The sequence below is a fragment of the Bos taurus genome, chromosome 13 (genome assembly GCF_002263795.3).
Source record: "Bos taurus isolate L1 Dominette 01449 registration number 42190680 breed Hereford chromosome 13, ARS-UCD2.0, whole genome shotgun sequence".
Lineage (NCBI taxonomy): Eukaryota > Metazoa > Chordata > Mammalia > Artiodactyla > Bovidae > Bos > Bos taurus.
The window spans coordinates 35214164-35286252 of record NC_037340.1 but is presented as its reverse complement, the minus strand read 5'-3'; the positions used below and the strand labels follow the sequence as shown (position 1 = coordinate 35286252).

The 72089-nt window shown below is 39.8% G+C and overlaps 1 protein-coding gene across 1 annotated transcript; it reads left to right on the top strand.

Moving 5' to 3' along the window:
* Nucleotides 1–26311: 26311 nt before the first annotated feature.
* Nucleotides 26312–56762, top strand: MTPAP (mitochondrial poly(A) polymerase). Its single transcript, XM_002692146.7, has 9 exons — nt 26312–26485; nt 31232–31404; nt 31926–32159; nt 34127–34351; nt 41557–41768; nt 44175–44401; nt 54098–54190; nt 54271–54344; nt 56010–56762. The coding sequence occupies exons 1-9, from the start codon at nt 26332–26334 to the stop codon at nt 56367–56369; spliced, it is 1752 nt and encodes a 583-aa protein (XP_002692192.2). The 5' UTR covers nt 26312–26331; the 3' UTR covers nt 56370–56762.
* The last annotated feature ends 15327 nt before the right edge of the window (nt 56763–72089 follow it).

Sequence of the window (72089 nt, the reverse complement as noted above, 5' to 3'; positions counted from 1 at the left end):
TCAGGGGTGTGTCCTGAGAGCCAGGCTATAGCCTAGAGTGGCCCCTTGGGGGCACAGACAGCAGACACTTTGCTTCATAATCTGACTTCCAAGCTGATGCTGGCTGGGTTTACAATCAGTATTGCCCACTGCCTCTTAGGAAACCCCTGAGGAATTCTCATTCAGTATATGGGGGCTTTGGCTCCCCAGGTGGCTCAGCGCTAAAGAATCCACCTGCCAATGCAGGAAACGCAGGTGATATGAGTTTGATCCCTGGGTCGGGAAGACCCCATGAAGTAGGAAATGGCAACCTGCTCTAGTCGTCTTGCCTGGAAAATTCCATGGACAGAGAAGCCTGGCGGGCTACAGACTATGGGGTTGCAAAGAGCCAGACATGATCGAGCACACACACACTTAAGGGGGCTTGGTCCTCTGAGATCTGAACTCAGAAAGCTCAGGAGAATGGAAATATGGGGCAAGTAAAAAGTTGTTTGCACTCAAACCTCTGCTTTACTTTCTGTCCATGTGACCGTAAGCAAATTAATACATTTGTGGAGCTTCGGTTTCTTTATTTATAGAAGGGGGGAAAAACTACTTGGTTTTCATTTTACTTTTTACACTGTCCTTTTTTTAAAAAAAATAACATCAAGTGTTATCAATAACCCACAGCTTTGACACTAGGAGAAAAGTGAAATCAATTATTACATGTCTTTACATTATACTAATATACCTTTACAAAACACAATACTTTCATCTATTTGTCCATTATTATCATTCATACAACAACCTTGAAAGTAACTGTTATTAGGCTTGTTCGACATTCGAGGAAATTTAGAGATAAGTAACTTATCTGAGACTAGTCAAATAATACCCAGAACCAAAATTCTAACTCACATTTGCTACATTCAAAGCTATGCATTACATGTACTCTGATTAAAAAAAAATTTTAATAATCTAAAAATTAAATATCTAAACAAACTGAAAAAAAAAAAAAACATACAGCCATTAGATCTCAATATTCTTGGACTTAGCTGGTGCTAAGTCACTCATTCAAGAGACTTATGGGGAGCAGTAGCCTCCAGGGACAACCCGCATTGTCCATCTGCTGCTGTTTATTGTCCAGGAAGACACTGGCCAGTCCTCCCTACTTCTGCCCACAGCTGTGCTCTCAGAGGCCACACCAGTTTGAGTGCCCCCAGCCCCTACCTCCTTGGTTGCTTGAAACCTGCCACTCTGGGTGGTTTTGGCTAACTGAACTAAAATCAGGTCCTCTGGCTTCACCCACCAGATTAAAGATTCACGAGCATATTCTGGGCACAGACCTCCAAGCAGGGCTGAAAGAGTAAGATACTTATTATTATTCTATTTTTTCTATATAGTATTCATTTATGGCAGTGCTGGGTCTTCGTTGCTATGTGCAGGCTTTCTCCAGTTATGGTTCACGGGCTCCTCAATGCTGCGGCTTCTCTGATTGCAGGGCACAGACTCTAGGTGCACGGGCTTCAGTAACTGTGGCACATGGACTCAGTAGCACTGAGGCATGTGGGATCTTCCCAGATCATGGATCAAACTGGTGTCCTTAACCACTCGACCACCAGGGAAGCCCCAAGATGCCTCTTAGCTAATTAAAGATGGAGAAGCTCCAACACACCACACGGATCCCATAAGCACCCCTGTCCTGGTGCCCAGGTTGTAGCTTTAACTACTAGAAAAATTTCAAATTAAAGATCACACCAAGACTCTGCGCTTTGTGAAAACTTAAATCTGATGGCAAAGCAAGTTATGTTCACTAAAAACATTCTGGAAAATAGAGATAATGAAATTTACCTATAGTCCTAACACTCAGATCTCCAATAACTACTGTCAACATTGTAATCACCAGCATTCTGATTTTCTTTGTAATGCACAGAAATTAATATTTCCTTGCCTTTTGCCCCTGGGGACTGCTTCTAAAGTCAGCTTTGCAAGTGAGAAGCAGAGAATAACCACCACATGATTTAAAAGGCAATTTGATCACTCATTTGTTTATTCACCAAACACCTGAGTGGCTGGTCTATGGCAGGGACAGTTCGAGGTGCTAGGAAACAACAGTGGACAAGCCCACTGGCCTTCTGGGAGCCTATCACCTGGGGACAGCGAGGCACTGGACAAATACACACAAACATACCATAGTTCAACTTCTGACGAGCGCTCCGACGGAAATGAACAAGGTGGAGGAAGTAAAGGGAAGTGAAAGACACTTATGAACTAGATCTTGCAAAGCTCAGAGAAGACCTTTCTGAGAATGTGCCCCTCACATAAAGATAGTGATGGAGATGATAGCAGCATGATATAGGTCAAATGTCGCTGTGTAGGTGTAGCTGTTTATCACCTAACTCCACCTTTCAATTTTGTTCTGAGCTGATGTGGGTCAATTCTCAAAGTAAGCAATGGTCTTAGAGGTGGTTTAACTCAACACCTTCACTCTATAAATGAGGAGGATGATGTCAAGGGGTGGCTTATTCAGAACCATGTTACTAGCAAAGAGCAGAGCCTCGTCTACAGGCTAACTTTCAGTTCAGTTCAGTTCAGTCGCTCAGTCGTGTCCGACTCTTTGTGACCCCATGAATTGCAGCACACCAGGCCTCCCTGTCCATCACCAACTCCCGGAGTTCACTCAGACTCACATCCAACGAGTCGGTGATGCCATCCAGCCATCTCATCCTCTGTCGTCTCCTTCTCCTCCTGCCCCCAATCCCTCCCAGCATCAGAGTCTTTTCCAATGAGTCAACTCTTCGCATGAGGTGGCCAAAGTACTGGAGTTTCAGCTTTAGCATCATTCCTTCCAAAGAAATCCCAGGGCTGATCTCCTTCAGAATGGACTGGTTGGATCTCCTTGCAGTCCAAGGGACTCTCAGGAGTCTTCGCCAACACCACAGTTCAAAATCATCAATTCTTTGGAGCTCAGCTTTCTTCACAGTCCAACTCTCACATCCATACATAACCACTGGAAAAACCATAGTCTTGACTAGATGGACCTTTGTTGGCAAAGTAACGTCTCTGCTTTTGAATATGCTACCTAGGTTGGTCATAACTTTTCTTCCAGGGAGTAAGCATCTTTTAATTTCATGGCTGTAGTCACCATCTGCAGTGATTTTGGAGCCACAAAAAATAAAATCTGACACTGTTTCCACTATTTCCCCATCTATAACTTTGGTGACCCATAAATCCCATCTATTATTACTATAACATACAGTTCCTTTTCAGTTCAGTTCAGTCGCTCAGTCGTGTCCGACTCTTTGCGACCCCATGGACTGCAGCACGTCAGGCCTCCCTATCCATCACCAACTCCCAGAGTTTACTCAGACTCACGCCCATTGAGTCAGTGATGCCATCTCATCCTCTGTTGCCCCCTTCTCCTCCTGCCTTCAATCTTTCCCAGTATCAGGGTCTTTTCAATGAGTCAGTTCTTCGCATCAGGTGGCCAAAGTATTGGAGTTTCAGCTTTAGCATCAGTCCTTCCAATGAATATTCAGGCCTGATTTCCTTTAGGATGGACTGGTTGGATCTCTTTGCAGTCCAAGGGACTCTCAAGAGTCCTCTCCAACACTGCAGTTCAAAAGCATCAATTTTTTGGTGCTCAGCTTTCTTTATAGTCCAACTCTCACATCCATACATAACTACTGGATAAACCATAACTTTGACTAGATGGACCTTTGTTGGCAAAGTAATATCTCTTTTTAATTACTTTTAGAGAAGCTTAATAGAAAGAAATGTTGCTCTATATTGTTCTCACAAATACACTGTAATCAAATATAACCAATCACACAGTAACTCGTATCTTTTTTTCCCCCTCTGATACAAAGTCTAGGGCAAAAGAAAGAACGAGGATTTTGGTGTTAGTTACATTACATCCAGATGTTTTTTTCTTTTTTCATTCATTCATTTATTCTTTCTTTTGCCTTTCCCTAGCTGGTGGGCTGCCATCTATGGGGTTGCACAGAGTCGGACAGGACTGAAGTGACTTAGCAGCAGCAGCAGCAGCAGCAGCTGTGTGATTGGGAAAACGTACTTAATTCTCTGAACTTTAGTGCCCTTATTTATGAAACCAGCATGCATCGTAAGTGGTGGTTTTTATTCCAATGTTTAAATGGAGAAAATTGGGCAAGATTATAAGGGGAAAAATAGCATACATGGAGTGATACAAGTTAATGTCTTCAACGCAGGGGAAACAGAGTCAAGCTTGCTGGTGGTTGGGTTTTTCTTGCAACTCACTAGGGCTCTGATTAGTAACAGAAACCCTGGGTAAGTGCGTGGAGAAACCTCGTAACCAATCCAGCAGACTGAAGCTGTATCACTGTGGTTTTTCTCTTTAAGATACCAAACCTTCCGGTTTTCTTTGGTGCCTCTTTTCTAAACTTGCTTTATTGACTGCATCACCGGCTGTGTGGTAGTGGTTTCATTTTTACCAGTGAACTGGATTATCCCTCTGCAAATCTCCCTGGGGTTCTTGGAAAAATATCTGAAATTGATAAGAGCCAGGACATACCCAGGGTATTTGAAGGAAATACCCAGCTAAGAAATCACTGACTGCTCTTACACAGTTTGCAGAGGTGTTAGGGAGATCTTAACTGTCTCCTTAGAAAGGCCCAGTTAAAGGTGTATTTTTAGGTCTCAGAGATCTCCTTGGAATGCTCTTTTTTGGGGGGTTGGGGGGACCACCAAGATAGGAAGAAGCCTAATATTAATGTGTTTGAGCCTTTAGCTCTGAGGCTTCTCAAGCAGGCTGCTCTTTTCCTAACTCAGCTGGGTTCCCACAGACCAAGCAGAAATGGTCTGACCCAGAGAGAAGATGTGGGCTCCAGCCCAAGGATGGGCTCTCACTGATCCCAGATACTGATCCCCTCCAACTCGGGGCTCCTTTCCTCTGCTTTGAAGTCCCTGGCAGGCAGTTCTGCCCAGAAAAAGGCATCCTCACTGTGGCTTGCTGGCTGCAACATTTCCAGAGAGATGCACAAGGCAGCCAGTGACGCATGGCTCCCAGAGGGCACACCAGCCTGCAGAGGAAAGAAACGTGTACCGCAATCTCGCTTCTCTCTTTGAAGACTCTTTCTTTCTCCTTTCTTATATATATATATATAGAGAGAGAGATATATAGATATACATATACATATAAAATAAGATATGAGCTAGCTTTAAATGTGGTAAGAATAAAAATGAATATTTCTGCACTGGTGACTATGTGTCTGGGTTCATGGTCTTTTTGGCATCTAAGGGGCTTCCCTGGTGGTGTAGATGGTAAAAAAAAAAAAATCTACCTGCAATGGAGGAGACCTGAGTTCAATCCCTGGCTCAGGAAGATCCCCTGGAGAAGGAAATGGCAACACACTCCAATATTCTTGCCTGGAGAATCCCATGGACAGAGGAGCCTGGCAGGCTACAGTCCATGGAGTCCCAAAGAATTGGACATGTCTGATCGACTAACACAAGGTCATGGACCTCATCATTAAAGACAGAATGACAATTCAAACTCACTTATAAGTGAATCAGTAGAACTCTTTGTAATATAAGTGAAAAAAAAATAATGTAAGCAAATATAGCCATTATTATTATTATTAAGAGGGGACAAGGTCTTCCCTGGTGAGTCAGTGGTTAAGAATCCTCCTGCCAATGCAGGGGACACAGGTTCGATCCCTGGTCTGGGAAGATTCCACACGAAGCAGGACAACTAAGTCCTGTGGCCTAAAACTACTGAGCCCACATGCCTAGAGCCCGTGCTCCACAACAAGAGATACCACCTCAATGAGAAGCCCATGTATGGCGACAAAGAGTAGCCTTCACTTGCTACAACTAGAGAAAGCCCCCCAGCAGCAACGAAGACTCAGCATTGCCAAAAATAATGAATTTTTTTAAAAAGGGAACAAAATATGCCCCCTCAAAATATACCATGTTACTATATAGATTATTCTGAATTAAACCCCCTTGAGCAGCAGCTGGTGCAAGACACACTGACCCTCCTTTATCCCCTGTAAGCAGGAAATAAGTCTCCCAAGTGAAGTGACCCTCCGTGTACCAGGAGGGTAGAAAGACATCCTTATCATCAGAGATAGGGAATTCAAGGCTAAGAAAGTTGTATAAACAAACTTTGTTGCTTCCTCAGTAATTTACTGCCCCAAGCCTATACTTCTTCGTGCTATCGATTCTTCACGAATCTACTGTTTCTTTGTCTAAGAGGTATAAAAGTTGCCTGCTTATTCACTGCTTTGAATCTCCTATTTTTATGAACTTCCTTCCATACAAAAATTCAGTTTGTTTTTCTCTGTTCGGTCTGTCTCAGGTCAACTTAATGATTAGAACAGCAGTGATTCTCAGGCTTGAGCATACCTAACACTAACAGCAACCAGTCGATCCTAAAGGAAATCAACTCTAAATATTCATTGGAAGGACTGATGTTGAAGCTGAAGCTCCATTACTTTGACCACCTGATGTGAAGAACCGACTTGCTAGGAACCTGATGCTGGGAAAGATTGAAGGCAGGAGAAGAAGGGGAAGACAGAGGTTGGATGGCATCACCAACTTGATAGACATGAGTTTGAGCAAGCTCCAGGAGATGGTGAAGGACAGGGAACTCTAGCGTGCTGCAGTCCATGGGGCTGCAAAGAGTTGGACACAACTGAGTGATTGAAAAATCACAACAAAACACTAACAGCTTGTAAAAAAAAAAAAAAAAAAATTCAGACTCCTGAATCCCACCCCTAGATAGACTGATTAAATAAGTCTGGGGATATAACCTGGAACTCTCTACTTTAGTAAGCTCACCAAATGCAATCGCCAAGTCGTTTCCAACTGTTTGCAACCCCATGGACTGTAGCTCACCAGGCTCCTCCATCCATGGAATTTTTTAGGCAAGAATACTGGAGTTGGTTGCCACTTCCTTACTCCAAGGAATCTTGCCAACCCAGGTATCAGACTTTCGACTCTGTCTCCTGCACTGGCAGGCAGATTCTTTACCACTGCTCCACCTGGGAAGCCCCAAAACTAACTTTAGAAATCCTAGCATCCCTAAAAGAGAAAGCATACTTAGTATGAAATATACAAAGTAAAAACTGCAAGAACATTGCTGACATGTTCCCAAAGCCAATGCTCATAATTATAAGTGTTTGTACAGGACTTCCAATCTAATGTTCCAACTTCATGTTCCCCAAATAGGGGCAACCTCTTAGAAAAAAAAAATTACAGGAGAAAGAGAAAATCTGTCATTGCTGCTGGTGCCTCTCTGGGAAAATGAAGACTATAGGAAAAGCTTTCAAATAAGGTAACTTTGTATCTCAGAGCTCTGAGATTTTTGTGGTCCTAATAGAAATGTTTCCTGTGGTTGGAGGTCTGTACAAATGCCCTCTGGGTTCAGAGGCACCCAAATTACTTTCTTTAAGGGTCTTTTGTTGTTTTTAAAAAATATTGTTTAAATACCACATTTTTTTTCTTGAGAAAGAAAGATATCAACTGAGCTGGGAATGTTGGCTATCCTAATTACTATTCTACCTTTACTCATAGCCTGGTTTTCTTTTGTTGTTGTTTTTTGAGGATGAGATGGTTAGGTAGCATCACCAACTCAGTGGGCATGAATTAGAGCAAACTCTGGGAGATAGTGAAGGACAGGAAAGCCTGGTGTGCTGCAGTCAATGGGGTTGCAAAGAGTTGGACATGACTTAGGGACTCAATAACAATGGATTATTCAATCTCTCTATGCTTTAGTTTCCTCACACATTAAATAAGGATGATAACAGCTTATTTTATCGATTCTAAGATGGACATTTTCCCCATAATTTAGTATGTCTGAAATCAGAGTGCATTTCATCATTGATAATTTTCTTTTTTAAAGCATTGTGTCCTAAATTAACTAGCGTATTTTTCTTAGGGGTGTATAAAATAATGGAATGTCCTATAATGGTGATGTCTGTTGTTGTTGTTGGATGAAATATGATAATAATATGGATATCCTAAGCATTTGTGAGAGTTAACTGAGTTAAGAAACAAAATGCTTAGAACTGTGACTTGCTAATAATTAATCACTTAATAGATATAATCTATTAGTATTCTTACCCATGGGTAGATTATAAATTAACTAGTCCCTCCTTGGTGGCCCTTTAGCTCATCTCCAATATTTCTATCATTATGAAGTGAAGAGAAGGGAAGTGAAAGTTGCTCAGTCATGTCCGACTCTTTGTGACTCCATGGACTAACCATCCATGGAATTCTCCACACCAGAATACTGGAGTGGGTGGCCTTCCCCTTCTCCAGGGGATCTTCCCAACCCAGGTATCGAACCCAGGTCTCCCACATTGCAGGCGGATTTTTTATCATCTGAGCCACAAAGGAAGCCCAAGAATACTGGAATGGGTAGCCTATCCCTTCTCCAGCGAATCTTCCCAACCCAGGAATCGAACTGGGGTCTCCTGCATTGCAGGCAGATTCTTTTTACCAACTGAGGTATGAGGGAAGCCCTTCTACTGTTATCAGTTCAGTTCAGTTCAGTCGCTTAGTTGTGTCCGACTCTTTGTGACCCCATGGACTGCAACATGCCAGGCCTTCATGTGCATCACCAACACCCGGAGCTTACTCAAACTCATGTCCATTGAGTCAGTGATGCCATCCAACCATCTCATCTTCTGTCGTCCCCTTCACCTTCTGCCTTCAATCTTTCCCAGCATCAGGGTCTTTTCAAATGAGTCAGCTCTTTGCATCAGGTGGCCAAAGTATTGGAGTTTCAGCTTCAATATCAGTCCTTCCAATGAACACCCATGACCAATCTCCTTTAGGATGGACTGGTTGGATATCCTTGCAGTCCTAGGCACTCTCTAGAGTCTTCTCCAACACCACAGTTCAAAATCATCAATTCTTTGGAGCTCAGCTTTCTTTATAGTCCAACTCTCACATCCATACATGACCACAGGAAAAACCATAGTCTTGACTAGATGGACCTTTGTTGGCAAAGTAATGTCTCTGCTTTTGAATATGCTATCTAGGTTGGTCATAACTTTTCTTCCAAGGAGTAAGCGTCTTTTTATTTCATGGCTGCAGTCACCATCTGCAGTGATTTTGGAGCCCCCCAAAATAAAGTCTGCCACTCTTTCCAATGTTTCTCCATCTATTTGTCATGAAGTGATGGGACCAGATGCCATGACCTTTGTTTTCTGAATGTTGAGCTTTAAGCCAACTTTTTCACTCTCCTTTTTCACTTTTATCAAGAGGCATTTTAGTTCCTCTTCACTTTCTGCCATAAGGGTGGTGTCATCTGCATATCTGAGGTTATTGTTATTTCTCCCCGCAATATTGATTCCAGCTTGTGCTTCATCCAGCCCAGCATTTCTCATGAGGCACTCTGCATATAAGTTAAATAAGCAGGGTGACAATATACAGCCTTGATGTACTCCTTTTCCTATTTGGAACCAGCCTGTTGTTCCATGTCCAGTTCTAACTGTAGCTTCCTGACCTGCATACAGATTTCTCAGGAGGCAGGTCAGGTTGTGGTATTCCCATCTCTTTCAGAATTTTCCACAGTTTATTGTGATCCACACAAAGGCTTTGGCATAGTCAATAAAGCAGAAATAGATGTTTTTCTGGAACTCTCTTGCTTTTTCCATGTTGGCAATTTGATCTCTGGTTCTTCTGCCTTTTCTAAAACCAGCTTGAACATCTGGAAGTTCACGGTTCATTATTGCTGAAGCCTGGCTTGGAGAATTTTGAGCATTATTTTGCTAGCAAGTGAGATGAGTGCAATTGTGCAGTAGTTTGAGCATTCTTTGGCATTGCCTTTCTTTGGGATTGGAATGAAAACTGACCTTTTCCAGTCCTGTGGCCACTGCTGAGTTTTCCAAATTTGCTGGCATATTGAGTGCAGCACTTTCACAGCATCATCTTTCAGGATTTGGAATAGCTCAACTGGAATTCCATCACCTCCACTAGCTTTGTTCGTAGTGATGCTTTCTAAGGCCCACTTGACTTCACATTCCAGGATGTCTGGCTCTAGGTCAGTGATCACACCATCGTGATTATCTGGGTCATGAAGATCTTTTTTGTACAGTTCTTCTGTGTATTCTTGCCACCTCTTCTTAATATCTTCTGCTTCTGCTGGTCCATACCATTTCTGTCCTTTATTGAGCCCATCTTTGCATGAAATGTTCCTTTGGTATCTCTGATTTTCTTGAAGAGATCTCTAATCTTTCCCATTCTATTGTTTTCCTCTGTTTCTTTGCACTGACCACTGAGAAAGGCTTTCTCATCTCTCCTTGCTATTCTTTGGAACTCTGCATTCAAATGGGTATATCTTTCCTTTTCTCCTTTGCTTTTTGCTTCTCGTCTTTTCACAGCTATTTGTAAGGCTTCCTCAGACAGCCATTTTGCATTTTTGCATTTCTTTTTCTTGGGGATGGTCTTGCTCCCTGTCTCCTGTACAATGTCATGAACCTCTGTCCATAGTTCATCAGTCACTCTGTCCATCGGATCTAACCCCTTAAATCTATTTCTCACTTCCACTGATTTAAATCTAAATCTCACTTTGATTTAAGTCATACCTGAATGGTCTAGTGGTTTTCCCTACTTTCTTCAATTTCAGTCTGAATTTGACAATAAGGAGTTCATGATCAGAGCCACAGTCAACTCCCGGTATTGTTATAGAGCTTCTCCATCTTTGGCTGCAAAGAATATAATCAATCTGATTTCAGTGTTGACCATCTGGTGATGTCCATGTGTAGAGTCTTCTCTTGTGTTTTTGGAAGAGGATGTTTGCTATGACCAGTGCATTTTCTTGGCAGAACTCTATTATCCTTTGCCCTGCTTCATTTTGTACTCTAAGGCCAAATTTGCCTGTTACTCCAGGTGTTTCTTGACTTCCTACTTTTGCATTCCAGTCCCCTATAATGGACACCTTTTTAGGGTGTTAATTCTAGAAGGTCTTGTAGGTCTTCATAGAACCTATCAACTTCAGCTTCTTCAGCATTACTGGTTGGGGCATAGACTTGGATTACCATGATATTGAATGGTTTGCCTTAGAAATGAACAGAGATCATTCTGTCGTTTTTGAGACTGCATCCAAGTACTGCATTTCAGACTCTTTTGTTGTCTATGATGGCTACTCCATTTCTTCTAAGTGATTCTTGCCCACAGTAGTAGATATAATGGTCATCTGAGTTAAATTCACCCATTCCGGTCCATTTTAGTTCACTGATTCCTAGAATGTCGACGTTCGCTCTTGCCATCTCCTGTTTGATCACTTCCAGTTTGCCTTGACTTTTGGACCTAACATTCCAGGTTCCTATGCAATATTGCTCTTTACAGCATCAGACTTTACTTCCATCACCAGTCACATCCACAACTGGGAGTTGTTGGCTTTGGCTCCATCTTTTATTCTTTCTGGAGTTATTTCTCCACTCTTCTCTAGTAGCATATTGGGCGCCTACCGACCTTGGGAGGTCATCTTTCAGTGTCCTATCTTTTTACCTTTTCATACTGTTCATGGGGTTCTCAAGGCAGGAATACTGAAGTGGTTTGTCATTCCCTGCTCCAGTGCACCACATTCTGTCAGAACTCTCCACCATGACCCATCCATCTTGGGTGGCCCTACACGGCATGGCTCATAGCTTCACTGAGTTAGACAAGGCTGCGGTCCATATGATTAGATTGGTTAGTTTTCTGTGATGGTGGTTTTCAGTCTGTCTGCCCTCTGATGGAGAAGGATAAGAGGCTTACCATTATATACGGCGTCAAATATTTTTGTATGTAACCCTTTATGTTCACCTCTAATTAGGATAGACTGCTAAAAGTGAAATTGCTAAGGTCAAAAAGCAAGAATGGTATTTAAAGGTTGGACTTAAGAAAGTCAAATCTGGATTAGGCTCGCCAAAGGATTCTTAGTCATTCTACTTAGCCTTTCTGCGTCTCGGTTTTTGCATAGATCAAATGAGAATAATGATAAAATTCACAGGTGTTACAGAGAAAAACCACAGGCCCACAAGGGCAGCACATCCCAGAAGGATATCAGGCCTAGACTTAATGGCTCTCCTATTTGCAGTTTCAACCTCCCCTAGAAATGTAATCTTAATCAACCAGTCTGGAATTTTCTGGTCAGTACCAATGACATCATCGGTCACATGGGCCCTTTCCACTCCCCTCCCCACCTCGAAAGGGGGAGGAGGCCAGCTGTGTGATAAACTCCCTTTCCCCTCCCACTCCATAAGTGTCTGGGCCTCAAATAATCTTTTCCTTTCTTTTCACTAACAGTTCCCTTGCCCCATCCTTCTCTCATAGAAACCGTCCATTTGGTACCACCCCTTGGAGTGCCTTTTAGATTCGAGGTGAGGTGCTCCTCTGTTTCCGAATCACTGAATAAAACCAATGAGATCTTCAGTTTTACTCGGTGGCATTTTGTTTTTTAACACAGGCATGCTGTGAGGTTTAAATAAAATGATCCAAGTAGACAGCATACAGTACTGGGCCATAGTGAGTTCACAGTGAAGGTAAGCTATTTTACTGGGACATTCAGACTGGGCTTGCCTCCTAGCTCAGTCAGTAACAAATCCGTTTGCAAAGCAGGAATCCGGTTGCTTGCAGGAGACTGAGGTTCGAGTCCTGGATCCGGAAGATCCCCCGGAGACGGAAATGGCTAACCCATGCCAGTATTCTTGCCTGGAAAATCCCATGGACAGAGGAGCCTGACGGGCTACTGTCCATGGGGCCGCAAGAGTCGGACACAAACACGACTTAGCGACTAAACCACTCACCGTCACTAAGCAGACACCCTACTAAGGCGGCCCGTCGTGGACCTGTCCTCGAAGCACTGTGAAATCACCAGGGTCCAACAGTGACCCCGTGTGGCCATATTAGAAACAGCAGCTGCAGAAAGAATGCCTGCGTTGCCAGATACGATGAGATTCCTGTGTTCCTTTCTCGTGGTGTCCCGTGACCAGACTGTCCCCGGCCAGAAGCATGTTCCTGGGATTCTTGAACGACCTGAGACAGACAGACTCAGTTAAGGGGTAATGGGCACTGCCGACCTGAAGAGAAAGACCTGAGCGATTACTTTAAATGTTGATAGATGATGACCTCATAGGTACACGTGAACTGTGGAAAGAGTTAGTCATCATTTCTACAGAAACTACAAAGAACAGTGGATCTCCTTGCACAATATAACCATGAGACAGCACTTTGGCAATTACGTGTGTCCCTTATCAGTCAGTTCAGTTCAGTCGCTTAGTCGTGTCTGACTCTTTGTGACCCCATGAATCGCAGCACACCAGGCCTCCCTGTCCATCACCAACTCCCGGAGTTCACTCAGACTCACGTCCATCGAGTCGGTGATGCCATCCAGCCATCTCATCCTCTGTCGTCCCCTTCTCCTCCTGCCCCCAATCCCTCCCAGCATCAGAGTCTTTTCCAATGAGTCGACTCTTCTCATGAGGTGGCCAAAGTACTGGAGTTTCAGCTTTAGCATCATTCCTTCCAAAGAAATGCCAGGGCTGATCTCCTTCAGAATGGACTGGTTGGAACTCCTTGCAGTCCAAAGGACTCTCAAGAGTCTTCTCCAACACCACAGTTCAAAAGCATCAATTCTTCGGCACTCAGCCTTCTTCACAGTCCAACTCTCACATCCATACATGACCACAGGAAAAACCATAGCCTTGACTAGATGGACCTTTGTTGGCAAAGTAAATGTCTCAGCTTTTCAATATGCTATCTAGGTTGGTCATAACTTTTCTTCCAAGGAGTAAGCGTCTTTTAATTTCATGGCTGCAGTCACCATCTGCAGTGATTTTGGAGCCCCCCAAAAATAAAGTCTGACACTGTTTCCACTGTTTCCCCATCTATTTGCCATGAAGTGGTGGGACCGGATGCCATGATCTTGGTTTTCTGAATGTTGAGCTTTAAGCCAAGTTTCACTCTCCACTTTCACTTTCATCAAGAGGCTTTTGAGTTCCTCTTCACTTTCTGCCATAAGGGTGGTGTCATCTGCATGTCTGAGGTTATTGATATTTCTCCCGGCAACCTTGACTCCAGCTTGTGCTTCTTCCAGTCCAGCGTTTCTCATGGTGTACTCTGCATGTAAGTTAAATAAGCAGGGTGACAATATACAGCCTTGATGTACTCTTTTTCCTATTTGGAACCAGCCTGTTGTTCCATGTCCAGTTCTAACTGTTGCTTCCTGACCTGCATATAAGTTTCTCAAGAGGCAGATCAGGTGTTCTGGTATTCCCATCTCTTTCAGAATTTCCCACAGTTTATTGTGATCCACACAAAGGCTTTGGCATAGTCAATAAAGCAGAAATAGATGTTTTTCTGGAACTCTGCTTTTTCCATGATCCAGCAGATGTTGGCAATTTGATCTCTGGTTCCTCTGCCTTTTCTAAAACCAGCTTGAACATCAGGAAGTTCATGGTTCACATATTGCTGAAGCCTGGCTTGGAGAATTTTGAGCATTACTTTACTAGCGTGTGAGATGAGTGCAATTGTCCCTTATAAACCCCGACAAATTCTGATACTGAATTTTAGTGAGTGGTTTAGTGGGGCTGTAACTACCCCAAAGACCTTCTGATGCAGCCTGGAGTTCATATAATGAGCACATTGAATATACTTAACAACTGGCTTGTCAGGTGATTGATTTTCATATTTCATCGATTGTGTTTCACATAATACCATGTAGACCTTAATTGTCTGGTGTCTACAATCTACTCAAAAGGATTAACTAAAAGAGAATATGAATTTAAAAAAATTTTTTTTAATTGGAGGATTAAAATTACAATATTGTGATGGCTTTTTGCCAAGCACCAACATCACTCAGCATTAGGTACACACATGTCCCCTCCCTCTTGAACCCCCCTCCCACCTCCCTGCCCTTTTTATCCCTCTAGGTGGTCACAGAGCGCTGGCTTTGGGTTCCCGGCATCATACAGCAAATTCCTGCCGGCTATCTGTTTTAGATAGGGTAATGTATATGTGTATGTTCCAATGCTATTCTCTCATATCATCCCACCCTCTCCTTCCCCGCTGCTGTGTCCAGAATGTCTGTGTCTCCTTTGCTGCCTTGCCAGTAGGATCGTCAGTAAGAGAATATGTTTTTAAAAGAAGCTTTTACTTTTTTAAGTAGACAGCATCTAGAACTACAGAACCTCAAGTAACAGTTGAAAAATGGCCATAAACCATCAAAACCATCAAAATCATATGGATGTGAAAGGTCAGTTTGAATTGGAATAAATTTAGAATATGTAATTTTAAAACTTTATAAGATTTTTTTCAATGTAGTATTTAAGAATGTATATAATAACTTCAAATACCAAGTTATATGGAAGATCTAAAATGCTTAAAGGTATATACTTCCTTTCTCCCTCTAGATACACATGGTTAAAAAAAAAAAAATAAAGATGTGAAAGGCAGACAATGAAACTAAGTTGTCTCCCCCTCAACCTCCCTACAGCCCCATTAGATCCCTAATTAATCTCCTCAGAGGCAAGCTATAGATATGAGATAATTTATATTTTTAATGAACAAGTGTTTTGAATCTTTAAAATCAAATTTAGAGTTATAATGTTTAAAAATGTTTAAAAGGTCAAAAGCTACACAAGGCAAAAAAAAAAAAAAAATCCGCCTTTCATACTTGTCTTCCAGCCTTTCAGTCTCATCTCCAAAATCAATCAAGGCTACCAGATTTTCTGTGTATCCTTCCAGAGGTAGTCTGCACACACACCAGCAAATGGGTGTGTTTAGTGTCCTACCCACTGGTTGCTCCACTTGCCATTTTAATAATGTATCTCTCTTTGAAACTTTTTTAAATTGAAGTATAGCTGATTTACAATGCTGTGTTAGTTTTTGATATATAGCAAAATGACATACAGAGATATCTTCTTTTTCACATTCTTTTCCATTAAGGTTTATTACAAGATATTGAATTAGCAATGTATCTTGAAGATTATTCCAGATCAGTAGATAAAGAGCCTCCTCTTTCATTTATTACTTCTTCCACTAAGAGCAAGTTTGTCTCTACTATACATTTCTAGAAGTAGAATTGCTGGATCAGAAGTTATATGGATTTGTATTTCTGAGAAGTATAGACAAACTATCTGAAGAACATTTCTAAAATTCAACCGGTTCAAAGAAATTCACACATAGTTGACATTTCATTTGCATTTTTTCATTGCAAAGTCCAGTTTCATAAACAACAGAAAGGTAACTTTAGTCTCATCTCTGTCCAAATTATCTTAATTCCAAATTGGTAGAAGATTAACAAATTCTTTGTCTTCAGACATATAAAATTATAATGAAATTTCTGTAATGGAGCAAATGGAAAAAAGTGACAATTAAACCAAATGGAAATGAAAAGTAATATGCCAGTTTACGAGTAGATGTCCTGTGTTAGTACAAGTGTTTTAAAATTTTGGTTCATAATTCGATGACTTGTGAACCTATTATGTTCTTAGCGCTAGAGGAACAATGATGATTGAGTCACAATTCTTATAACAGCAAGCTGCTCACAGTCTTGAGAGAGAGAGAGTGTTCGTGTACCGTGCTTGTCTATTCCTGTGGCCCACCCCTCCCTCACAACACACCATGTCTTTTGGGGAACATCTGCTTCATGCTTGCTTTCCCTTCCAGCATTTACCGCTGGATGCTACTTAACCTATCAACCAGTCTGGTCGCCTCAGCAGAAGGTAGACTCCCTGAGAGCAGAAACACAGTTTACTCTTGACATAAACATCATAGCACCATGCAGTACTGGCTCAGAATTTTAAGGGAATATGTCTTAACTGAATTCTAAGTCTTGGAGTTGTGATGCTAGAGAAGATTCCTTAATGCCACCCAACCATCTCATCCTCTATTGCCCCCTCCTCCTGCCTTCAGTCTTTCTCATCATCAGGGTCTTTTCCGGTGAGTCATCTCTTCACATAAGGTGGCCAAAGTACTGGAGTTTTAGCTTCAGCATCAGTCCTTCCAATTCAGGGTTGATTTCCTTTAGGATTGCAGTCCAAGGGACTCTCAATGGTCTTCTCCAGCACCACAGTTCGAAAGCATCAATTCTTTGGCACTCAGCCTTCTGTATGGTCCAACTCTCACATCCACACATGATTACTGGAAAAACCATAACTTTGACTGGATGGACCTTTGTACGCAAGGTGATATCTCTGCGTTTTAATATGCTAAGTTGCTTTTCTTTCAAGCAAGCATCTTTTAATGTGATGGCTGCAGTCACTGTCTGCAGTGATTTGGGAGCCCAAGAAAATAAAGTCTGTCAAGATGGAAATGACAAAAGAATTTGAGTTTCTCTCCTGAGGACACACATAGCAGGTTTCTGGAAGAGGCAGGACCAGAATCCAGCTTCCTGACTCACCAGGCCAGTGCTTTTCTCACACCTCCTGATGCTTTTGCCTGATCTCAGGTTGCTAGCCAGGGGCTGCCCTCATACAAAGTGCTATGCAGAGCTTTGAGAAACAGCTATGAGGTTGGGTCTTTGGTCTTAAACAATGAATGAAAAGATGGGTGGAATTAGTATAAGTTAGTATAAATTTAGTATAAATTCACTGGAGAAGGGAATGGCAAACCACTTCAGTATTCTTGCCTTGAGAACCCCATGAACAGTATGAAAAGGCAAAATGATAGGATACTGAAAGAGGAACTCCCCAGCTCGGTAGGTACCCAATATGCTACTGGAGATCAGTGGAGAAATAACTCCAGAAAGAATGAAGGGATGGAGCCAAAGCAAAAACAATACCCAGTTGTGGATGTGACTGGTGATAGAAGCAAGAGCCAATGCTGGAAAGAGCAATATTGCATAGGAACCTGGAATGTTAGGTCCATGAATCAAGGCAAATTGGAAGTGGTCAAACAGGAGATGGCAAGAGTGAACGTTGACATTCTAGGAATCAGCAAACTAAAATGGACTGGAATGGGTGAATTTAACTCAGATGACCATTATATCTACTACTGCGGGCAGGAATCCCTCAGAAGAAATGGAGTAGCCATCATGGTCAACAAAAGAGTCCGAAATGGAGTACTTGGATGCAATCTCAAAAACGACAGAATGATCTCTGTTCATTTCTAAGGCAAACCATTCAATATCATGGTAATCCAAGTCTATGCCCCAACCAGTAACGCTGAAGAAGCTCAAGTTGAACGGTTCTATGAAGACCTACAAGACCTTTTAGAACTAACACCCAAAAAAGATGTCCTTGTCATTATAGGGGACTGGAATGCAAAAGTAGGAAGTCAAGAAACACCTGAAGTAACAGGCAAATTTGGCCTTGGAATACAGAATGAAGCAAGGCAAAGGCTAATAGAATTTTGCCAAGAAAATGCACTGGTCATAGCAAACACCCTCTTCCAACAACACAAGAGAAGACTCTACACATGGACATCACCAGATGGTCAACACTGAAATCAGATTGATTATATTCTTTGCAGCCAAAGATGGAGAAGCTCTATACAGTCAACAAAAACAAGACCAGGAGCTGACTGTGGCTCAGATCATGAACTCCTTATTGCCAAATTCAGACTGAAATTGAAGAAAGTAGGGAAAACCACTAGATCACTCAGGTATGACCTAAATCAAATCCCTTATGATTACACAGTGGAAGTGAGAAATAGATTTAAGGGCCTAGATCTGATAGATAGAGTGCCTGATGAACTATGGAATGAGGTTCATGACATTGTACAGGAGACAGGGAGCAAGACCATCCCATGGAAAAGAAATGCAAAAAAGCAAAATGGCTGTCTGAGTAGGCCTTACAAATAGCTGTGAAAAGAAGAGAAGCAAAAAGCAAAGGAGAAAAGGAAAGATATAAGCATCTGAATGCAGAGTTCCAAAGAATAGCAAGGAGAGATAAGAAAGCCTTCCTCAGCGATCAATGCAAAGAAATAGAGGAAAACAACAGAATGGGAAAGACTAGAGATCTCTTCAAGAAAATTAGAGATACCAAGGGAATATTTCATGCAAAGATGGGCTTAATAAAGGACAGAAGTGGTATGGACCTAACAGAAGCAGAAGATATTAAGAAGAGGTGGCAAGAATACACAGAAGAACTGTACAAAAAAGATCTTCATGACCCAGATAATCACAACGGTGTGGTCACTGACCTAGAGCCAGACATCCTGGAATGTGAAGTCAAGTGGGCCTTAGAAAGCATCACTATGAACAAAGCTAGTGGAGGTGATGGAATTCCAGTGGAGCTATTCCAAATCCTGAAAGATGATGCTGTGAAAGTGCTGCACTCAATATGCCAGCAAATTTGGAAAACTCAGCAGTGGCCACAGGACTGGAAAAGGTCAGTTTTCATTCCAATCCCAAAGAAAGGCAATGCCAAAGAATGCTCAAACTACCACATAATTGCACTCATCTCACACACTAGTAAAGTAATGCTCAAAATTCTCCAAGCTAGGCTTCAGCAATACGTGAACTTCCAGATGTTCAAGCTGGTTTTAGAAAAGGCAGAGGAACCAGAGATCAAATTGCCAACATCTGCTGGATCATGGAAAAAGCAAGAGAGTTCCAGAAAAACATCTATTTCTTCTTTATTGACTATGCCAAAGCCTTTGACTGTGTAGATCACAATAAACTGTGGAAAATTCTGAGAGATGGGAATACCAGACCACCTGACCTGCCTCTTGAGAAACCTATATGCAGGTCAGGAAGCAACAGTTAGAACTGGACATGGAACAACAGGCTGGTTCCAAATAGGAAAAGGAGTACATCAAGGCTGTATATTGTCACCCTGCTTATTTAACTTATATGCAGAGTACCTCATGAGAAACGCTAGGCTGGAAGAAGCACAAGCTGGAATCAAGATTGCCAGGAGAAATATAACCTCATATATGCAGATGACACCACCCTTATGGCAGAAAGTGAAGAGGAACTCAAAAGCCTCTTGATGAAAGTGAAAGAGGAGAGTGAAAAAGTTGGCTTAAAGCTCAACATTCAGAAAATGAAGATCATGGCATCTGGTCCCATCACTTTATGGCAAATAGATGGGGAAACAGTAGAAACAGTGTCAGACTTTATTTTTGGGGGCTCTAAAATCACTGCAGATGGTGACTGCAGCCATTAAATTAAAAGATGCTTACTCCTTGGAAGAAAAGTTATGACCAACCTAGGTAGCATATTCAAAAGCAGAGACATTACTTTGTCAACTAAGGTCTGTCTAGTCAAGGCTATGGTTTTTCCAGTGGTCATGTATGGATGTGAGAGTTGGACTGTGAAGAAGGCTGAGTGCCGAAGAATTGATGCTTTTGAACTGTGGTGTTGGAGAAGACTCTTGAGAGTCCCTTGGACTGCAAGGAGATCCAGCCAGTCCATTCTGAAGGAGATCAGCCCTGGGATTTCTTTGGAAGGAATAATGCTAAAGCTGAAACTCCAGTACTTTGGCCACCTCATGGGAAGAGCTAACTCATTGGAAAAGACTCTGATGCTGGGAGGGATTGGGGGCAGGAGGAGAAGGGGACGACAGAGGATGAGATGGCTGGATGGCATCACTGACTCAATGGACGTGAGTCTGAGTGAACTCCGGGAGTTGGTGATGGACAGGGAGGCCTGGTGTGCTGCGATTCATGGGGTCACAAAGAGTCGGACACGACTGAGCGACTGAACTGAACTGAACTGAGTATAAATTTCTGTTTGCTGATAGAGAAGTAAATCTTCCTACCTGGGCTGGTCCGAAGCAAGTGAAAGGGGATTATGAGCTTTCCTTGCTGCTGAGAGGTGAAAAGCTGGGTGAGGTGGACCATTTTGTAGACTCAGCGTTTCTCCACCAGGCTCTCTCCTGATTCGATGCTGTGATGCCAAGAAGGCAGTGAAAGCTTGCAGCTGCACCTTTGATGGAACACTGAAGCATTTAATAAAGGACAGATTCAGTCTCCAGTGTCACCCCTGGGCCTCACAGATGGGAGGGCAGGAATCTTTGGCAAATGGGGATGAGAATCGTGGATTGCTGATTTTACTCAAACATGATTTGAGAGGGAAAGTAAACTACAACCTCTCTCAGTATCCTTGGGGCATTGGTTCCAGGATCCCTGCAGATTCCAAAATTCACAGATGCTCAAGTCTGTTATATAAAGTGGCGTAGTATTTGCATATAACATACACAAATCTTCCCATATGTAGGGGGTTGGGGTGCTGACTCCCATGCAGTGGGAAATCCACAGATAACTTCAAACTCCTCCAAAACTTTACTACTAAAGCATTCTGTTGACCAGAAGCTTTACCAATAGAATAGACATTCAATTAACACATATTTTGTATGTTTTATATATTATACTGTATGTTGTTGTTCAGTCACTAAATCGTGTCTGACTTTTTGCGACCTTGTAGATTGTAGCATGCCAGGCTTCCCTGTCCTCTATTGTCTCCTAGAGGTTGCTCAAGTTCATGTCTATTGAGTTGGCGATGCTATTTAACCATCTCATCCTCTTCCACCCTTATATAGTGTATTCTTACAATAAAACAAGCTAGAGAAAAGAAAATGTTATTAAGGAAATCATAAGGAAAATACAGGTAATGTATTATATTTATCCATACATCATCTGTTTATGAGTCATTGTGTCAGTACCTATGTCAATATTGTCTTAGATGGTACAAAACACGGTAGATGTCATACATATTACTAACACTAGCCGTCACAAATGAAAAGATAATGTGAAAAGGAAATTTGTTTATTTATAGTTATAACAAATCATGCATTGATAACTTTATGGTTGCCTCATGTCATGGATAAGATTGCTCCACAATTAATGTACACAAATGAATGAATCATTATAAAATTTTATGGCATAGAGTGTTAGTCATATTCATAATACTGTATTGGAAGCATTGCTACATTTTTTTAAAAAACCACTTACCTATGATGATAGCTGATACACAGCTTCTCCGATTACAAGAGGGATACCATACAGTAATGAAATTCTTTGAAAGCAAAGCTGTAAAACAACAAGGAAAGTAACCCATTATTAATTTTATAGTAAATATCATTCACCTTATGCCTACATAAGGAAACACTGTGAATGAGTGCTCAGTTACTCAGTCGTGTCCTACTCTTTGCAACCCCATGGACTGTACCCCGCCAGGCTCTCCTATCCATGAGATTTTACAGGCAAGAATACTAGAGTGGGTTGCCATTCCTTCTTCGGGGAATCTTCCTGGCCCAGAGATCAAACATGCATCTTTGGCTTCTCCTTCATTGACAGGCAGAGTCTTTATCGCTGAGCCACCTGGGAAACCAATACACTAATATCTGAATATATTTTATGCATTCATAGCATAACCTTTTTTGTTATATATATATTTCCAGGCCAGGCTATGAATTTCACCTGTAAGTTTTTTGAAATTGTCACAAATCTCCAGAAAATGTTCCAATATAGTTATTGAAAAAAATTTACATGTAGGTAGATTCATGCAGCTTAAACCCGTGTTGTTCAAGTCAACTGTGCTTTAAATCATCTGTAGATTTCTTATAATACCTAATACAAAGCAAATGTTATATAGTTGTCTTCGTGGGGAAAATTCAAGTTTGGTTTTTTAGAATTTTCAGGAATTTTATTTTTCCAATGTTTTCCTTCTGAGGTTGGCTGAATCTGTAGATGTGGAACCCATGGACATAGAAGGCTGACTGTAATTTAGCACACAACTTAGCAGCAGCAGCAGCAGTGAGGAAAATAGTTATTTTTCTACAGCAGCAAAAATATAAATATTGTGGAGAATGGACATTTTCATGATTTTATAGATAAAAAACATAATTTCTCAGAAATTCTAAGACTGTGATAGCTCATGCCTTTCAAAATCCCAGTGGTTGTAAATTTGCTTTTCTCTGCTAGTAAAGCTTCCTTTTGCACTTCTGCTTGCTGAGCTGTTCTTAGTCGACATACTCAGCTTTGAACATGAAAATCCTTCTTGATGACTTGAACAGGAAACCACGAACTGAAAGGCCATTAGTAAGGTAGCCAGATAATTTATCCTCTGAATTGGAATACTTGTTAGAGTGAGAGTGTGGAGTTAATAATTACATGAGCACCACTGAATATAGGCCCTCTGGAGGCTTAAATCACACACTTTCACATTTTATCAAAGACAAGCTTAACATGTAAAAAGCATTGTGTGGCATATAAAATGTAGACACAATTTAAGAATTTCCTTACTCATTTTCTATTGGCTTTCCATCTGCAAAGGATTCCTTTTTCTTTTTAGTGATAAAAATAATACCTGTTTGTTTAAAAAAAAAATACTAAATGCTGGGACTTCCTTGGTAGTCCAGTGGTTAAGAATCCACTTTGCAATGCAGGGGATGCAGGTTCAATCCCTGGTCGGGGAACTAAGATCCCACACGTCTCAAAGCAACTAAGAGTAGGTACTCTATTAACAGAAGAGTCTCATGATGCAACGGAGATCCCACACGGCACAACTAAGACCCGAGGCAACCAAACTCATGAATTAATTTTAAAAATGCTAAATGCTAAAAGTCTCTCATTTCTATGCCCCTCAGCGCCTAATTTCCCTCCTCATCAGATAGCACCATTTAGGTGGCTTAAAATAAAAGAAATGTATTGTCTCACCATTTTGAAGGACAGAAATCCAAAGTCAAGGTGTTAGCAAGGTTGTGTTCCCTCTGAAGCCTGTAGGAGAATTTTGTGGCTTGCCAGCCATCTTTTGGCTACATCTCTCCAGTCTCCACCTTGTCATCACTTGTCATTCTTCTGTGTGTCTGGCTTCATCTGGCTGCCTTCTTATAAGGACACCAGTTATACCCCCTGCCCCTGCTTCACTATGAACTTATCTTAACTGATTACATCTATAATAACCCTATCTCTAAATAAGGTCACATTCTGAGTTCCTGGGGGTTAGGATAACTTTAGACGGGCACGATTCAATCCACAATAGAAGCTAAACTCTGTAAGTCAATAAATTAAGGCTGCCATCTATAACAAATATTCATAATACCTCAAAGTTTGGCTCTTTTTACCCATGTTTGAGAGAATCTATGGGAGCAACATTTTTTAATTGACATATAATTGAGTTATAATGTTGTGTTAATTTCTGCTGGTTTTCAATTTCAGCAAAAATGATTCAGTTTTATATATATATATATATTCTTTTTTCATACTCTTTTCCACTATAATAACCACAGGAATTGAATATGGTTCCCTGTACCATACAATGGGACCTTGTTGTTTATCCATTCTATATATAATAGTTTGCATCTGTCAGTCCCAACCTCCCATTCCTTCCCTCCCCCATCTACCTATTCCTTAGCAATGTGTGGGTAAATTATTGATAGACATAGAGAAGCCTGAATGAACTGACCTCAGCTAACCAGAATCACCAACTTATTGACCAAAATGTATATGCACTGGACTTTCCAAAAGAGCAGTCATTAACAAGAAAATACTCAATGACATGAATGTAACTTTGTATTAAATATTGAGTAGATACAAAATAACATTTATAAACATGTGTATGGTAAGAAGAATTCTGATCCAATGAACAATTATAGCCCCACCACACAGTTTAAAAAATAAAACACTATCCTTCAAGAATTCTACATTTAATTTTTAAATGGCTAAATTAATGTGTGGACATACTTAGTCTAAAAACTTTTTATAATTAGAATTCTATTGAACAAAAATAGAATGGAATAAATAAATAAAACAGATAATAAGGAGTATTGACAAGAATGTAGAGAAACTGGAACACTCATAAACTAGTCGTGAGAATGAATATGATTCAGCAGCTATGGAAAATAGCCTACAGTTCCTCAAAAAGTTAAACACATGACCCACCAATTACACTCCTAGGTATGTATCCAAGAGAAGTGAAAACACATGCTCACACAAAAACTTATACATGAAAATTCATAGCAGCATTATTTATAGTAACAAAAAGGTGGAGACAACCCAAAGGCCCATGAAGTGATGACTGGATACCCACTTGTGGCATAGTCACACAATGGAATATTATTCTGCCACAGAAAGAAATAAGGTGAGATAGATGCTACAACGTGGGTCAACCTTGAAATGATCATATCCTGTGAAAGAAGCTAGTGACCAAAAAAAAAAAAAAATCTCATGTGATTCCATGTATATGAAATGTCCAGAAAGGCAGTTCCATAGACACACAGAGTAGATAAGTGGTTATTTAGTGCTGGGGGGAGTGTGGTGGTTAGGGGTGGTAGCTGACAGGGGCACAAGGTTTCTTTTGGAGGTAATGAAAGTGTTTCTAAAAATAACGGTGATTGGTGTCCATTTTCGTGAATATACTAAAAATCACTGAATGATGCACCTAAAGGGGTGTAGCAATGGCACCCCACTCCAGTACTCTTGCCTGGAAAATCCCATGGGTGGAGGAGCCTGGTAGGCTGCAGTCCATGGGATCGCTGAGGGTCAGACACGACTGAACGACTTCACTTTCACTTTTCACTTTCCTGCATTGGAGAAGGAAATGGCAACCCACTCCAGTGTTCTTGCCTGGAGAATCCCAGGGACGGGGGAGCCTGGTGGGCTGCCGTCTATGGGGTCGCACAGAGTCGGACACGACTTAAGTGACTTAGCAGCAGCAGCAAAGGGGTGTATTTTGTAGTATATGAATTAAATCGCAATGGAAATTTTACCAAAAAATGACAGGGAGGGAGCGAGAAAGGGAGGGAGGAAGGGAAACCCTACTGTGAAACCTAGGTTTACTTCTATTTCTTTCCCAGTCTGGCTGTAGAACTTTAGGAATGTTACTTAACTTCTCTAAGCCTTAACTTCCCCATAAATAAATGGGCATAGTAAGAGTTCTTACGTCACAGGGCTGTTGTAAGAATTAAAAAAGTCAACACACGTCAAGGGCTTGAAGTGAAGTCGCTCAGTCGTGTCCGACTCTGCGACCCCATGGACTGTAGCCTACCAGGCTCCTCCCTCCATGGGATTCTCCAGGCAAGAGTACTAGAGTGGGTTGCCATTCCCTTCTCCAGAGGATATTCCCGACCCAGGGATCGAACCCGGGTGTCCCTCATTCCAGGCAAATAGTTTAACCTCTGGGCCACCAGGGAAAGAAAAAGTGTCGAATTTATTATATTCTTAGATTCCCAAGTCAGCGCCTCTTCCTCATGCCCCCGTCTCTGGTTCTATTTTCAATGTAAAAGAGTAAGTCGCCTGCTAGTTCTCTTCAGCGTCTTTTTTCAGAGAACCGCGGGAGAGTGGAAATATTAAAACATGTCAGAAAGCTCAGGCATCTTTATTCAAGCCGCATCTTATTATCTAAGGGAAACGTCCTTTGCTTAGTTTGACCCTCTAGGCTTCCTATCCTTTTCGCCTCAGCGCGCATGCGCGGAAGCCCGGCGCCCCTTCGTTCGTGCTTCTGCCGCTTTGACAATGGCGGCTTGCAGCGTGGGGCTGTTGACCCGTTTGTCCCTGCGCGTTCAGAGAAGCCAAGTCCAGCGCCCTCTCCGCAGGCTTCTCAGTTGCCCAGGAACGGTGGCCGCAGACCTCAGGAGGGAAGAGCAGTCCTCGGGGAGCGCGGAGACAGGTGTGGTGCCGGGGCTGTAGCCGCGATCTGCCTCGGGCCAGGGCAGGAGGAAGAGTCTGGAGTCGCGGGCGGGCGCTTGACCTGTGGAAGCGGCCGAGGAGCCTTTGGCCATCGGAGAGGTGTCCCGACCTCGTCTGACCGCGCTCGGGGAATCTAGAGCCGCCGTCGTGGCTCGTGGTCGTAGCGGGGTTTGTGACATTTCTGCCTTCGGGGACTCCGTGTCCAGCAGTGAAGTCGTTCAAGGCTCGTTTGCAGGCCAGGAACACAATTTGCCAGTGTTTGACAGTTTGGCGAAACATTGTTGCCAGTAATGGTAGTGATTCCACAGTTCCTTTTTCGGTAGCTTCCTAGCTCACAAATGTAACTGATTTTGATGCTCACAAGTTGCTCATGGAGGCCGAGCGATGCCTTGATGAATGAGTAACTGGGATCCCTGGTCCTCCAGTGGAGGCTCTGCTTCTGAAGTTACTGCCTTTTGCTTTATTCTTCTGGCCAGTTTGAACAAAATCAGCCTGGTTAACAGACCTGCAGGGGCTGGAACAGCAGGAGTTTTAAGTTTATGTGTTGGTGTGTTCAGAAGTCCAGCCACCCCTCTTGAAACCTAAGAGATGCGTATACGCTGTTTATAATTCTTAAAGCAATCTAGCAAGAAATGTATAATTGTTTCCATTTTAGAGATGTAGACAGAGGCCCAAGGTGCTGAGTGGTTTGCAGCTCAGTTAATTTATACCTCGAGTCCCACTGTTAAACAAAATATGTTGATTTTACCATTTCTTGGAGCTGGAATTTTAAGATATGAAATTATTTCTGGGAACAACTCTAAAACATGCTACACCAGGAAAGTGTTTTTCCCTAAAATAAATGATAGGGTTGCCGTCCTCATCAGACTGTTTGAGAGACTCATTGACAGTGAGTGGGAAATATTGCTTAATATGACAGTTCATTGAAATGCCGATTGGGTTGTGTGTAGTAGAAACTGCTTCTGTTAGAATCTCTTTAAGTGACTCAAAATTTAAGTAAGACTTCTGCCAAAGAAGCTATTATAATTTAACATGACTATGGAGAAGGCAATGGCAGCCCACTCCAGTACTCTTGCCTGGAAAATCCCATGGACAGAGGAGCCTGGTAGGCTGCAGTCCATGGGGTCGATAAGAGTCAGACACGACTGAGCGACTTCACTTTCACTTTTCACTTTCATGCATTGGAGAAGGAAATGGCAACCTACTCCAGTGTTCTTGCCTGGAGAATCCCAGAGACGGGGAGCCTGGTGGGCTGCCGTCTATGGGGTCGCACAGAGTTGGACACAACTGAAGCGACTTAGCAGCAGCAGCATAGCGGCTTAATTTTAGAGTATTTTCATATGCTCTTTGAGATACAGAACTATGTGAACTCAGTTTGGAAGGAATTATTAGTCCATTTTATAGATACAGAAACAAGTTTGTCCAGGTGGTGAGTAAGTGGTTCAAACTCATTCAGCTATTCAGTGGCAAAGGTAAGAATAAACCCTTCTGATTCCAAGGCTTCATTTAGTAGAACTTTTGTGTTTTCCTTAAGAAATGTGTTTCATTTTGTATCATTAGGGTAATATAACTGGCTAAATATTTAGAAATTCTTGTGAGGCATAACAAGTAACAAAATTCTCATTTGAATTGCTTTTCTGTTTTTAAAGAGAAGAAGGTGATTATTCTATGTAATTTTATAATTAGAAGAAAATTGAGAAATACCCAGTTGAGTTATTCACTCAGTGCGAGAACTCATTGCCAAAGCTTTGCTAGTTACATTTTCTAATAACAAGGAACACACTATTTCATAAAAAAGTCAGTTCATTTTTGATGAGGCTCTGATGGCTGGAAAATATTTATAATGAGCTAAAGCTACTAATTTCCCATTTCCCTGTTGGTCTTAGTTTTGACATAGCTTTCATGTGAGAAGTGGAAAGAACCCTGATTTAAGAACAAGAATTTGTATTGTTCAGGACTCTGGGTGCAGATGACAGAAACTAACTCAAATTAAAGGGAGGATCCACCAACCATGTAACCAAACTCCAGAAGGAGACATGACTGCTTTAAGGTCACCTGGATGGATGTGATGAGAGTGAGTTATTTCCTCTGCTGTTCTTGTGGCGGCCTCCTTATCTCAGGTTCTTCTTCTACAGGTTGTTAATGGTGAGGTGGGGAGGAATGGCCACTAGTAGCTTGCAACTTTGTCCTGTGGGAGAATAATCTTTTGCCTGAATTTCAAAGATCCTAAGAAAGAGTTTTTGATCATCACCCCATCCCACCCCGCCACCCTCACCTACTGGACCAAGAGGCGCTGTTTCAAATCATTTGAGAGTCCTGGCCCGCCTAGTGGGGCGTGGGCACATGTATGGGAAGATAGCTATTGACAGCCGCCCCCTACAATCTCACAGACAGGGTTGTGTGTTACCAGAACAGGGGACATGTGTCAGGCAACCAAGAAGCAGCTAAGCTCTTCAGGAGGCTACCCAGCTTGTTAGATGTTTGATTTGTTTTTTCATCATTAATGATACTTACCTTGTCTATCTCAAAAGGTTATTATGAGATTCAGAAGAGAGTGTTTTTGTGAAAACTGGAAAGTGCTGCCCCAGTGGAAGGGCAGCTGTCGCGTTCTCGTTGGTTTGTTCCAGGTTGTAAATCCCTACTTTCTTTGCAGTGCTTCCCTACCAGAGTTTTAGACCTTTGATTACTTCTTTCCAGATGCTCTCTGGTTAATCAGCATCCTTCAGATCCCTAATGTCTGGAGCAGAGCGTGTACTCTACATGTGGCCTGACCAGTGAATAGTGAAAAAGTGAAAAAGTGAAAAATCCCTTGAACTTGGATTTTATATCTATATCTATCTTCTCCCCATTCTCACCCCAGAAGTTAATACATTCCCTTGGCTTATATTGAACTTTCATCAAATCACACTTTTGTTCTTCTTTTATACATCTACTGCTAGCTGATCCCTCCCCTCCTCCCACCCCACCCCCATTATGTGCTTCTGTGTTTATGTTGTTTTTGATTCTAAATGAAGGACAGTATTCTCTGTGTTTTTGCTTATCAGATTGTTATCACGACCACTGCAAATTTGAATCTGTCTTAGAATATTGGCACTTACTACTTTTTCCTTCCAACTTTGTGTTCTTTGTACATTTGACAAGCCTTTTTACAAGGTAATGAACTTACATTACCTGAACTTTCTGACCCCTCTTTCATGCCTTTGTTCTGTCTGCATCTTTCGTACCTTCTGTTGTTGAAGGCCAGAGCTGTTAGTCCTGTAGACCCTGCCTTCCCCCCTTACCTCCTGTCTTTTCAAGCATGTTTCTCCATCATTCATCAAACTTCTCGATCTGCTTCTCAAATTCAGTTTCTGTTCCTCCTCAGTAGTCCAACTGCAGGCAAATACTTGCATAAAAGTGCAAAGACATTGTATACTGATGACATTGCAGTGTTGCTCGTGATAGTGATAAAGGTAAACCATCTAAATATTTATCGTAGAGGATTAATTAAATTACCATAAATATCCAAGAATACTTATGCAATTATTTTTAAAATGAGGTAAATATATATCTACTGATGTGAAAAGATATGACAGTGTATTAAATATTTAAAAACGTATTACAGAACAGAATGTACAGTACATTTTCAGTAATTTCAGTTATGTGAAAAATGTTTATCTCTGGAGAGGTACAGATGTATATGTTTATATATGCCTTGAAAATGTCTGGAAAAGTATCACACTTAATACTTGGGTGTCAGAACTGGAGGAGGATTTATACATTTACTCTATGAAATTTTGCAGTTTGATTTTACTTTTACAATTAGCAGTTGAACATCAGTGTAGAGTCAGTAAATATCAGCAACGAGAAGATTGAGGTGGTAATTACAACTGGAGAAGTGGATGGGAAAAACTTGGACCATTAAAAAAAGAAGAAAATAGGGACCAGGTGGAAAGGCTGTCAGTAGACTGAGGTCATCCCTGTCCTAAGGACGGAAGACAGGTCCTCTTCTGTGTTGTTAAAGTAAATACAACACTGTGACTGACATTCTTCCAGAGATGTTGAAGTGAGGTATTGCAGAGTCGAGGCGATTCTGCCAAGAAGAGTCACAGACCTGAGCCCAATTTGCAGGATGAATGGGAGTTTGTGAGACAGAAAATGAGAAGGTGGGCATTGCAGCCAGAGAGAGAGGCTGTGAAAGTTCACTGTGTGATGGTGTCGTGTGGAGAGCACTGTAGGTGCGCAGTGTGGAGGAGGAGGAGGTGGCGGAAGCGACGTGGGTGAGAAGGGGCCAAGGTGCTGGGAGCCTCAAACTCAGCCCATGGGGCTGAGACCAGACTGGGAGCACAGCAAGAAGAAGACTTTGCTAAAAAGATTATTTTATAAAAGGGACTTTGGCACCTTTGTTTCATTGCACTCAGGCTTGAAAGTATTTCTTTTAGACTTTGAAATGTTACAGCTTATATAGACTTCTTATGTGTGTATTTATAAAAGTGGTTTTACTTTGAAAATTTTGTGGAACACTCCCTTTTTAGCGCTATTCATTGAATCTAGTCAATCAAAACAGTGGAAAGGTGAGTGGTAAACACAAGGAAATGGTAGAGCACTTCACCTTGATAAAGGAGGAGAAGAAATAAGATGAGGTTAGGATAAGTTGACTGTAGCCAAGTGTACAGTCTTTATATCCTTATCAAGAGACGCTTTAAATTTTACGTGTGTGTTGGTAATGTCTTTGTCTCATTCATAGGCTCTGAAGACAGGACTCCAAAAAAGAGATTCTCTGAGGTGCAAAACGAGAGACGAGAGCAGGCCCAGCGGACTGTGTTGATCCACTGCCCAGACAAAATCAATGAGAAGAAGTTTCTCAAGTTCTTATCCCAGCACGGACCTATTAACAGCCACTTCTTCTATGAAAGTTTTGTAAGTATTTGAGAAACGGTCTGACTGAACAGTCATGTATATTTTTTTTAGTTATTTTTTGCTCTCTTGCCTCTGCCACATGGTAAAGTGATATTTTCTGTTAATATCCTACAGCTTTCTTTATCTAAATTTCTTTAATGAGGTTTTTTTTTAATATGAGAAGTCCTTATAGGAGTATTACAGAATTATAAGCAGAATTATAACCGAATCATAATTTGACTACTTTAAATCATTCCATTATCTTAGGCATTGGAGCCAGTGGGAGGTCCTTTTTTACCTTTTAATTTTCTGTGTCAGCATTATTTTCAGCTTCACTTAACTCATACCATTTTATAGTGTTCCTTTTGTTAATCTGCTTATAATGGTTTAAAACCATTGCTTGTGTGCATACCATTGTAGATTTTAACAATGAACGTTTTTCATGTTGTGATAATTGCTTGGAAATATGAACTAAAACACTTTTAGTTTAAAAATATTAATAGTATTTAGGAATATGTTCTATTCTTATGTTTTTGATATAGGGTCTTTACGCTGCTGTAGAATTTTGTCAGAAGGAAAGTGTAACTTCGTTGCAGAATATAACCCGGACTCCAAGCCTGGGCCCAGAGGCTGCAATTCCATTCAAGTCACGTTATTTAAATTTAAAATTGAGAAATTCATTAAACCAGACTTCTGAACTGTCAAGCATTCAATGTAGTAACCAGTCTTCTCCTTCAAGCAAGAAGCTTTATCAGTTACTTTGTTGTGCAGAAAGTGTAAGTTTTTAGGTATACTTCCCCAGCTTGATATATGTGTATTTGACTTGTTTTGTACATTTTAAGTTTTTATTATCAAATATTATTAAATATTCAAATTACAGAGATAGTGACCGAGTGAAAAGTAAAATCAATCCTTCCCCACTCCTTACCTGATGCACAATTTGTGATCATAAGAAGTAATCACATTCTTCCAAAGTTTTGGGCCTTTGGATTATTCTAGTTTTCTCTGTCTTGTCAACATGACATATAATTGTATATGACATTCTTTTTGTAAAACTAAAAGATCTTATTTCTGGTTTTATCTCTTTTTTTCCTGCTCTGATAATGTTTGCAGTTGCTGGCCAGTCGCTCAGTTGTGTCTGACTCTTTGTGACCCCGGGGACTGCAGCAGGCCAGGTTTCCCTGTCCTTTACCATCTCCCGGAGTTTGCTCAAGCTCATGTCCATTGAGTTGGTGATGCCACCATCTCATCCTCTGTCACCCCCTTCTCCTCTTGCCTTCAGTCTTTCCTAGCATCAGGGTCTTTTCCAATGAGTTGCCTCTTCGCATCAGGTGGCTAAAGTATTGGTGCTTCAGCTTCAGCCTCAGTCCTTCTGATGAACATTCAGGACTGATTTCCTTTAGGATTGACTGGTTTGATCTCCTTACTGTCCAAGGGACTTTCAAGAGTCTTCTCCAGCACCACAGTTTGAAAGCGTCAATTCTTTGGCCCTTAGCCTTCTTTATGGTCCAACTCTCATATCTGTACATGACTACTAGAAAAACCGTAGCTGTAACTATACGGACCTTTGTTGGCCAAATAATGTCTCTGCTTTTTAATATGCTGTCTAGGTTGGTCAGAGCCTTTTTTCCAAGAAGAAAGTGTCTTTTAATTTCATGGCTGCAGTCACCATCTGCAGTCATTTTGGAGCCCAAGAAAATAAAGTCTGTCACTGTTTCCATTGTTTCCCCTTTTATTTGCCATGAAGCTATGGGACCGGATACCATGATGTTTATATTAGTTTTGGTTTTTCTTACAGACTTGTCAAAGATTTAGCTAGTTCTTTTCAAGAACCTCTTTATGGTTTTATTTATCAAAATATATTATTTGGGGGTATTGATTTTTCTAGTTTTTAAAACTCCTAACCTTTTATATTTCCTCTACTTTGTGGGCCTTTAAGGCTATGGTTTTTATTTTAAATATGAATATTTAAGCTTCAGCATGCACCTTCATCGGAGAAGGCAATGGCACCCCACTCCAGTACTCTTGCCTGGAAAATCCATGGACGGAGGAGCCTGGTGGGCTGTAGTCCATGGGGTCACTAAGAGTCGGACACGACTGAGCGACTTCACTTTCACTTTTCTCTTTCATGCATTGGAGAAGGAAATGGCAACCCACTCCAGCGTTCTTGCCTGGAGAATCCCAGGGACGGAGGAGCCTGGTGGGCTGCCGTCTATGGGGTCGCAGAGTTGAACACGACTGAAGCGACTTAGCAGCAGCAGCAGCATGCACCTTCATGGTATGATCATTTTAGCACCAGTTTCCTAGGAAACATCCAGGACTGTTGTTCTAAGAAACTGGGGGATTGTGGGCCTTCATTCCTGAAACTTTGCTGCTTTCTAGTGTTTCTTGCCTTGAACATTGGCTCTCCTCTCCCCTGCAACTCCCTTTAAATGTCCAGCTTTGTGGTGGTTTCTACCTCCTCTACTAGAGCACTTTACTGTTTTCATTTTCCTTAAACAATACTTTATACTCAGTGCCTAAGAAAAGTCGTAGTTCTAATTCTAGCCAATTTTTATTTTGCTGGTATCCTTCCTCATTCCTCAGTACTTTTTAAAGGGCATTTGTAATAAGGCTCAATGTAAAAAGATTGTGTATTTTTAAAGTCAGTCTCCTAAGCCATCAAATATCTGAAATAATATGACCATTATGCAACATGACCTGAACATTTTCTGTGTTTTGTTGTTTTGTTTTGGCCAGCTAGGTAGATGATCAGCTGAACACTCTCTTGAGGGAATTCCAGCTCACAGAGGAGAACACCAGGCTTCGATATCTCACCTGCTCTCTCATTGAAGATGTAGCGGCTGCATACTTTCCAGACTGTGCAGTCAGACCCTTTGGCTCCTCAGTGAATAGTTTTGGGAAACTAGGATGTGATTTGGACATGTTTTTGGATCTAGATGAAATTGGAAAATTTACTGCTCAAAAGGTAACTGCATTTCTTTAAATCACAAAGTTAAAATTATTAGAAGAAATAAAGGAAATCTTTGGACTTAATAAAATTATAACTTGATTTCTAAGCTTAAGAGGCAGTGTGGTTACAGAGTAAAGTCTATTTGATACTGCTTCTTTGGAATTGTAACATCTTTGCATTAGTCTAATATGTGGTCATTTTTTGTGAACATCTTAAACATGTAATAAAATGTTTGTTCCTTTCGGGGGTTGAGAAATTTTTTGGATAGACCAAGGTTACTTACTGTGTTTTTCAGATTATGTGTATATTAACTAATTGTTTTATCTGCATAACCTAGTTACTGAAATACTTTTTACATCTCATGTTATTTGCTTTTATTCATTTCTCAGAATTCTTCTGATTTTTATTGTATTCAAAGACTATGTTAGCTACATTTAAGTGTATGATTATTTATTTTTTATTTTATTTTATTTTTAAACTTTACAATATTGTATTGGTTTTGCCAAATAACGAAATGAATCCGCCACAGGTATACATGTGTTCCCCATCCTGAACCCTCCTCCCTCCTCCCTCCCCATACCATCCCTCTGGGTCGTCCCAGTGCACCAGCCCCAAGCATCCAGTATTGTGCATTGAACCTGGACTGGCGACTCGTTACCTTTTTATCGGGTTGTTCATTTATCATTGTTATGTCCATCATCTCTGTAAATGCCTTTTCTTTGAATTCTCTTTTGTTTATTAAGATGGCCCCTTGTTATCTGTCTCAGAAACCTTCTTCTGTATCACTATTTTCAGCTTTCACATTTTTGTTCAGTTGCTAAGTCATATCTGACTCTTTGAGACCCAATGGACTGCATTATGCCAGGCTTCCCTGTCCTTCACTGTCTCCTGGAGCTTGCTCACACTCACGTCCATTGAGTCAGTGATGCCATCCAACCATCTCATTCTCCTGCTCTCAATCTTTCGCAGCATCAGGGTCTTTTCCAATGAGAAGCTATGGTTTTTCCAGTAGTCATGTATGGATGTGAGAGTTGGACTATAAAGAAAGCTGAGCATCAAAGAACTGATGCTTTTGAACTGTGGTGTTGGAGAAGACTCTTGAGAGTCCCTTGGACTGCAAGGAGATCCAACCAGTCCATCCTAAAGGAAATCAGTCCTGAATATTCATTGGAAGGACTGATGCTGAAGCTGAAGCTCTAGTACTTCAGCCACCTTATGTGAAGAACTGACTCATCTGAAAAGACCCTGATGCTGGGAAAGATTGAATGAGGGAGGAGAGGGGAACTGCAGAGGATGAGATGGTTGGATGGCATCACTGACTCAATGAACATGAGTTTGAGTAAACTCTGGGAGTTGGTGACGGACAGGAAGGCCTGGCGTGCTGCAGTCCACGGGGTCGCAAAGATTCAGACACAACTGAGCAACTAAACTGAAGCTCTTCGCATCAGATGGCCACAGTATTGGAGCTTCAACTTCAGCGTTAGTCCTTCTAATGAATTTTCAGAGTTGATTTCCTTTAGGATTGACTGATTTGATGATCTTAGTGTCCAGGGGACTCTCAAGAGTCTTCTCCAACACCACAGTTCAGAAGCATCAGTTCTTTGGTGCTGTCTTCTTTATGGTCCAACTCTCACATCCATACATGACTACTGGAAAAACCATAGCTTTGACTGGATGGACCTTTGTCGGCAAAGTGGTATCTCTGCTTTTAATATGCTATCTAGGTTTGTCATAGCTTTCCTTCCAAGGAGCAAGCATGTTTTAATTTCATGGCTGCAGTCATACTCTGCAGTGATTTTGGAGCCTGAGAAAAGAAAATCCATCACTGTTTCTACTTTTTCCCCATCTATTTGCCATCAAGTGATGGGACAGGATGCCATGATCTTAGACAGGATGCCATGATCTTAGTTTTCTGTATGTTGAGTTTTAAGTCAGCTTTTTCAGTCTTTCATCCTCATCAAGAGGCTCTTTCTGAGACTGTTGATATTTCTCTCAGCAACATAACATACATTGTTATATTTTGGGTATAAATAGCAAATCACTGAATTTTATGCTTTTAGTCCAATCTTTGAGTCTTTTTATTTATTATTACTGGTAAACTTTGATTTTATTTCTACTGTTTAATTTTTTATTTCCTATTTTCTATGCTTTTCCTTTGCTTTTCCTTCCTTTCTTCCTCCTGTTGAATTCTTTCTTTATTCTGCCCTTTCATCCCTTACCTTCTTTCCATTTACAGTTTAGAGATTTTATATCCCATTTATAGTTTATTAACATGCATGTCTGACAGAGTAAAGTTAATCAGTGTGTCTGGTATCATCCCAAACAGTATAAGAGGGGCTTTAATTTAATTACAACTTTGATTTGGAAAAACTTCTGCATTTTTGTACAATCTTAGGTTTCTATGACTTTTCTTTCTTATGTATTTCAAACTAATAATCTCTGTGTGACTGTCTAGTTGAAACGTCAAACTTAACATTTTGAAAACAAAAGTTTATCTTAATCTCCTTGTTAATATTCTTAAGTTTTTATGAAAGTTATTTACGTGTCACATGTTAATTAGTGGCATTTTAGCTTTCCTGATATTTGCTGTCACCTAAGCAAAGAAATCTAAGCTAATCTTTTAGGCCTGCCTCTTCATTTACATCCTCAAACCTGCAGTCACAGGGTCCCTTAAAACTTCTCAGTTAAATGATTATAACAACATCTTGCTTTCCACGTATTCCTCACATTATGCCTTGGTATTCTAGCCCTCAGGTTCTGCTGAAGTTACCTTAAAACACAGATTGGATCATCCACAAACTTAGAATTGTTCTTTTTAACAGAGAATTGAAATGATCTGTTTCATAATTCATTTTAGTGATAATTTCTCATTCTGTATCTTCACACACCAGTTTTTCAGTTATATCACTTAATTACCTAATTGTAAGGCACTTTTATGATGTGGATAACAACGAAACAATTGGTATGTCTCTTCATTGAGGAGTGCTGTTTCCTTCCATTCCTGACTGCCATTCCTAAGCAGCTTGCAAGTCCTAGTTCTGATTCCACCTTCTTAAAACCATACTTGATTTTTTTTTTTGCTCCAGTCAAAATTAATCACTCCTTTTTTGCAGTGTCTTGCTCATCTTTCTGTCTCTAGATTCCTCCTGGGTTACATTTAGTTAGTGGTTGATCTGTGTCTCTCACTGTATCATAAGCGTGGGCAGAACAGGGACCGCGTCTGTTCGTTTTCTCATCCCACACAGTGCCTGTCTGCTTGGTGTGTAATTACAGAGTCAAAACTGGCCAAGGAATATAAAACACATCACAGTGAAACGGATCAGTCTTACTAAGATGAACATGCTTTTAATACTTGAAGTTGTATTAAATTCCTGGCAGGGACACTTAAGTTGTATTAGGTTATTTTTATATTAAATAATTAACATGGCTAACAATATGTTGTGATGGTGAAAGCTTGGGCTCAGGAGCCACACTGCAGATTAATCATTCTTCTACTTACAGCTGTGTGACAATGGGTAAGTTATTTACCTTCTCTGTGCCTTGATTTTCCTAGCTGTAAAACTGGATTGGTGCTGTAGAACCAACTCATAGAATGAGAGGATTGGTAGACAGTAAGAAACAGTTTTTTTTCTGTTGGAAGTAGAGGAAGGAGTTGGAAACTTAGTTGGATGTTAGATTTCTGAACTAAAGAGCTATTTAAAAGACAGTGTTTTAAAAAAAGTATTTTAAAAGACAGTGCTTCAGTCTCACTAAACAGTTTGACATAATTTTGTATGTAGGTTTAACTTAAGCAGTGTTGTTATATACTTATATTCTGAAATATGTGCTTATTTAAGATTATAATAGCTTTGCTAATAGAAACTTTTTAGAAATATAATGAAAAACAGGAGCATTTTTTAATTTTAATTTTTAAATAAATAAAAATAAATTAACAGCAACAAAAAGCAGGACTACTTTTAAATTCGTCCTCCATAAAGCAGCTTCTTTGATTGCTGTATGCCATCATGAACCTCTCCTTCCTCTTGGTGCTCTGTGTGTCTTGGTACCCCACCTTGGTTTGTAATTCTCGGGACTTGTTTTATTCTTCAGCCAGAGTTGAGGACAGTTAGGAAGAGATTATAACTAAATCTATAAATATGTCTTAGCTTCAATCTACTGTATCCTTTTAAAAAATGGCTGCAGAATATTCTATTGAATGAATGCACCATAATTTATTTCATAACCAGTCCTTTTTCGTTAGTTAGGGAGCAGTATCTTTTTTCCTTCTTTATTGCCAACTATAGTAGGTGATATTCTTAGGTTGTGCGTAACAGAAACCAACCCAGAGCAGCTTAAACAAACAGAAGTAGAGGAAGCATCCTAGAACTCAGGAGTCAGGAGTCAGGAGTGTGGGTGAGTCCTGGGAAAAGACTAGAACTAAAGTATAAACTATCAACAATCCACAAAGGGTCTGTTTCTCTCCATGTTTTGCTTTGTTTAATATCTTCCTCCCCTTCACTCTCCTTTCCCCACCCCACTTTGATTTTCTTTACTTTTTCATCCTGGTGGTGTAGCATGTGCCTGCCCCAAAGTTTCTGAGTTCCATTTCAGCCACCTGGTAGCCTCTGCCCCTCAGTTGCAGTTCCTGGTGGAAACACTGGGTGGTGAGGGGAGCCTCCATGCTGCTCACGTCAGCAACCCTGTCTGGTCCACATGCATTGTCAGGGCCTTCATCCTTTCAGGAGGAATGAGTTCTTGAAGAGCGGTGGGTTGAGGGTAGAGGGCTTTAAGCTAGATAGAGGTTTTAGAAGGTATTCTACCACACAAATAGTGCTGCAGTGAGTGAACAGCTTTGTAAATCTGCTCCTTTGTATTAGCATTCCTTTGGGGTGATTTCCTAGGATTTTAGTAACTAATCAAAATCTTACATATTCAAAGTTTTGCTATTTCAATATTGAAGTTGTCCCAAAAGTATGTCTCAGTTTACACTCCTCTTGTCAGGATGGATGTGTTTCTCCTCACCCATCAAAGCTGGTCCTGTCAGCCTTTTTGTTTTTGCCAGACTGATAATCAAAAAAAACCTCATTGCTGTTTTAATTTCCTCTTAGTTTCTGGAAAACAAGAACATCTTTTACTATGTTTCTTGCTCAGTTTTATTTCTTCTGTTAATTTCTTATTCAAATGTTTTTGGCCATTTGTAGAATTCGGCTCTGTGTAAACCCTTCATAAATTAGGGACATTATCCCTTTATATGACATGTATTATTATCTTCATTTGTCTTCTGTCTAGTAATAAATATGCTTGGCCTTAAGATGATTTTCATTTTTATTCATTCATATTCTTTTGTGTGTTCTGGAATTTTGTGTCATGCTTAGAGAATCCTTTATGATTGTATAAACATTCTCCCATTGTATTCTGGTATTTTATTGTTCAAAACCTTTTTTATTGAAGTCTTTGCTCTGTGTTGAATTTATTTTGGTTTTGGACTAGTCTAGTTTCTTTTTTTGATGGCCACTTGACTCATTCTTTCAGTAGCATTTCTACAGTAATTTGCAGAGTTCATTTTATTAACTATTAAATGCCTATAGTTACATCTAGTTGTATTGTCTGTTTCCTTCTGTTGATCTGCTCTTCTCATGCATGTATTTCCTGTTATAACTACTGTGGGTTTGCAGATCTTATGAAAATGGAAAGGCTGACTTGGAAAGGGCATGTATATATATATGTTCTCAGAGTCTGTGGTTCTATGTGTAGTATTACATAAGTCAATTATAAAAAACCAATGATCTTTCAAGTTAGTATTTTATACTTTAGAGAATCAAAAGACAACTGAAGATTTTTTTAGTGTTTTTATTGAAGTATAAGTTGATCTACAGTGTCATGTTCATTTCTGGTGTACAGCAAAGTGATTCCATTATACATATATTGTGTCTATTCTTCTGCATATTCTTCTCCATTATGGTTTATCACAGGATATTTAATATAGTTATCTGTGCTATACAGTAGGACCTTGTTGTTCATTTTATATATAGCAGTTTGTATCTGCTAATTCTAAACTCCTAATTTACTCCTTCCCTATCCCCATACCCTTTGGTAACCATAAGTTTGTTTTCTATGTCTATATGAGTCTGTTTCTGTTTTATAAATAAGTTTATTTGTATCATATTTTAAATTCCACATATAAGTGGTATCATATATTTATCTTTCTCCTTCTGACTTCATGGTAATCCTTGGTCCATTTATGTTGTGTAAATAGCATTATTTCGTTCTTTTTTTTCGGCTGAGTAGTATTCCAGTGTGTGTGTGTGTGTGTGTGTGTGAGTGAGTGTATATCACATCATCTTTATCTGTTCATCTGTCAGTGAACATTTAGGCTGCTGCTATGTCTTGTCTGTTGTAAATAGTGCTGCCATGAGCATTGGGGTGCGTGTATCTTTTCAGATTTTTCTCCAGATAAATGCTCAAGAGATGGAGTTTTGGATCATATGGTAGCTCTATTTTTGTTTTTTAAAAGAACCTCTATACTGTTTTCCATAGTGGCTTCACAATATGCATTTCCACGAAGAATGTAGAAGGGGTCCCTTTTCTCTTCACCCTCTCCAGCATTTATTATTTGTAGACTTTTTAATGATGGCTCTTCTGACTGGTGTGAGGTGATATTTAATTGTTTTTAAATTTATTTTTAATTGAAGGATAATTGCATTACAGTATTGTGTTGGTTTCTGCCATACAGCAGCATGAATCAGCCATAGATATACATATGTCCCCTCCCTCTTGAACCTCCCTCCCACCTAATTTTAGCTTTGATTTATGTTTCTCTAGTAATTAGCGATGTTGAGCATCTTTTCATGTGACTATTGGCCATCTGTGTGTCTTCTTTGGAGAAATGTCTGTTTAGGTCTTACACACATTTTTTGATTGGGTCTTTTTTTTTTTCTTTGGTTTTTGTTTTTGTCATTGAGTTGTATGAGCCATTTGTATATATTGGCCCTTGTCCAGTTGAACTGTTTGCAGATATTTTCTCCTAGTCTATCAATTGTCTTTTCATTTTGACAATTGAGGGTTTTTGGTCTGCTTTTGGCTGTGATTGCATGGAGAATTTTTTGTGTCTGTATGGTTATTAATTTTTTGTTTTGTGTGTGTGTGTTTTGACCAGAAATGACTTAGAGCATCTTTTTAGAAAAGTTTCAGAAGTTCCTTTTTATGAAAAGCTCCTATTTGCTAATGTTTTTATTATTCAGACCTCAGGAAATTTTCTGATGGAATTTCAAGTGAAAAACGTTCCTTCGGAAAGAGTTGCAACTCAGAAGATCCTGTCTGTGATAGGAGAGTGCCTAGACCAGTTTGGCCCAGGCTGTGTGGGAGTCCAGAGGATCCTGAATGCCCGCTGCCCGCTTGTCAGGTTTTCACACCAGGCCTCTGGGTTTCAGTGTGATCTGACTACTAACAATAGGTACGGTCTCTTACTTACCATCTTAAATGAACGTTACAAAGGATTAGCATAGTTTTTCTTGTGCAGAAACAGTGGTTTTTGACTCTTGGATATGCTTTACTAGTAATTTTTTTAAAACGTGAAAACTTGAAAAGTAGGAAGTACTTGGGTTTTTTTTTTTTTTTTTGGTGTTCTTAATAAAATGTTAAGATACTGTGTTAAAATGTTAACATACCTAACAAACATCTTCTGAGAACTGTGTTTCATTGTTCCTACTTATGTAGCCTGATAACAACTCAAAAGTTCTGAGTATCTAGCCTTCTAGTTTACTTAGAAAGTAAAGTGGCATCTTGAGTTTGCCCTGGGAATTGCCTCCAGATATAGTCAACTTTGTGTCAAACAAATGGTGAACTGAGCAGCCTAAGAAGACTGCATAGTTTTCTTCAGCATGTTTTCATTTTATTATCAATCTGTTTGCTTAAAAAAGGGGGGTAATGAGAATGACAAGTTCTTTTATGCCCTGATAACTTTTCTTTGGTTCTCAGTAGGGAAAACTTCAGTTGAGGCGTTTGTTTCTTTACACTCTAGTGTACTCATTGCGTGCATTTCGTCTCCCTGTACTATCTGTTAGTTAAATAATCATAACTAAAAATAGATTCAGAAAATCCAATCTAAAGCAGTTTTGAATAAACTCAAGTGTTCGCTAACGAGTCAGTGCTAAATACTTCTGAATTTCTCTCAAGTGGCTCATGGACTAAAAATAAGTAAAAATGCATACTATACTTTCTCTCATTACTATATTTTCTTTATAGTATGTAAGTCGAATAAAATGACTTTTATCTTTGTAATAATGTTCTTTTCATTGTCTTGTTGCTATAGTTTTTACAACTTTAATATGCATCAGACTTTTTATATTTGCATGTTTCTTTATATCAGATACCTTGTACTGTGTGCTCGGAGAAGGCAATGGCACCCCACTCCAGTACTCTTGCCTGGAAAATCCCATGGACGGAGGACCCTGGCAGGCTGCAGTCCATGGGGTCGCTAAGAGTCGGACACGACTGAGCGACTTCACTTTGACTTTTCACTTTCATGCATTGGAGAAGGCAATGGCACCCCACTCCAGTACTCTTGCCTGGAGAATCCCATGGACGGAGGAGCCTGGTGGGCTGCAGTCCGTCGGGTCACTGAGAGTCGGACACGACTGAGCGACTTCACTCACTCACTCACTGTGTGCTACTTCTTTTTCAGCTTAATTTAGCTTCATTTACATAGCTAACGCATTTAATCACCATGAATTTCCACCCATGATGTGCCACCCATGATGGTACTTAGTAGACAGTTTGGAGTTGATACTGTGAAATAACATGTGCCCTCTCTTGGGTCTTTGAGAAATTACAAGACATGTCTTGATCATTAGGAACTTAATTTTAAAATATTTCTTATAATTCTTTGCATTATAACATATGACTAGAAGACTTAGAAAATAGGCTCTGAAGACTGATTTCTTAATACATATTTAATCTTCCTGAGTTGTGGTTTTTATAAATAGTACACTTAACTAATTTTGGCTAAATTTTAAAAGACTTATACTTTCTTGATAAAATAATATTTCCCTTGTCTGTTGAAGGACTAGATAATCTCCCTTTCCCATTCTGAAGTGTCCTGATTTGGATGATAAAGTATAAGGTTAGGTCACCTATAATCAATCCATAACAAAATCAAATTGTTTTTGAAATTCAGTTATCAGGAAATCTTTGTCATATTTTTCTTCCTGTGGCGAGTGCAAATCCTACATATGACTTCATTTCCCTTATAGCTTCTTCTGATAGGAAGATCAGAAATAATCATGCAGCACAGTTTTAATTAATCTGCAGAACCATTGGATTGGAATGCCTGTAGCCCAAATAGATTCTGATTCTGACTTTGTTCATTCTGTCTTTATCTTCTCTGCATGTATCTTCAGTGCCCCTTAAAACACTAGAAAAGCTGTGGGTGCAACAAATAAACACAGGAATTAATGATGACTTAAAACAGAAAAGGACTAGTTAATCTACATTGCAACTAAAATATGAAGCTCCTACTTACAGACCTGCCTGTGTCTTTATTGATAATTAATAAAGAGCACTTAGGTATTATTTCACTTATTACATCATGTTTAGGGACTTTGATTTAAAATTTTCAAGTATGATAACTGCATTGTGGTTGTCAGCATTTAGAATAATGTTTTAATGATAATGAAAGGTTACCATTCATATTAAATGTTATATTGCAGATACATAATGCATTTGATGATCTGCTCTTGTTGTTCTGAATATGTTTAGATAGAGTAAGATAGTTAGATATGTGCCCAGGTTTGTGTTTTGTTCTACTCTGGGATCATATTTTGGGGGGGTTGAAAATTTCTGTTATTTTTCTCTTTCGAAGGATTGCCTTGAAAAGTTCTGAACTGCTTTACATGTATGGTGCCCTGGACTCGCGGGTTAGAGCCTTGGTGTTCAGTGTCCGATGCTGGGCTCGAGCACATTCGTTAACGAGTAGTATTCCTGGTGCTTGGATTACAAATTTCTCCCTCACCATGATGGTCATCTTTTTTCTCCAGAGGAGGTCACCTCCTATTCTTCCAACACTAGACTACCTAAAAACCCTTGCAGGTGAGACTCAAAACATCTGTTTTCTCTCTAACTGTTTGAATGGATAGCAGTACCATGTGTTATCAAAGCCATGTGTGTGTGTTTGTTTATTGTTCAGTTGCTCAGTCAGGTAACTTTGCAACCCCATGGACTGCAGCATGCCAGGCCTCCCCGTCCTTCACTATGTACTGGAGTTTGCTCAGACTCACGTCCATTGCGTTGATGATGCCATCCAACCATCTCATCCCGTCTCCCCCTTCTCCTCCTGCCTTCAGTCTTTCCCATCATCAGGGTCTTTTCCAATGAGTCGGCTCTTTGCATCAGGTGGCCAAAGTATTGGAGCTTCAGCATCAGTCCTTCCAATGAATATTCAGGGTTGACTTCCATTAGGATTAATCTCCTTGCTGTCCAAGGGACTCTCAAGAGTCTTCTCTAGCACCACGGTTTGAAAGCATCAGTTCTTGGGCACTCAGTTTGTTTAAGGGTCATGTATTTTCAAAGTGTTGTGACTCTTATTAATAAAATCTAAAAACTGTTAATTTACTTAATGTCCACCAGGGGTCATGAGAGCTGATGATTTGTGAAGCAGAGGCCTTTAAAATTTTTCAAGAGCTCTGTCTTTCTGTGTCAGTTGGCAACATTGTTTACCATCTCCTGAGCCAATTGGAGCCTCTCCTGCCTTGACCAAGTTTGGAATGACCTTGGAGAAAAATATATCCCAGATGCAGCTTCTGATTGGAGCCCAGCTTACAAATGACTTTCCAAGTTTGAATCTATTTGCAGATTTCTCTTAGAAATGCCAAAAACCATTTCATGGTGTTTCAAGGTCCTAGATTTTTTTTTTTTGGTTGAAAGTTTATAGGCAATCTTAGGTAAATGGTTTTAGAATTAGTATACTATTTAATTTGTGTTTTAAATAAATTGAAATTTTGATAGTCTGCTGGGGGAGATACTAAAGTATTACAGTCTTAAATTATGAAAGGAAAATAATTCAGGGATTTACTCAGAAAATGTATATGCACTCCATCGTCTGCCCCTCCTATATATTGCTGCCAGATAATTCTTTTAAAGTACATTCCTAAAGTGGCCCTCTTTAAAGGGATTGTAAAAGGATTTTATTCCCTAGAAAATAAACCTCAGGCAGTTGGCTTAGCTTTGTATTATATAGGATCTTCACCTCTAGCCATTTTTCCAGCCTCTTCTCCCACTCTTTCTCTTCATGTGTTCCCACATTTCAGCCAATAACATGTTCATAACATTTCCTCTTAGCTCCTTTTTATATGATATTTGTTTTTCATCCTGGAACATGCCTTTTCTTCTCTATAAATTCTTTTAAGTTCACTTCCATGCCACTTTTCTTATTATTCAAATTAGAAGTAATCTCTTCTTTCCCTCAAACACTGTAAGTGTTGGTCCCACTTGAAAATAAGCTTTAAAAATCTCCGTGTGGTAGGTTATGGAAAGTAGGAAGTTTAGAGGGAGGTAGAGTGGTGGGCCTGTATCTCACCTTTGAGGTCCATGCCTGTGTTCATCTCCTCATTCGGTGTCATTCATTCACTCCGGATCTGTTGGCTACAAACTATGTGTCAGGTGTGGGTTTTGGTGCAGTGGTCTACATATAGACGATAGACGATGTTCTCAGGCAACGCTTAAATCTAGTAAAGAGATAAGATGCACACAAACAGAAAACCTGGGTAGGTCTCACCTATTAGCCGCCTGGAAAGAGCACTTCCTGTTCAGTCCTGCTGTGTGCACTGATGCTTAAGACTACTTTCCTAGAAACTGTTTGGGGAGGTATCATGGATTTTGGAGTTCAGAAGTGAAGAAAGAATAGAAACTGAAAAAAGGAGGCTGCTTTGAAGCAGATTTGTGTTAGCGGCACACCATCACACCTTGATGGTTCTCTCCCACCCCTGCTGCTGTCCGGCCCTCCGCATCCCTGCCTGGGGACATTTGCACAGCTTCTCCCTTCCCACTGCTCTGGTCTTAACTAACAGTGATTTTCAGAAATTCACATTTAATTGTAGTATTCCCTCTCTTGAAATCCTTTCAGTGATTTTCCTATTATCTTTTTAAATTTCCACTAATTGTTTTAGAAAAAGAATATAATTTGTGAACAAATTTAAAATGACATGTTGAGTTTTTATTCCAAATCTATTTTAAGCCAAATACAAATTTAATCACATTCTACAGCATCAAAACATTCCTTTGATGGGAATTCTTTTATTTTCTACTTAAAAATACCAAGTTGGTTGTTTAACATTTTTCATGCTCATTCTTAAACATGGTCAGAGAAATCAGGCCATTTCAGTTGCTTTTTTCCACATAGCAAATTATAGGTGTGAATTGCTAATAAATGTAAAAGTGAACTTGATATAATTGTTGCTACTTTTTGATCATTGATTTTTAAACTTCTAGTGAAATCTTGAACTTTCTATGAAATACTTTTTCATAGGTAAATGTGTGTATGAAGGATGTGGTAAAGATAATTTTGAGAAGAATGTATCTAAATTTTTTTTCCTATTCATTTACATATTCTTTAGAATCCATGCTTTTTATACTTTCTGATTTTAACCAGGGGTCCCAGACCAATGTATCTTCAACAGTATATGGCTAAGAATAAAAACAATGTTAAACTGTGAAATCATTGCCATCATGGGAACCCCGTGGTTCATCAGCTGAGGGGCTTGAGTCCTGTTACAGTCATTTTCTTCTGAACTGTGCCTTTCGTTTGATATTCAGATAGAGCCTATCAATTTGTATTGTTTCAAAAAGAAGAAAGTAAGAGAGTAAGCTTGCTTGATTGCCTGGTAGTTTATTAGTAGAAGGCAGTGTCAGTTTGTGGAACACCTGTCAGCACTTCTAGGACTCTGTCAACCACTGTTTGAAATCTGGAAGTTGAAGTCCAGAGCTTCTAGCTTTGCGTTTAGGGTCCCTCATGATCTTTGTCTTCCTCCGCTTCTTGTACCTTCTCTCCTCTGTGCAGCTCAGGAGCTGCAGTTCTCCACACTCCTCATTGATCCTAGAGCCTCTGCACTTCTGCATCTTGTGCCTTCGCCTGCAGTGGCTTCTTCTCCTGCCTTCTCTTTTTACCTGGAGAAGCTCATCCCGATCAAGCCAGGGAAGAGAAGAGACAAACCCAGTCCAGAATGTGACTTCTTAGGTCTTTCCTGGCTTCCTCTCTCCTCCCTTCCTTCTCGGAGGTGGTGCCCTGGTGCCTTCCAAGCACCTGGAACACACCTGTATTGTGACAACTATTAGATTGTTTTCTTTGACTTGGCTGCCTTGACCAAGCGTTTCTAGGTCAGGCTGTCTCTGCATTTTCCACTCCTGGCTTAGAGGAGTTCAGTAAATAGATTCAGATGATTGGATGAACATTTTAAAGTTGAAGGCTGTTTGTACTGAGCCCAATGGCAGCTTTCATATTTTGGTTATTCTTGAAGTTTGTCTCTTCATGTTCTCTTACAGTCTCTACTGCTTTCCCCGTGTGTCTCTTATTTTCTTGCGTTTTCTGTCTTATTTTGGCTTTGGTCCCTTTGTAATATTTACTTCTGTGCTTAATGCTTTTAATCCAGCATCTTCCTCTTATAATCAGTCATTTGATTAGAGTTCTTTTGTTTAGGTTGCCTGTTTTTCTTTCCTATGATGAATTAAAGGTTTCAAGAAGAAATGACTGGGTGGCACTTTCAGCAAGTTTGATGCAGAGACCCCAACATAGAAGAGAGCTTTAGTTGCTCATTCTCCGTGACCCAGTGACAATTCTTTGAGTTCCAGGCACTTGGGTGAAATTTTTTTTGCATCATCTAAGTTTCCTATGTTAGAACATGCTCTTTCAGTCTTTTTCTGGAAGAGAAGGCCTGGCTTCTGACATGCTGAAACTTTGGCGTTTATTACACCATTTGTTGTGTTTAGAACAGTTTTCCCACTCTCAAACGTGTCTTGCATCTCCTAGTATAGAGATTCTTTCTTGTACTGTCTCCAGGGTAAACCTGACATTTTCTGTCAGGAAGAGACCTGGGGGTCTCACTGCTCTAAGCATCAGGCATCCAGGCTGGGCCCTTCTGGTCAGACCTGGCACTTCAGCTGCTAAGCTTTTGGAGGCTCTGCCTGAATGTCTGGTTTCTTCTTGGCTTTCTTTACTGCTGGTTTAGGACCCAGTGTTCTCAGATCTCTTTCAGTCATTGCTGCTTGTTCATCAGTTCTTCAACGTAAAATTTTTGGTTGCTCTTGTCTTTCCTATTCTCCACCTTTAAGATTTTATGTCATTTTACTCTCATTTCAGTAGTGCTTTGGGGTAAAGGTAGATGCTGAGTTTATATCACCATCTTTACCCCAGAGCATGTGCTCTGAAACAGCATGTAGGTGCCACCCAGAGGGGCTGAGTGTCACTGGCATGCGTGGCCTGGTAGGAGGGGTAATAGGACTTGACCTTGTCTGTAGATTGCCAGTGTTTCATACAATACTTCTAAGAAGTAAGTAATTTCCATAGAAATGAACAGAGAGAAATAGGGTGGCATAGGAGCTTCCCAGGTGGCTCAGCAATAAGGAGTCCACCTGCCAGTGCAGGAGACATCCCTGATTTGGGGAGATCCCCTAGAGTAGGAAAGGGCAACCCTCTCCAGTATTCTTGCCTGAGAAATCCCATGGACAGAGGAGCGTGGTGGGCTACAGTCCATGGGATCGCAAAGGGTTGGACATGACTGAGCGACTGGGCATGCACACATACAACAGGCTGTCATGTTTGAATAGGCTGAGAATGATTTCTCTACGGCAACATGGTTCAGTAGAGCTTCCTGTCATCACATTGTCCATTGGGCAGCCACTTGTTACCTGTGGCTCTCAGGCACTTGAAATATGGTTAGTGTGACTAAGGAACTGAATTTTTAATTTTAATGGCTATCATTTGTATATTAGTTTAATAGCAGAAAAACAGGAGCGAGAGTAAAAAGGGAGAAGACTCAACAGCTGAGTTGTTTCCTGGGTTTGAATGCTTTAGGGGTTTTGAGAAAACAAAACTGGCCCTGTCTTAAATCAGGGGGTCGTTTTTTTCCTTCAAGTTTTACTGCTTTCTGTTAAAAACTTTTTCTGGTGAAGACCAACAGTTATAGACACAGTCTGTTTTTCATCACTGTACATTCCTAGAAATATTCAGTACTTTAATATAGATATACTTTAAAGTGGATTTACTTTTCTATTGTAAATATATTCCTGGAAAAAAGAAAAATAAGACACAGCAGCTAGAAGAGCATCAGTATATATGACTGGCCTGCTGATAATTTGAAATAATAAGGCATGTGCCCAGGTCCCAGGAAAAATAAATCTAAGTGGACCTGTATATAAATTCTTCAGTTGTATAACAGTGCACATAAAATGTGCTGTTAAAAAATGAGTAACAGTTTTAGAATTTAGTATCAGTGTTAGAATCTGGAATGATTTTTGAGTACTTAAGTCAGTAACCAGGGTTTTAACCAAAAAATAACCAAAACCACACCAAAAAACGGGAGGTGGTAGTTTGAAGAAACCTTGTTTTATGAATTTCTCTCTGGCTGTTACAGATAATCATTCAAAGTCAAATATCAGCTAACATTCAGATTCTTGGTTATGTGCCTGCTGTATGCTGGACACTGTTGCTGTGGACTGGCCAGTGGGAAGAGGGAAGGTCATCACTGCCTTGGACTGGACAGTGGTCTCTCTAGTCCCAGACTGGGGTCAGGGAGTAGATAGCATGAATGCAGCCATAGTGTGGTCAGGTGCTTGCTGATGGAGCACAGGACAAAAGGCTGGGCGCCCCCTTACAGCTAGGAAAAGAGAAAGCCTTTTTAGTGGGGGTTGATTAGTCTTTTAAGAGTGGGAGTTTGTTTGCCTGCATTTGTACAGTGGGAGGTGGATTAGAATGGATGAAGGATTTCATGGTGGCTGTATATTTATCCATAACTAGGGAAGCGATTACCTCTAAAGATGTAAATACTGTTAGGAAAGGTGAATTGTGTGAGTCCACTGTGCTGTTAAATGAGTCTTACTGAATCCCGGTCACTGCAGAGTCCTGCCTCTTAGAAATTACCAGAAGTTTTTCAGAACTCTTAGAACATTCAGTTTGTATGTGTCTTGGATGAGTTGTTGAAAGTAAATGCACAAAAGGGTAATAAGACTGAAAATGGAGATCTAAATTAAATATCATTGATCAAAGATAGTACCAGGATTTAAGTTAGTGAAAGATGGGAACGGTCTACATTTTCATTTATTACTAGAAAATTGATGACCTCAGAGGATAGATTACGAATCATTGAGCGTCGATGGACAGTCTGTTCACCAAAGTTCATGTAAGGTTAATTTTACTGTAGTATAATTGCTCTCAAATCCTTTTTAATGGAGTTTTAATCCTACTATTTATACTATATATAAAAAACCCTGACCAATAATCAGATCAGATCAGTCGCTCAGTCGTGTCCGACTCTTTGCGACCCCATGAATCGCAGCATGCCAGGCCTCCCCGTCCATCACCAACTCCCGGAGTTCACTCAGACTCACGTCCATCGAGTCAGTGATGCCATCCAGCCATCTCATCCTCTGTCGTCCCCTTCTCCTCCTGCCCCCAATCCCTCCCAGCATCAGAGTCTTTGCCAATGAGTCAACTCTTCGCATGAGGTGGCCAAAGTACTGGAGTTTCAGCTTCAGCATCATTCCTTCCAAAGAAATCCCAGGGCTGATGTCCTTCAGAATGGACTGGTTGGATCTCCTTGCAGTCCAAAGGACTCTCAAGAGTCTTCTCCAACACCACAGTTCAAAAGCATCAATTCTTCGGCGCTCAGCCTTCTTCACAGTCCAACTCTCACATCCACACATGACCACAGGAAAAACCATAGCCTTGACTAGACGGACCTTTGTTGGCAAAGTAATGGTCTCTGCTTTTGAATATACTATCTAGGTTGGTCATAACTTTTCTTCCAAGGAGTAGGCGTCTTTTAATTTTATGGCTTCAGTCACCATCTGTAGTGATTTTGGAGCCCAGAAAAATAAAGTCTGACACTGTTTCCACTGTTTCCCCATCTATTTCCCATGAAGTGGTGGGACCAGATGCCATGATCTCCATTTTCTGAATGTTGAGCTTTAAGCCAACTTTTTCACTCTCCTCTTTCACTTTCATCAAGAGGCTTTTTAGCTCCTCTTCACTTTCTGCCATAAGGGTGGTGTCATCTGCATATCTGAGGTTATTGATATTTCTCCCAGCAATCTTGATTCCAGCTTGTGTTTCTTCCAGTCCAGCGTTTCTCATGATGTACTCTGCATGTAAGTTAAATAAACAGGGTGACAATATACAACCTTGATGAACTCTTTTTCCTATTTGGAACCAGTCTGTTGTTCCATGTCCAGTTCTAACTGTTGCTTCCTGACCTGCATATAGGTTTCTCAAGAAGCAGGTCAGGTGGTCTGGTATTCCCATCTCTTTCAGAATTTTCCACAGTTTATTGTGATCCACACAGTCAAAGGCTTTGGCATAGTCAATAAAGCAGAAATAGATGTTTTTCTGGAACTCTCTTGCTTTTTCCATGATCCAGCAGATGTTGGCAATTTGATCTCTGGTTCCTCTGCCTTTTCTAAAACCAGCTTGAACATCTGGAAGTTCACGGTTCACATATTGCTGAAGCCTAGCTTGGAGAATTTTGAGCATTACTAGCGTGTGAGATGAGTGCAATTGTGCAGTAGTTTGCGCATTCTTTGGCATTGCCTTTCTTTGGGATTGGAATGAAAACTGACCTTTTCCAGTCCTGTGGCCACTGCTGAGTTTTCCAAATTTGCTGGCATATTGAGTGCAGCACTTTCACAGCATCATCTTTCAGGATTTGGAATAGCTCCACTGGAATTCCATCACCTCCACTAGCTTTGTTCGTAGTGATGCTTTCTAAGGCCCACTTGACTTCACATTCCAGGATATCTGGCACTAGGTGAGTGATCACACCATCGTGAGTATCTGGGTCGTGAAGATGTTTTTTGTACAGTTCTTCTGTGTATTCTTGCCATCTCTTCTTAATATCTTCTGCTTCTGTTGGGTCCATACCATTTCTGTCCTTTATTGAGCTCATCTTTGCATGAAATGTTCCTTTGATATCTCTGATTTTCTTGAAGAGATCCCTAGTCTTTCCCATTTTGTGGTTTTCCTCTATTTCTTTACATTGATCACTGAAGAAGGCTTTCTTACCTCTTCTTGCTATTCTTTGGAACTCTGCATTTAGATGTTTATATCTTTCCTTTTCTCCTTTGCTTTTCGCTTCTCTTCTTTTCACAGCTATTTGTAAGGCCTACTCAGACAGCCATTTTGCTTTTTTGCATTTCTTTTCTATGAGAATGGTCTTGATCCCTGTCTCCTGTACAATGTCACGAACCTCTATCCATAGTTCATCAGGCACTCTATCTATCAGATCTAGGCCCTTAAATCTATTTCTCACTTCCACTGTATAATCATAAGGGATTTGATTTAGGTCATGCCTGAGTGGTCTAGTGGTTTTCCCTACTTTCTTCAATTTCAGTCTGAATTTGGCAATAAGGAGTTCATGGTCTGAGCCACAGTCAGCTCCTGGTCTTGTTTTTGCTGACTGTATAGAGCTTCTCCATCTTTGGCTGCAAAGAATATAATCAATCTGATTTCGGTGTTGACCATCTGGTGATGTCCATGTATAGAGTCTTCTCTTGTGTTGTTGGAAGAGGGTGTTTGCTATGACCAGTGCATTTTCTTGGCAAAATTCTATTAGTCTTTGCCCTGCTTCATTCCGTATTCCAAGGCCAAATTTGCCTATTACTCCAGGTGTTTCTTGACTTCCTAGTTTTGCATTCCAGTCCCCTATAATGACAAGGACATCTTTTTTGGGTGTTAGTTCTAAAAGGTCTTGTAGGTCTTCATAGAACCGTTCAACTTCAGCTTCTTCAGCGTTACTGGTTGGGGCATAGACTTGGATTACTGTGATATTGAATGGTTTGCCTTGGAAACGAACAGAGATCATTCTGTCATTTTTGAGATTGCATCTAAGTACTGCATTTCAAACTCTTTTGTTGACCATGATGGCCACTCCATTTCTTCTGAGGGATTCCTGCCCACAGTAGTAGATATAATGGTCATAATGGTCTGACTTAAATTCACCCATTCCAGACCATTTCAGTTCGCTGATTCCTACAATGTCAACATTCACTCTTGCCATCTCTTGTTTGACCACTTGCAATTTGCCTTGATTCATGGACCTGACATTCCAGGTTCCTATGCAATATTGCTGTTTACAGCATCGGACCTTGCTTCTATCACCAGCCACATCCACAGCTGGGTATTGTTTTTGCTTTGGCTCCATCCCTTCATTCTTTCTGGATTACTTCTCCACTGATCTCCAGTAGCATACTGGGCACCTACTGACCTGCGGAGTTTCTCTTTCAGTATCCTATCATTTTGCCTTTTCATACTGTTCATGGGGTTCTCAAGGCAAGAATACTGAAGTGGTTTGCCATTCCCTTCTCCAGTGGACCACATCTGTCAAATCTCTCCACCATGACCCGCCCATCTTGGGTTGCCCCACTGGCATGGCTTAGTTTCATTGAGTTAGACAAGGCTGTGGTCCTAGTGTGATTAATAGGGCATGTTAATCTATAGCTTTGCTTTGTGTGATTATAAATTTCTGAAGTAGGGAATATCTTTGAAATAGAATGTGAAATATTTTCCATTTCTGTTTATTTAAGATGCAGAAGATAAGTGTATAATAGAAGGCCACAACTGTACATTTGTTGGCGACTTGAATAGAATTAAACCTTCACGAAACACAGAAACACTAGGTAGGTGTTTTCCTTTTCTTTGTTCCTTTTTGGACTGAAATAGACTTTCTTATTATCTTTCTTGTTTTATTTTCTTACAGAATTACTACTGAAAGAATTTTTTGAGTATTTTGGAAATTTTGCCTTCAATAAAAATTCCATAAATATTCGACAGGTAAGTACTATTTCATATTTGATTATTAGGTATATGGTCTTCTATTGTACTAATATTTAATGAGTGTAGTTTTCAAAGCATTCTAACAAATGTCATTGTATGTCAACTCTTGATGATAGAGTGATAAAAAATTGACACGTATTGGAGCTATATGACTTGGGCCAAGATTCATCTAGTAGACCAGTTCTTTTCAGCATCTGTCTTTGTCAGTTTGCCATGATATCTTTGTCATCACCTACTACTAAGACTGTATCCTTCAAAATATGGAATATATTCTAAAAAGTTTTTTAGAAAGCATAATTTTATATACACTTCTATAAACCAGATTGAGTTTCTGTGGAAGAAATGGAATACCTAGTCTCAAAGATAGATTTTAGTAATTCCCTCAATTTGAGCCCTTAGGGTTTAATTTACCTAGGCAAGTGAATTTATTATTTTGGTTCATCTGAGTAGGCTGAATGACAGACATTTTCCGTAAAAGAAGAGCCATCAGAGGAAACTCCAAGCAGAATCTGTTTACAAGTGGGGGATACGTGAGATGGCCTCTGGGTTTATTCTGTTTAGTGTGTGGATATTTGGTTATAGCCCGTGTAAGACTGGCTTCATAAAACACATACTCAGATATTCTTTTTTGCTGTTTTTTCAACTCTCCTTTTTTCATCCTTCCCTGACCCTTATCCTGTTCATGGAGACTTTGTTTAAAAAAGGAAAAAAAGAGAGAAAAAGTGTGGGATAGAGAGGGTAAGAGACACAGAGCTCTGGAATGTAGTTTAGAAGACAAAGGTCATAGAACACAGGAAATGCTTCCCCCTTTATATGCCCTCACTACTCAGGGCTCAGAGAGAACGGTAGGACAGCACCCCCGCTGGACAGTGGCTTGAGAGGCATTAGGGAATTAACAGGGGCTGCCCACAGTGGAGACTCCTGACTTGGTTTTATAGTATTTATGTATGTGATATCATTTGAAAGAGGAAAAGATTATGTAGATTAGTGGATCACTGATGTTCATGAGTCACCTCTAGCTTTTCCTTTTAATTCTATGAGATATCTCACCTGGCAGAGCCTTGTTTAAGTTGAATCTTTAGGAATGTATATAGGAAGCTTTTAATGTTTTAAAATACATAATGGATAATCCTTTGTTCCTTCTCTACCTTTCTCATTTCATACTTGTGAAACATTAATTATTATATTTAAGGCTTCTAATTTTGTGTGCTTCTATTTTGTGTGTAATAGATATGTTTTTAGGAAGTCCCCAAAATAACTATCTTATGCCATTTTTCTTTTCCATATTTTTTTTTTCCTTCCCAGTTCTATTCTGTTAGATAAACGTTATGTTATTTTAAAAATACTTTTATTGGTTGACTTAGTCCAGATACCTCTCATTGGAGCAGTGACATCATCATCCATAGCTCATAAACCTAATTTATTTTTCTCTAAAGAGCACTCATAAAACCAGTGGAAAAAGCCAGTCAGAAGTACACACACATATATACACTAACACATAACATGCATACATACCGAGCTCCCTTGGGGAAGAGATTCTTTACTCTGTAAAGTTAGTGCTGGTGTTTTATGTGTTTTTGACATTTTATTAAACCAAACAGTTTCTGTATCTGAGCCCTTAATATATTCATACATCTTTTTCTTCCCGGTAATGATCTACAGGGAAGGGAACAGAACAAACCAGAATCTTCTCCACTGCACATTCAGAATCCTTTTGAAACTTCTCTCAACGTTAGCAAAAATGTAAGTCAAAGCCAACTGCAAAAATTTGTGGATCTGGCCAGAGAAAGTGCCTGGATTTTACATCAGGAAGGTAAAGACCGCCCTTCGCCATCAAGTAATCAGCCTTGGGGGTTGGCAGCCCTGCTGCTACCTTCTGTAGCAAATAATATGTCTCTTTCCAAGAAGAAAAAGAAGCCTGCAAGTGAAAGAATTAAAAACTTGTTGGATTCCATAAAAAGTAGCGGTGCAGAAAATTCCACAGCCACTAATGGGAGAAGAGCAATTAGCACTCAGGCATGATGGCTGCTCATTTGCTTTCAGAACTGGTTTTATCCTGTAAGCTGGTCGCTGACTGCCTGGAAGAACTGTGTGAAGCCCTGGCAGGTCATACTTCCATCCAGTGTCTCTCTTCTCATGATCTTCCTGTCGGGCCCTTTAAACTGGTCTGAGATTCTGCTATATGTTCAGTCTGAAGGCAGTGGCACCATATGAAAATGCTAGCCATAGGAACAGGTGAAAGAAGATTAGAATGTACTTCAGATAAAATATACAAAGCAGGTGGGAAAAATCAGTCCTAGAATCAAACCATTGTTGATATCCGCATCAGTCTCTGGGTGTAAATCATTTAAAGGGACTTCTAGGTATGTATATATGTAGGCAATGAATACAATAAAGTTGAGAAATTTGATAGAACTCCTTAGTTTTGTATTCTTCCAAGTATTCTTTCACATATAAATACAAACATATTGGTACTGATTTCCAAAAACGTTAATATTTTTAAAAGAGATGAATATAGGTACTTCGGTTAGTACATTCTAGATATTCTAAGCTAAAAATATAAAAATATTGGTACTGTGTATTTAAAAATATTAATCAGCTTTTCTATCTTCAAAAATAAAATCCTTTTTCTACTAGTATGTGATATTCCAATATTGCTTCAATCTTGTTTCAGAATTCTTTCTCCCTGTGGGAAGTAGATAGTATTGAAGTATAATTTCCTTTATAGTCCCTGTAGAGTGACTGTCAGTTTATGAAGCAAGTAGTATAGTGTCTGAGAACACAAACTTGAGCCAAACTGCCTTCGTGGTGAATCACTGTCTCTTTGGGTCTCGTCTGTAAAATGGGGGTGATGGCAGTGCCTCCTTTGCGGTGGCTGTGGAGATTAGATCAGCCCACAGGAAAGTGCAGGGCCACAGGCAGGCCTGGCATGTAGTACCGTATTTGTAATGTTGGTGGTAGATAGTCATTATTCATGCTACTCAGAACTCAGATTGAGAGATTGTACTGGTTTTCAAAATAGTTTCCCATCTAAATTTTAGGTCAGAAAGTATGAGCCCTGCTTGAGGTCTTATGGGAAGCTCACTAATAGAACTGTTGTGAAGCAGGTAAGTTCTGTGCCCATGTGGCTAGGCAGTTCACTTTCACATCTGAAACCAACAAGCAGGCATCAGTGTTCTATTCAAGTGGCGTCCTTAAACTAAAAGCTGTTTTTCTTTCCTTTTTGGGGTGGGGAGGGGGGCTGCATGCAGCACAGCTTCTGGGATCTTAGTTCCCTAACCAGGGATGGAACTTGGGCCCCAGCAGTGCAAGCACTATGTCCTAACCACTGGACTGCCAGGGAATTCCGTGTTTGTTTTTTTAATTAGGTTAATTCTGTTGGACTAGATATGTGTACTGAGAGCTAGAAAGAGGTTTAAAAAGCATATTCAAGCATTTTTAAATGATTTTTTCCATTCATAAATATTTAACTGGACATATTTCTTTTTTAGGTTGGTGTTAAGTCTAAAATGATCATTTAAAGCACATAAAGCATTAATGTGTATACGTGTTCACATTTCTTTTTGTTTTTATAATTTATAGAATAACTTTGACACCCTAGGTCTGTTTTACTTTGCAGAATGAGGTTTACTTACGGGATGAGTTTTAATTTACATCAGTCTTTTACATGAAGTTTTCTTTCTAGTAAACTGCATAAGGACTACAAACAAATTTATAATGTTTTCTCCTAAGTTCATTGTGTATGTGTGAGTCGTTTAGTTGTGTCCAACCCTTTGTGACCCCATGGATTGTAGCCTGTCAGGTTCCTCGTCCATGGGATTCTCCAGGCAAGAATACTAGAGTGGGTTGCCATTCTGTTCTCCAGGAAATCTTCCCAACCCAGGGATCAAACCCAGGTCTCCTGCATTGCAGGCATATTCTTTGTTATTTGAGCTACCAGTGATGCTAATAAATTCATTGTATCACTTTCCAAATTTTTAAAAAATAGTTTTTATTAATCTTCGGGATAATCAGTAGTTATTTGTCATTGTCATTTCTTAAACTAATTGCAGCAATAAAGGTAAAGAAAAATTTTTAAAGTTTTTCTTTTCTAGCTGTTATGAGGCTTTTAGTCACTAGCTCTCATGAACAATGGGTTTTATTCTCTATGTGAAAATAATTTGATATGAGTTTACCTGGATCACATTGCTTTCAGTGTACATCATTCCTGATTTTATAGCCCACTAGTCTGATTCCTGAGTTATTACCCATTTTTAGGAAATTAGAGAATTGACCAAGCATTCTAGGAAAACAACATATGATCTGTCTCCCTCACAACTTCCAGTTGTCATAGAGAAGAGGGAATAAGACATTTGAAGTAGGACTTTCTTCCTGCTCTCGTTTACTGCTTCCCTCTTTGTTTTGCTCTAGGTTGAGAACAGAATTAGACTCTTAAGTCACCTCTGTTTCCTAGAAATCCCCTGGCCTTAGAAGTACAGCTCTATTCGCTTCCCTACAGCCTGCTGCTGCCGACAGTAGGAAAATGCAGCATTTACATGTGAGTTAACACCTGCGCAGGGAACACCCGCTGCGAAACCAGCAGACGAGCTGCCAAGCAGCCGCGGCTGGTCCGGGTAGCAGCTCTCTGGTCCACCCTCCAGAGCTTGGTGTTCAGTGGTGAGTAGCTGTCTGCTCTCGGTTCATCCCCTTCAGGAAACACTGTAGGAGTGGAATATTCAAAATACTGTAGCAGGGAAGAACTCTTTACTACCAGAGATGATCAGAGAAGGTTTCATCAAGTAGGACGGTAGGCTTTGAAGGGACCATGGTCTCCGTCGACCAGAGGAGAGACATCAGGATTATCGTTCTGGGAACAGAAGACAGTGTGAATAGGTGTCAGGGAGATGAAGTATGTTTGGAGAAGGGGCAGTCCAGACAGGTGGGGTGGAGTTTTTGCTGTGATGCTCAGAGTCAAGGTTTAGAGAGATTGTGAAGGACGGCCTGTGGCAAGTTAGGAGGTTGAGTATATTTTCAGTGGTAAAGCATTGAAGATTTTTGTGTATGAGGGAAATAAACATTAATCAGTTGCTTTTTTAGGTGACTAATCTATTAATAAGTGTAGTTATCAGGTGCCACTCCTTTTTTCTTAGCAAATTTGAGTACTTTAGGTCCCATCGTTAAGTTAGATAAAATTTGGTTGTTAAATTTTTCACACAGGTCCAGAAGCTGACCCTCATACACCTAGCAAGAGTATTTCACAAGAAAGTTAAGACTAAGTGGTTTAAAGCTATTGCACCAGGAAATATCATCAGGTCATGACATATGATTTTATGTAAAGCCTTACTAATGAGAAATTCTTTGTAGTATATACTTGGGAAGGAATGAAAACATAACCAGAAATCACTTTTCACCTTGGGATGATGTTGGAAAATTTATTTTAAATACTTGAAAGGCTTATTTTAGTTTCCATGCTGAGCTCAATTACTTGTGGATACATACTCCAGCAAGTATAAACATTACAGTGTTCCTCTGGAATTCCCGTGGAGCAACTCCCAGAAAATGTCTATTTTAGATGGAATCTTTAAACTGAAATATCTATGACACAGGATATATAAATCAACACAAATTATTTTTAAAATACACTATATTTTAAATGTGATCCCTTATGTTATCTGTGTGTATGTGTATTCCCCCATCTTTTAAGTACTCAGTGGAGTCAAAACTAGGCTAAAGACAGTAGATGAATACATTTAAACCTTTTTATTCACAGCAAAATTTCTAATCTTTTAGGATATGGTGCCAAGATATTTCTAAAAGAGTATTGGAAAGATGGGACTTGAAACAGTAATTGTTACACCGTGAAGAATACATAGGTAAAATACTTAATTTGGAATAGGCCAACTCTAAATTAATGAAAAATATAAGTTATAAATTATCTTTTCTGGGTGTGTTTTGAAGTATGACACATTGAAAACTTGCTGTAATGGATGATGTGAAATAAAATGGAGCAAATTAATGAAAGATTACAAATTAAGTCAGTGTTACATTCTGTGTCACCAGAACTCATTAACGTGTCAGGTACAGTGGAAGTCATCCATTTTGAAACGTCCTATTGCACAGTTCAGTTACTTGGCTTAGGTTAATGTAGCTTAATGATTAGGATTTTAATTAATCTTCACTTAACTTACACATGGACTTGGAGAGTATATGAGATAACATTAATATCATCTCTTTTTATCTCAAAAACTGAGTAAAAGATGGATTATGAAGCTGGCTGATGCCTTACAATGAATTTCTAAATTTAAAAACTGATTTTTTTATTCATTCCATGAAAAATGTGTAAAGAATCCACCTGCAATGCAGAAGACCTGGTTTGATCCCTGGGTTGGGACGATCCCCTGGGGAAGGGAAAGGCTAAAGGGCTTCCCTCATAGCTCAGTTGGTAAAGAATCCGCCTGCAATGCAGGAGATCTTGGTTCAATTCCTGGGTCAGGAAGATCTACTGGAGAAGGGATAGACTACACTCCCGTGTTCTTGGGCTTCCCTTGTGACTCAGCTGGTAAAGAATCCACCTGCAATGCAGGAGACCTGGGTTCAATCCCTGAGTTGGGAAGATCCCCTGGAGAAGGGGAAAGGCTACCCACTCCAGTATTCTGGCCTGGAGAATTCCATGGACTATATAGTCCATGGGGTCGCAAAGAGTCAGACACTACTGAGAGACTTTGAAAATGTGTATTACAGTTCTACAGATAAACATATCAGTATAAAACTGACACAAGCTTCCCCTTGCTTTTCTTTTTTAGCAGTTAATTTGGTGATTTTAGAAGGGTTGTTTGTGTATGATTTATGTGAAAATGTTCCCTTTCCCCATGTTCTCTGGTTAAACCTACAGTAAGCATCTTTGAAATTTCCCTGCTTCATTTCTTGGCATCACTGGTTATAAAGCTTGGTTACCAGGACTGAGTGGTCTCCTTCAGCTTTATATCACTGAATTTTTACACAAGAGACTTACAGCATTTCTTGCATATTTTATATTTTTATTTGATCAAAATATTTTTATATTTTGGTTTCTTCACTAAAGAAGTGATGTCTAAGAATAACAGTGAGCAGTGGCACTTCACTTACCTGTTATTAAGTGATAAGATGGGTTTTAATAAATATATTTTTTCCATATATCACTGATTTCCAGAGTTTCACGCTCACTTCTGTATATAGGACTATCAAATCATTATTGTAGTCCCACCTCTAAAACTTTGTCACGCTCACTTCTGTATATAGGACTATCAAATCATTATTGTAGTCCCACCTCTAAAACTTTATCATGATTGTGTACTGGACTTTGTGCTTTACCTCCAATTTGACCTGTTTTAAATTAAAATTATTTTCTTCCTTAAAATTGGCTAGCTTCATTATTTTCTTATTTCTGTTGTTGGTACCATTATTCTCTGCCACCATAGCTCAAACTCAGAGATCCTTTGGACCCTTTCTTTTTTTGCACTTTGTTTTATTAACTCTGTTTCTGTTATGATCAGCTTAGTTTATGTCATTACCTCTCTTCTAATTTAATAATCTACTAGCTAGTTTCCCAACCCAATGTTTTCCTTCTTTTGTGTACCTATGTAAACAGCCATCAGTTTTCAAAGGAATGGGAGGCCAGAAAGTACATTTTACAGTAAATTAATATTAAGTTATATGTGTTTATTTATTGTAATTCTAAAGTTAGCTTGGAATTTTACAGAGCTTTAAGGTCATTCTAAATATGAGGTATACAAAATAGATACTGGTTGAAAATTCTAATTAGTAAAAAGCACTGGCTTTTTCTGTAACCTCAGAATATATTCTGTGTATAAACTCCACTGATTTTAAAGTTTTCAAACTTCTCTACTTGTGACACTTAATCCCAAAATACTGGTATAATGGAGTTATTCATTCAGTAAACATTTAGCCATGTTTGCTCTGTACCAGACACTCAAAATTGAGGCATACCAAGAGATGAAAGGTTTGAATTGCTAGAAAAATGATTTTTGTTCTTGGATAGAAAGGCTCAATATAAGGGTAACAGTTTTGCCTACATATCAGTTAATGATGACGCAGTCAATTAAAATCCCATAAGGATTTTTAAAAGCAACTTGAAAGTCATTGAAAGTGTATGAGTAAGGATATACAAAACTCACTAAGAGAAAGAACTTTTTTATTTTGACAAATGACATGAAAATATAAAGTAAGATAATTAAAACAGAATATTTCTGATTTGAGATAGACAAACCAATAGAACAGTCCAGAAATATATTTAAGATATATGTGGGGATTTATAGTGGTATGATAAAGGGTAACATTTCAGGTCAATAGAAAGATGGAGTATTCAGTAAATCCTGTTGGGACAACTGGTGTGTGCTTAGTCACTTCAGTCGTATCTGACTATTTGCAACCCCATGGACTTGTAGCCCACCAGGCTCCTCTGTCCATGGAATTCTCCAGGCAAGAATATACCGGCGTGGGTAGCCATTCCTTTCTCCAAGGGATCTTCCTGACCCAGGGATCAAACCTGCATCTCTTGCATTGCAGGCAGATCCTTTACCATCTGAGCTACCAGGGACAACTGGTAGCTACTGGGAGGAAAAAAAAACCAGTTTGGTCCCAGTCTCACTCTTACACCCAAATAAATTCCAAGTGGGTCAGAATTTGAATGTGAAAGGGGAGAAGTGAAACCATAGAGTACTAAACAGATCCTGGACGAATATTATGAACTTCGAGTAGAAAAGGGTGCCTTTTCAAATATGACATGAATTTATAAAAGAATATATTGATAAATTTGACTACTTTAAAATGAGAAGCCATGCCACATAACAGCTGTAAACAAAATTCTGATACTGTAGAAAAGGGCTATTTTTTTCTAATAATGAGCTCCACAAATGTATAAGTAATAGGCAAAGAAAAAGATAAGCAATTAAAATGGACAAGTAATAAAGATGGTCAAGCTTACTGATAATTATGTAAAACTTTATTATTATGGAGAATTTTGAACACAGAAGTAAACTGAAAAGTATAATCAGTTCAGTTCAGTCAGTCGTGTCTGACTCTTTGCGACCCCATGAACCGCAGCACGCCAGGCCTCCCTGTCCATCACCAATTCCCAGAGTCCACCCAAACCCATGTCCGTTGTATCAGTGACGCCATCCAACCATCTTGTCCTCTGTCGTCCCCTTCTCCTCCTGCCCTCAATCTTTCCCAACATCAGGGTCTTTTCAAATGAGTCAGCTCTCCTCATCATGTGGCCAAAGTATTGGCGTTTCAGCTTCAACATCAGTCCCTGCAGTGAACACCCAGCACTGATCTCCTTTAGGATGGACTGGTTGGATCTCCTTGCAGTCCAAGGGACTCTCAAGAGTCTTCTCCAACACCACAATTCAAAAGCATCAATTCTTTTGTGCTCAGCTTTCTTTATAGTCCAACTCTCACATCCATCCATGACTACTGGAAAAACCATAGCCTTGACTAGACTTTTTTGCATAAATCCATCACCTGTTTCGGTAATTAACTCATGGCAAATTTGCTTTAATGTGTAACCCCATTTATTTACCCAATCGGTATTATTTTAAGCATATTTCAGTCATTCTGTCATTTTATCTGTAAATATGTCAGTTACCACCAAAAGGTAACTTTTTTATAACATGATCACAAATTATTATCAAACCTAAGTAGAACAAACAAAAACAATAAATCTCTCATATCTTCATACCCACTTAGAGTTCAAGTTTCCAATTGTCTTATGGATATCACAGCTGTCTTTTTTCCCAAGAATATTTGAGTCAGGATCCAGTTACAGTCCCCACACAGTGAGTGGTTGACCTGTTTCCAAAGTCTTTAATTCTTAGGTTTCTGCTTCATCTCTCTTTTTCTCCTGTGATTTATTGGAGATACGGGATTGTCCGTCATACGGAGTTTTCTCAAACATGGACAGTGCTGATTTTGTTGACACATATGATTCTGTGCTGTGTAGTTGTTCAACATTACTTAATGATGTAAAAATATCTTTTATCAGTTGCAGAAAACTTTCAATCTTTTTTTTTTATATATATATCTTTTGTGTCTTCATTCTGGGTGTTTCTAACCTATATTACGGCTCATTAACTTTTTTCTTTAGCTGTGTCTAATTTTTTAAACCCATTCATTCAATTCTTAATTCCAATTGAGTTTTTTTTTCCCCCAGTTCTGGAGTTTCTATGTGATATTTCAAATTATTTTTTCTGATTTTCTGACAGAATTCTTAGTCTCCTCTTTGATTTTCCTATGAAGTCTGCCTGATAACTCAGTTATCTGGTCTGCTCTGTGACTCGTGATGCTGACTTCCCTCCTAGGCTGCCTTACTGGTGGTGGTTTGTGTGTTGACATTGTGTGTGGAAAACAGATGAGGGAGGGCACCGTTGATCTTCCTTCAGAATGGATTTATCATTGTTTCTGGAAGGTGGGTGGGGGCACTTAGGATCCTGGATCACTGTGGTCCAGAAGGGGCTTGAGATTTGAAGTTGGGTTCAGTTCCGTATTCTAGCATCACCCAAAGCCAGGAGTGCCCAGCAGGGCCCTTCTTCTTGGGTGGCCCTGAGCTCCAGTTCTTGTCCCCTTTTCCTGCCATCCTTCTGAAAGTCCTGCTCAGCTCTGATCGCCTCGTTGGCAGGCATCTCCATGGGGAAAGCAGTCCCATGTGGTAGGCTCACCTCTGTAGATTTGCATGGCCACAGTCCTTAGGCTTTCACTGCCTTGTTAGCATGTGGATGCTTTCAAGCTGCTGCCGTTTGTCTTGCCCAGCTGCAGTGAGAACTGGTATGTACCACTCAGTCTGCCATTACTAGAAGCCACTGAGTTCTTCTTGACTCCAGCTTCTGGTCCTATATGTATGTATAAACATTTTTGGTTTTATAGGGATGATGTATACTGTTTATACAGTTTACTTCCTTGTAAGGGGCTTTCACATGATGTCTCATTTGCCAACAAGCCTTGAGTCGTGCAGATGCCTGGCCAGATTGAAAGCCTAGTTCACCACTGAGGAAACAAGGTGTTACAGATGTTGTTTGTGCTCTGCTTCAGAAGTCAGAAATTGCCAGCTTTTATTTCTGAATTGTGATATCCTCACAGAGGATTTTGTCCATGCCAATTCAGAGTTTAAATTTATGCCATGTGTGAATGAGTGGCAAAGCGCCCGAATGAGAATGGGGAAAATATCTTCTTTTTCCAGCCATATTCAGATACCTCAAACAACCATGAAATACAATTTTTCTTCCAGTTTTCCAAAATATTTATCTGGGTTGAGACCAAGAATGAAAGCATTTTAGGCCAAAATGCTCGTTGGAAATATTATGATTTATAAGAGAGTTCTCTTTTAAATTTTAGGCATATGTTATTAGAGTATCTTATTTATGAACACAAAATTTTAGTGCATTTTTGCATCAGTGAAATACTTGTGTTTCTTTTCTATGTTATGAGTTATTTTTATAATATTTTACTATTTCATATTTATAGATTTCAGCTAAATTATCAGCTTATAATTGTTTAGGTAGTAGATATATAGCAATTAAAAATATCCATCCTTATTTTGTTAGTTTTCAACTTATGTTGATAATTTGCTACATTCTAGCTCTGCTATATTGCCAGAAACCTTAATTCAAGTCTCTAAATATTTCATAACGCCATTTTAAAAACTGAAATTTTTCGATGTTTTTATCTTGGTTGCTCTGAACAAAGCCAGTTCTTCAAACTTCTCCTTGATGCTTCAGTAAAAATTGCATTAAGTAGTATTTGAATTTAAATGTGGTTTAAAACATTTCTTAATTCTTAAGCCCTCTGTATTCCCATTTTCTAAGCAATATTAGCTACATTTGATCTTCTGCATGAAGAAAGTCTTGAGTATGATTAAATATGTACAGTACCATCCTGGAATAAATTTTACTCATAGATTAATAAAATATGTGCAGCATGATTTAGGAGAAAATATTTTAGGCCATTAGATTTAGTTACATAAGCTACCGTCTGTTTTAAATTCTGTGCAATGAAGTCTGTTTTGCTTTAAAAATAAAAAGTTCATTACACTGGGAAATGTGGAATATTTGTTTTTCAAGCATACCCCATCACACATTTAGGGAAATTTTGAAATACTAGTTTTAGTGTATCAGTTTAGTGGCATTTGTTATGATTATTGAATTTGTTATCTGTGCTTCAAAGCACTGGATGTTTGATTTGGTCGCATTTCTTATAGTACATTGGTTCCAATACAGTTCTTTTCTCTGATAGGAAATAAGTACAAGACCTACAATTAAGAACCAATTTCTTATCAAAAATCATGGATGCCAGAGAGTGGATAATACATTGAAAGTCCTGGAAGGAAAAGTCCTATCAAACAAGAATGCTGTAGCTGGGACTTCCCTGGTGGTCCAGTGGATAAGAATCCGCCTACTAGTGCAGGGGACATGGGTTCCATCCTTGGTCCAGGAGGATCCCACATTGCTGTGGAGCAACTAAGCTGTTACGCCCCAACTACTGAGGCCACATTGCAACTGCTAGAGCCCTCAAGCTGCAACTGCTGAGCACATGTCCTGTAACTGCTGAAGCCCTTGTGCCTAGAGCCTGCACTGTACAGCAAAGGTCACTGCGATGAGAAGCCCATGTACCACAGCTAGAGAGTAGCCCCCTCTCAGCGCAACTAGATAATACTGTATCTGGCAAAACTGTCCTTCAGAGATGAAGGAGAAATAGGATTTTTCTAGATGAACAAAAGCTGAGGCAGCTAGTCACCTGGAGACCTGCCCAACAAGAGACACTGATGGGAACTTTCAGACTTCCATGAGGAGCATTAGATGTAACTCCAAGCCATATGACAAAGTACAAGAATGAAGTTAACTGTTATAACTGTATTTTTTGGTAATTTTTATTTTATATGTGATTTAAGCAACAAATGCATAAAATTGATTATAAATCTATGTAATGAACTCACAGTGTCAGTTCAGTTCAGTTCAGTCACTCAGTTGTGTCCAACTCTTTGCAATCCCATGAACTGCAGCACGCCGGGCCTCCCTGTCCATCACCAACTGCCGGAGTCTACCCAAACCCATGTCCATTGTATCAGTGATGCCATCCAAGCATCTCATCCTCTGTTGTCCCCTTCTCCTTCTGCCCTCAATCTTTCCCAGCATCAGGGTCTTTTCAAATGAGTCAGCTCTCTGCATCAGTTGGCCAAATTGTTGGAGTTTCAGCTTCAATATCAGTCCTTCCAGTAAACACTCAGGACCAATCTCTTTTAGAACGGACTGGTTGGATCTCCTTGCAGTCTAAGAGACTCTCAAAAGTCTTCTCCAACACCACAGTTCAAAAGCATCAATTCTTTGGTGCTCAGCTTTCTTTATAGTCAAACTCGCACATCCATCCATGACTACTGGAAAAACCATAACCTTGGCCAGACAGACCTTTGTTGACAAAGTAATGTCTTTGCTTTTGAATATGCTGTCTAGGTTGGTCATAACTTTCCTTCCAAGAAGTAAGCGTCTTTTAATTTCATGGCTGCAGTCACCATCTGCAGTGATTTTGGAGCCCAAAAAATAAAGTCACCCACTGTTTCCCCATCTATTTCCCAAGAAGTGATGGGACCAGATGCCATGATCTTAGTTTTCTGAATGTTGAGCTTTAAGCCAACTTTTTAACTCTCCTCTTTCACTTTCATCAAGAGGCTCTTTAGTTCTTCACTTTCTGCCATAAGGGTGATGTCATCTGCATATTTGAGGTTATTGATATTTCATCCAGCAATCTTGATTCCAGCTTGTGCTTCCTCCAGTCCAGTATTTCTCATGATGTACTCTGCATATAAGTTAAATAAATCCATGTAATGAACACAGTGTACAAGGATATAGTGACCGTTACAGCAGGAAGGAGGAACAAAGTTGTGTAATAGCAGAGATTTTGTGCATCACTGAAGCTAAATTGGTATTCAAAGTAAATTGTTACAGTTCTAAGATGCAAATTTTAATCCATAGGATAACCACTAATAAGTAAAAAATATACAGAAAAGTAAATTAGATAATCATAATAGTACCCTAGAACAAATAAACACTAGACAGTAATAGAGGAATTGAGGAACCAAAAAATATGACATAGAAAAAAAATAAATGACAGAAATGAAATTGCTTTACCAGCAATTGCTTTAAATGAAAGTAGATTGAACTCTCCAATTAAAAGGCAAAGAGACAGAAAGGACTGAAAAACACGGGCCAACTCTATGCCATCTGTGCCCCTCTCTTTTCTCTGGTGTTCTGCTTTGCAACCTGTGGTACCTGGGTCTCCATCTTCTTGACTCGGGAAGTCCTCTGGTCCCGGGTCCCCTTCGCATGGCTCCACCAGGGAAACTCAAGGCAGTGAGCTGGGAAAACCCTCTCTCATGGCTCATTTCTTTTTCCTTTATGTCCAAAGTCATGAAAACTGTTTATCATAGACATTTTAGTTGTCTTAAGTGGGATAGTAAATGTAGTCTATTACTCTGTCTTGTCTGGAAGCAGAGGCAGTATTGATTAATAGAAGTCATATAATGATTAGGGTTATACTTTTTTAACCCTTTAAAAAGTTTGAGTTGTATTAGTAAACTTTGGCTTTTCATCAATTACTCTATAAACTAGATTTATTTTGATAACCTTATAATTATCCATTAAAAAGGTAATCCTTTGGACTTTTAAAAATCATTTTAATGATGACAAATATATTAATTGAAAAAAGCATTGTACTTTTTTTAAACCTACTATAAAAAAGTTCTTTATATTGATCTTTTGGTTTTTCTTCCCACTAAGAGTAAGAGAAACTAAATTAAGTTCAAATGTGTTAACAAGTGTCTGTTGCCAGTAAGCTATTTTTTGTGTCTCAGGAAAATAATTGTATGCATTAGGTCATTATGGACTTATATTAATTACAGCAGTTACAGGGGTAGGTAAAGAAAGAAAGCTCGAACAGGCATCTTATTACTGATCTGGAAACAGAACAACTGGAAATGTGGTTCTATGTTTTCTTTTAAAAATAATGCCTTTTGATCTTAAAAACACTAATTTAGATAGTTGGAAACTTCTAAATTTGGATATTTATATCTTTTCTTAGGTTTAATGAAAATAATTTTGTGAGTCTGTATCTGTGCTTGGTTTCTTCCTCTGAAAACTGCTTTAGATTTGAACATTCCACTCATTTAAATGAAAGAACTTATTCTTAAGTGTAGGAGGAAAAATAGAAGTTTCATGACTCACATTGATACGAAAAAAAAAAAAGAATAGTGATGGGTATTGTTTTAATATGTAGTTAACAAGTGATGAATAACAAGGTTATATGTACTCCGGATGTAATGCCAGAAAAAATAATGCTTCAAACATACAGTAATAATACTTGGTCCTAAAATGTATGAATAAGTCATAATTCATTTTTGATAGAATATTCATTATGATTTGTATTTCTTGACATAAATATTAATTTTCAAGGAGTTTATAGCTGTGACTAAGAAAAATACTACACAATCTTGGATAAGAACAATTTTAGAAATGAATTTAATAGTAATTTTGCTAATAAAAACTGCCACATACCACTTCCATGCTGCAAATCAGTGGTAAATATTTTGTGCTTTTTGACAGCTTAACATCGTGGCTGACAGTAAGATCAGATGTTGGTCAATAGATCAGAATCATAATGTCATTGTTGGATAAATTAAAGCTATTATTCCAATTTTGATTGGGTGGTTTTAGTATGGGACATGAATAAGTGAATAAAATTTGAGCCAAATCAGGCATATAACAGAAGAACAGCAGTTTGCTTCATTTAAGAGCATCTGTGCACATCTCTGCCCCCAACCTTGGTACTCTCCTGTCTTCTTATTCCTCATATCCAGGAGGAACTGTACTCAACACATACTCTAGGCAGAGAAGGCCCATCAGCTACAGAAGGCTCTGGGAAGTTAGTTGTGTAGCATCGCATTGTTGTTCAGTTGCTAAGTCGCGTCCGACTCTTTGCAGCCCCATGGACTACAGCATGCCAGGCCTCCCTGACCCTCAGTACCCCCCAGAGTTTGCCCAAGTTCATGTCACCCCCTTCTTCTTTTGCCTTCAGTCTTTCCCAGCATCAGGGTCTTTTCTAATGAGTCAGCTCTTCACATCAGGTGGCCAAAGTATTGGAACTTCAGCTTCAGCATTAGTCTCTGTAATGAATATTCAGGGTTGATTTCCTTTAGGATTGACTGGTTTGTTCTCCTTTCAGTCCAAGGGACTCCCAAGAGTCTTCTCCAGCACCACAATTTGAAAGCATCAATTCTTCGGTGCTTGGCTTTCTTTATGGTCCAGCTCTCACATCCATACATGACTACTGGAAAGGCCATAGCTTTGACTATACAGACCTGTGTCAGCAAAGCAGTGTCTTTGCTTTTTAATATGCTGTCTAGGTTTGTCATAGCCTTCCTTCCAAGAAGCAAGCGTCTTCTAATTTCATGGCTGCAGTCACCATCTGCAGTGATTTTGGAGCCCAAGAAGAGAAAATCTGTCATTGCTTCCACTTTTTCCCCTTCTATTTGCCATGAAGTGATGGGGCCAGATGCCATGATCTTGGTTTTTTTAATGTTCAACATGACCAAAAAAGAAAAAAAAGCAAACCTTTGTTAATAAGAAAAAAATCTTCATTAAAAACTAATTACTTCTGTTTTTCTCTACTACTAAAGCAGATTGCGCTGCTGCTGCTGTGGACTAGAAGTCCTACTCTGAAAAGAACTGGTATTCTTTGAAAATGTGAAAGCAAAATGAGGGCTGCAATTTGGCTCTAAAGTAGTGGCTTCACAGAAATTTCCAATACCTCATTAAAATGATAATGATTCTCACAGGTGCCCAAGTGATTTAAGAGCAATATTGTCATAATGTATGTTCTTCCTCCATTGAGGGAAGAAGTCATAGGTTACTGTGTTGGGGGAGCCTAGATGGGGCCTTGTTTGGGGATTTGGAGGAAGTGGCTTTCGCCTCCTTCAGATGCCTTTGCCTCAGTTTCCTCAGACTTCAGGATCCTGTTCTGTTAAAACATACATGGCGTCACAGCATAAAATGATGGTGCTTATACAACTGCGTGTTCTTTCCATCTGAAAATCGCTTCTGTGTCATCTTCAAGCTTATTTCTGTTTTTCAGTGATTTTTGAAGTCCGGATTGAAAATGGAAAGTTGGCCTGATTTATTTACTTACAGTATATCTGGAATTTAATTCCTTTGATTGCCGCATCCTCACATTCCAGCCCATCAGCCTGTCCTGTGGGCTGCTCTCCGGAACGTAGCCCAGACTTGTCTGCTGTGCACCATCCCCGTTACGGGTGCTTCAACTGCCGTCACCACTGACTGTGCTTGATTTCCCGCTCTCCATGTATACACAGTAGTTGGTAGAGATAGCCTTGTGCGAGGGCTGCCGTAACAAAACACCACAGGCCAGGTGGCTTAGACAACAGAAACTTACTTTCTCATAGTTCTGAAGTCCAGGGTCAGGATGTCATCAGGGCCGGTCTCTGGGGAGAGCTCATTTCTTAACTAGTTGTGAAAAAAGCTCTCTGGTGTTTCTTCCTCTTCTTTTAAGAACAACAGTCCTGGGAATTCCCTGGCAGTCCAGTGATTTAAGAGTCTGCGCTTCCACTGCTGAGGGCCTGGGTTTGACCCCTGGTCGAAGAGCTAAGATCCCATATCAACATCAGTGCAGCTAAATAGAAAACAGTCATAAATATCAGATTACAGT

Excerpts from the sequence above, each read along its gene's own strand:
- MTPAP (XM_002692146.7), top strand. The coding sequence starts at position 26,332 with ATGGCGGCTTGCAGCGTGGGGCTGTTGACCCGTTTGTCCCTGCGCGTT. Across the intron at positions 54,191-54,270 it reads ACGAAACACAGAAACACTAG|AATTACTACTGAAAGAATTT; the intron begins GTAGGTGTTTTC and ends ATTTTCTTACAG. Across the intron at positions 54,345-56,009 it reads ATTCCATAAATATTCGACAG|GGAAGGGAACAGAACAAACC; the intron begins GTAAGTACTATT and ends AATGATCTACAG.